Source organism: Rhipicephalus microplus, chromosome 2, assembly GCF_043290135.1.
Source record: "Rhipicephalus microplus isolate Deutch F79 chromosome 2, USDA_Rmic, whole genome shotgun sequence".
NCBI classification, from domain to species: domain Eukaryota; kingdom Metazoa; phylum Arthropoda; class Arachnida; order Ixodida; family Ixodidae; genus Rhipicephalus; species Rhipicephalus microplus.
This window is the reverse complement of record NC_134701.1, coordinates 94,226,476-94,298,564: the sequence shown is the minus strand read 5'-3', so window position 1 is coordinate 94,298,564 and position 72,089 is coordinate 94,226,476. Positions and strand designations below refer to the sequence as shown.

Genomic DNA, 72,089 nt, shown 5'->3' with positions numbered 1-72,089 from the left:
GCGTTTCATGCTGACGGTAGGGAGTGCAGACAGAAACAGGATGGTATAAGAGTTCGATTTTGGCGCTTCACTTACAGTTTGAATAGTTGAGAATGAGGATGTCCTCATGTTCCTTCTCTTCGCCTTGCGGCTCAGCACAGGTTGGAAACCGTCATCTGAGAAGTCCTCACTGTTGAGATAGTAAGCATGAGTATCTTCACTGTCGCTGTCGCTCGCTTGTCCCATGCGCTTCCTGGAGGCGGTCGCTGCTGACGCCGCTGGTGCCGGCAGGCGCCCGGGGTGGTCTACTTCCATCCCCTCCAAAGGAGCAGCGGAAACAGATCAACAGACTTAAATTACAACTGAAATACGCCGGAGTTAGCAGAAGCAGTTGTTGTTGTTGTTGTTTCCCTGTGCAAAAAAAAAGTGCTTGTCGAGAAAATGTACATGACTTTTCGCCTGATTGCTTTATTGTAGGCCCACTGCGAGGACACAAACTTCCAGCAAAGGAGGCGGGATGGTTCGAAGAGACTAAGGCTAGATGCTGTTAGGATGCTGTTTGCAATAAAATCTGACCTAAAAAAATAACTTTGTCCCCTTTGCTTTTCTTCTAGCCTAATATAGAGGCTTGGGGGGGGGAGGGTTGGTGTAATATGATTGAGTGCTCTACTATTTTCTGGCAATGCTTACAGCTTGTAAGGTTTTTAAGCAGTTCATTCTACAGATTCGTTCGCAGAAACGAAACTTGCCATAGGAAATTTTATTAAGAACCAAATCAGTATTTAGGGTATGTGAAATAGGCTAGCGAAGTTATGCGGTTTACAGAGAAAATCACGAGCTACCCGGTGGTTTGATCTACCTTCCCTGTCATTATGGGTACCGTCATATAATACAGCATGGTCTCGAGCCCTGCACTAGAAGGCCTTTGAGGTGCCGGCAGTGATAAGGTGAGTTCAATAACAGTGACTGCCTGTATTAGCCAGCAGTATTATCTGTTCCGTCATTACGAGCTACGCAGCTACCGCAAGGAAATGAGTAACGTGACAACATCGATTTGCATCTCCTTTCCTTGGGAGTATGAGTGAAATGTCTGTCCTCTTCAGTAGTTTGTCAGTTCCTCCAACAAGCAGCCCCAAGGCTGCCCCTAAAGATCTCGGAAAGCCACCCGAAAGCACCGAGTCAGCTGAAGCTCCTCCACCAACATCAGCTTCGAGGAGGACGTTTTATAAACAGCAGAAATAAAAAAAAGTATGAAAAAGGCTATTCGATAATTCTGTTTCAAACAGCTTTCGAAAGCCTTTCACAGGGAGGCTGCTGAACAAAGCCTTTGGCATGGCTTTTGTTCAGAATAACTGCATGCAAATGAAACATTTGAGAAAATAACAAAAAAATACGTTCAACAATGTCAAATAAAATCGTTATTGCAGACAGAAGACAAACGATGCAAATGAGGATGACATGAAGCAGGTGACAGACGCCTTTATGCAAGCTGTGGCCGCCTCGTCACAAAAACAGCCAGTGCACAGATGCGCACAGGTGCACAGATGACAGAATCAGCCAAGGAGTTGACACATTTCCAGCAAGATAGTCTCATGCATGCGTGTCAAATTGCACTTCTTGAAATTAAAGAAGCTTGAGTGCGAGTCAATGGTTATATATTTTTTATTTATTTACAGGTTTGCAGGCCTATATTTTTAGGCCCTAGCAGGAGGGGCAACAACAACAAAAATAGAAAGTTGTCCATGGTCACAGCTCATAATCAGACGACTTGCAGGGCTCTTAGCCAGCAGTGTTAGGGCAGATAAACAATGAACTTACACAGGAAAAGTCTACAAATAAGCAAAAGTATACGTGTAAAATGACATGTTGCCACTCCATAGTTTGTGATCATCGCCTTGGAGCATTTCAGTTTATATAATCAAGCTGCCACTCCACTCGTCCCGGTCCCATGAAAAAGTTTTTAATGCCTTACGAACCTTTTGACCTGTGTGGGAACGTCTGTTCGAACCTAACTGTGAAGCTTGTCAAAACGCTGGCAATGTTTTGTCATCTTGCCGCTACTCGCCTTCAACTACTTCGCCAGTCCAGGATTCGGTTTCCCCTATAGCCTAAGAGGACAGTACTTGTCCTTCTGGTCTTTTTCTGTTAAAAGACACATTCAAGTACGTATTCTGTTGACACTCTCGTCAGTGGCCTTAAACCTCGTTTTCAAAATGCGCCAGCGACTAGTTAGTATGCCAAACGCATTCTCAATTACTCTCCTTGCCCGAGCATGACGGCAGTTTTATATTATCTCAATGTCTGTTTTTATGTAACGCTTAGGATAAGGCCGCATGAGGTATTCTTTCAAGGGCTTCATCCCCAAGAATTACATAAGGGGCAACATGTCCTCCTGGAATTGCAGTCGGTTGAGGAATGCCCAGCTTCCCTGTTTCAATGGCTTCGCAAAGCTTACTCCTCCCGAAAACGCCCCCGTGGCTTTCTCCACCAGAGCCCCAACATTCAACATAGAGGAATTTGTATGCAGAATCACACATAGCCACCAGAATTTTGCTGAAGCTTCACTTGTAGTTGAAGTTCTCAGATCCTGAATTGCACGGGGCTTCGACAGTGACTTGTTTGCCATCAATACTACTTGCAAAAACAAAAAGTGTGAACTAATTTGCCATGAATTTAACAGAAGGATGAGCTGCAAACACACAAGCAACATCATATTAGACACTCTTTTGTACGACAAGCATTGACGCTTTATATATTGCATTTTCATATCACTTAGTGCACTCGTTGTGTTTCCGTGCACTTAGCTAGTTAGTAAACCTTTTAATTACGAAATGTTTTAGGCATTCACATAATCCATTCCTAGCCTGCAACTTTTACTAATATTTATGCAGATTTCCATGCGTCCTTACAACCCTGCAGAAGTGGTTGTATCTGAATTTCTCATTTATGCTTCAGTAAAGATCAAGTTTTCTTGCAACACCTACCGACGCAGTTCTGAAAATTCTACCGCTGCTCGAAACCCCTAGCAATATCGTGCCACTACTCGGGTTTCCTAGGGCACTTCACTTATTTGTTTTTCAGGGCTTCCCAAGTCACTAGAGTGGTTTCTGGAATCACATCGGATATAGTCGATCTTCCAATCATATATGTATGTGCAAAAGAGCGCTGAATGTCACCACTTGCAAGAAACCTCAAAGAAATAAAAAAAGTGTCTATGGGGTAAGGCAAAACAAACAAACCAATCTTCAAAAAACCAACCCTAATCAGCGCATTGATTAGGTTATTTACTTCAGTGTTACTTCGAGTCATGTCCATGCCGAGATGGCCATTCTCCAGTTCATGTCCAGTCACTCGATCCCACTTCGAGCCAGTCAGCAGCTTCTCAAACGCCGCCGAAAGCATCCTCATGTAGCTGCGCAGAAATTTGTGCTTGATGTATACAACATTTTCTAAAAATAGTCCATTTGCAGTACTGCAGTGATCAATATATTGAAAATAATGAGAAATTAGAATTTGTTACGCTCTATACCAGCATCGTAAGTGCACCTGAGCCTCGAGCCTTGGTCGGCTGCCATGAACTACGTGAAGTGTGGCAACAGTAAACTAAATTACTATGTCCGAAGCAGCTATTGATTGATTTATATGTGAGGTTTTACGTCCCAAAACCACCATACGGTTATGAGAGATGCCGTAGTGAAGTGCTCCGGAAATTTCGACCACCTGGGGGCCAATTAACGCAGCTACAACTGAGTAATAACACCTTAAATTAAGAATACTGTTCTGCATGAACATAACATACGGTGTATACTTACTCGAAGTAGTATTCTGGGTCGGACAGGCGCAGCAAGGGAATGAGCATAGACGAGTGGCCGAAATTGCGATGTCTGTAAATATTTCGATCCCACGTGCTTCTCGGTCACCGTGCTTTTCGCGCGAAGTTGTATTCGGTTGCGAAACAAAAACAGCAACATTAAAAGGCCAAGTATCACGACGGCAGATGCATTGTTGCTGTGGCTCGCCATATTTAGGATTATCAGTGCTGCCTGCTGTAGAGATCAGTAACGTTTCATTTATTGCTTTACAAGAACATTAATATTGCATTCGTAATGTACTACTATCTGCTTATTTCTTGCTTTCATTAACATTATACAAATTGCAGCTGATTTTTACTTATTTACCAAGAAATGTTGATTTAATTTGTCTTCGTTCAGGCTAACAGGAGAGCGGTCGGTTAACACTGTAGAAAAACGTGTTTCAGTCGCCGTTGCCTCCACCATCGTCTGTTTGAACACAGCTCCATCGCGTATTCCTGAGTTTTTTAGGGGCGAAGCTCCTTATGGCGTGGCTTGTGCGTCCCTCGTAGGACGTAACCACCAGTGGCACATACCCGAAACAGCGGTCCTTACGATTTTGACCTCCAAGGTGGTTCCGGTGAGAGATTTCTTCTGTGCGTTGTTGAACAATAAAAGATAGTGCTCAGTGCACATGTGAATGGCTGCTAAGGGAGAATGAGAGACAGGAGCATTCGGCCTTTCGGTAACGCGCACGCTGCGATCCCCATTAGCAGGTATTGGTATGTACATTGAACACGATCTGACAAGAAAGGGTTGCTACGTTATACTCGCTGGGCGTAACCTCCTTGGTTTTAGAAAGGGTTAGCGAGCGTTGGGCCGCATAGCCATGAATACAGTGAACTAGTATATACCATGAACTCGAGGTGGTAAAGGTGGGAAGTAAACCCGAAGCGCAAGCCGTAAGAAAGTGTGCATGTGCCACCTCCCGTTTAGTCGTTGAAATGTCCGCTGGATGGCGGTGCTTCTATATGGAGAATATATGATGAAAAGATGCGAGATGGTGGTACTTGGAGTGCCGAATAGATGGACGAACGGACACACAGACAGATGCATAGATGGACGCATAAACGGACGCAGGCGCGGATGCATGGACGAACGCAGGGACGGATGCACGAACAGACGCACGCACGGACGGGTGGATGGACGCATGGACGGTTACACAGACGTACGCAGGAACGGACGGAAGCAAGAACGAATGGACGGATGAATGCTTCGCCCCACTCCCCATCATTCACTCCGTGGATATGCTGCCATTTTAGATGCGGAGCATCTAATACTCGAGGCTTGTAGTGCGGCGCCGTCCGCAAGCTTCCTCCTCCTTCTTCCACCATCTGTGCATCCCTTCCTCCTCTACACATCGCGCGCGCTTCACTCCTCCACCATCTGTGCACCCTTCCTCCTCTACACACCGCGTGCGCTTCTCCTCTTCACGAACATTCGCTAGCTGTATAATGTAGCGCGCATGCGCCGTCACGCTTCGAGAACATCGGCAGCTGACGCACGCGCATGCGCCGTCGCGCTTCGAGAACATCGGCAGCTGACGCGCGCGCATGCACCGTTGCGCTTCTCCCCCTTCTCGAACATTCGACAGCTGACAGTGCATGCGCCGTCGCGCTGTATATATACTCAAGGTCGGCGCTCGCTCGCTCAGTTGCCGCTCGTCGGTTGGTTTGTACGGCGCGTCGACGTCCAAGGTCGCGGTGAAATGAATGCCAACGAATCCACAAACACAATGATCGACGTCCCTTCGACCAGCGCCGCCCTTTCGCATACGTGTGTATGTGTTCACTCATTTAACACCCCCTCCTACAACCACGTTAACCAATTTAGCCATCGACCCAAGTAAGTCACAATTTAACACCCCATTTCACAACCACGTTAACCAATTTAGCCATCGACCCAAGTAAGTCGCACTTTAACACCCCGTTAACCAATTATATGCTCCGCATCCTCCTCAGTGTTCCCCCGAGGGAAGCTGCGGGCAATCTTTTTTTTTCTAATTTCGCGCGATGTGGTTATAGACACCGGTGGTGGCGGCAGCAGTGGTGGTGGCGGGGGTGGCGGCGGCGGACAGCATGCAACCGCGCGTGATCTGAAAAGTGATCTCATAACAGCTTTCGCTGTAAAAGCACACAAGCTACTGCACCTGTTCCCTTAATGCGATGCAGTGGGTGCAAAGCAAACTCGAAAAGGTTTCATGCACCAAGTGTTAGAAGGGCGCACTACGAACAGGGTGTCGCTATCGCGTTCAACTCCTAAAAGCTACGCTTTAGGATCCCCTAATTTTTTACACAAACATTTGTTATGAGATCACAACTCTGGTCACGCGCATTTGCATGTTGTCCACCGCTATCACCGCCCCCGGTGTTCGTAACCACACCGTGCAAAATAAAAAAAAAACTTTACACTAATGATAAAGTGGGGCTTTAACCCAGGTTCACTAGGTGACAGCCTAATATTCTACCACGGAGTTACGCCGGAGCTTTTAACTTTCGTCAAATTTGCCTTAGACAGGCATTACCTCGCACCAATGCCACAGTGGGGCTCGAACCTGGGTCCGCTGGTTCTAGCCCAGTACTCTACCACTGAGCTATTCTGGGGCTTGTGACTTGGTGTCAAACTTGCCTTAGGCAAGCTTGATGTCGGGAAAGCAATCGCATTAATAGAATCTATAAAGCGTTTTACAACAGCGAAAGTACAACCAGTCGTCGCACACTGCGAATAGCTAACGAGTCGGCCGTCCAATGCTCCGATGCATTGCAAAAGCTTATTCTTGTTTTCTTATTAACTGTGGTGCATACCCACTTCAGCCATTATTCCCCATCGTTGTCAGCCGCTGCATGGACGATTGGTACAAAGATCCTAGCAAGTCTTTAGCTGATACCACGCTTCTCAAAAGAATGACAAAAATAGCATAGCGAATGCCGACCTACTACCAAAGAGAATATTATTATTGCCTTAGGGGGTGCCAAGCAGGTGTGCTTGCAATAGGTACTCGATGAGTGTTTTGGAAAGGCTCTGAAAGGCCGCTCTTCTAGCTTTCGCTGTGACTGTGCTGCACCTACTGCGCAGGCCTAGCGTTTTTTTTCCTGTAATTTCACGTGCGTTAGATACCATAAATATTAAATAATACACAACAAAGGAAGTCCACCTAATAATGTTTAACAGTTATAGTAAAACCAGGCAGCTGCCCCCTTCCCTGATTTTTTTTCAAGTGAAGTAAGATTAGACTTCTTCTCAATTATATGAGACACAGTGTATTCTCAACGAACTAAAACGCTGTTTTCTAGCCGTCAGCAAGCACATGAACACAAAGAAAGAGATATTGGGCTTTACAGCAGTGAGGAAAGCTTTTACCTGAACTATCCTGTGATGTGCAGTGCTTAGCGCTAAGTGCGTTGAAAACTGTAGATCACCAGACCTATGATATTTTGCTGATTGATGGGCAGTATACCAACGTCTAAGCAAGAAGTATGCCGTGGCCCGACAGGCTGTATAGGCAGATTCGTTTTTTTAGGTGCTTGAATATTAGTTTTCAGGCAGGTACTCAAAAAGCACTTCGGGCATGCACTGCGATATAGAAGAATGGGAGCAGTGAACTGATTTCCTTTCATTTATTATTCTAAATATGAGATGAAACGTGACTGCCACGAGGAAAGCAGTTTCTGCACTCGTCCTGGCACTAGTCATCGCCAACGCCATGGCCCGATTTGGTGGCTTCGGGGGTGATTTTCGTATTGGTTGTGGCTCCGACAGTAGGGAGTACCGTGACTACGACCGTGCCTACGAATACAGTAGTGAGAGTGGATTCGGCGGCAATTATTGCTTCAATCGAGGACCAGACATCGGCTTCGGCAGTGGTTTCGGCGATAATAAAATAGGCCAAATGGTTCTGAATTTATCCTAGACAGCATTCGGTTGCTCGGAAAATACTGGTAATAATAACTATTACACGCCCTTCGCGTGCCTCACAGCAGTGTACGAAGCCCGACTGAAACACTGCTAACAATTCCTGAAACGAATAAAATATTTTCAGTGTCATTGTCTATTTTCTGTTGAAGTGGTGGTTGTTTCGACCACCTTATTCTGTACCAAAATTGAAAATCCTTGGCAATTCAGCCAATGCAAAAGCCCATGTACTCAAAGGGTTACTGCCGGAAACAATGGTCAATTAGTTGAATGAATTCAAAACACTTTCGGGCTTCACACAGAAACATTCTTTGCAATGAAGTTCGTCGTGGAGAATGCTGCTAAATGGGACATGTCACTAAGTTTGGGATTTCCATCAAGACACGTTCTTTCATGTGCACTTGCGAGTACCCAGAGCTTAGATAGAAACACGTTAAATATTCCACTCTTTACTCCTCTTCTAAAACATAATACTAAGAATTAAATAAGCCTTTATTTGGGTTAAATTGTTCAAAGCGTGGTAATGAACGAACAATTGCGCCAAATAGTTTTTTTTGGGGGGGGGGGGGGCAAGGCATTGAGCATGGAATAGGCGTAAGAGTGGCTGACTTTGCCGTGTCTTTGGCGCTGCTTTATTTGGAAGGGGATAGCTGTAGGGGAACGGCGGCAGGCTGCCGCGGCGTCTAACCCGGCCGAGATTGCGAGCAAGTTCTCTGTACTGTCTCGCGCCTCGATCTCTCGTCATGAGCTGCGCAAGTGGCACGGTGCTGTGACTAAAAAAAAAAAAAAACATGGCCGAAACCAATTGTTACGAATCGATATAACAATAAAGTGAAAGGTGTCTTCATCGAGGTAGTTGAAATTTATTTTTTTGTGTTTCGCCAGAAAGACGAAAGAATAAATGCTTACGCAACAAATTCGCAATTTTATGCGAAGAATGGCAAGTAGCTCGAAACCTACAGTGCACACCTCATGAAGAAAGCACGCAGAAAGTGAGCATACACATCACAAGTGTGTACAAACAACTGTCTCAGCTCGATACCGAAAGTATACGCTGCTGACACAGAAAAAAAGGCGCACGAAACGAACTGACAAGTATACACAAGATAAGCACGAACTGTCACAATTATAACTTCATCGTACGTGAGCAACGCGCTCCTTGCGCAAACGCGGCCGAGCAGCGAGTAAAGTGACCTTCGTACTCTCCCGATTCACCAGTATGATGATCTGATCAGTGCGGGAACATGCAGGACCATGCTGTGTGGAGGCGCCCACCACGGGCACGTTGTCTATCTCGCTATAAATGACGGAAACGCGGTGATGTTGAGCTCTGAGGACCACCAACAGTAGTATATGGTGTTTATAAATGGCTTGCCGTTAGCACGCACGGTAACATATGGTTCGTGGCTTAGCAGCTCGTGTTACGCGCTGCTAAGTGAGAGGTCGCTGGTTTGGCGCTCCCCTACGGAACTTTTCGTTCTCAATTTTTTCTGTGCAACCTCGTAGTCAATCTCTGCAAACTGTCATATTTGTTACGGAAATACGACAGAGGAGCCGTGGTAGATTGCAGCATAAAACATTTTTACGTTGAAAAAATTATGACCATGACGAATGAAGATGACGATGCTACACGCCCTAAAACTGAAAAGGAGCGTATATATGTGTGCGTATTTTACTTATTGTATTCATCACCAGTATCAGTCTCACTTCCCCAACTGCAGGGCGATTGCTCTCCCGAATTTTTTTCAAATAACACTGCGCAGGGCATGTCGCGACCACGTTACTCCCGTAAGCTCTCACGTTTGAACTTGTCAGTTTCTGCCTCCTTTTAGTGCGCTTGCCTTGGTTTGTAGTCTAATGTGTTTCTCCTAATCTCGTTGCACAAAGGACTCCGCAACTAAATAGCTTGCAGAACCAATTTCCGTGAGCATGTGCATATCATCCATCGTACAATAACAGCGAATTGATTATTCACATGAACGCGAGTGATGTCGCGATATGTGCAACATCTCGCGACATTGACATCATCTCATCGTGATCCGTAGCCTGACTGCGCCCACTGCCGGGCAAATAATGCATTTTTATGTTCCATCATTGAACCCAGTCTTGTGCTTGAAATCACCTAACGTGACCGGAACGAGAACGCTAAATTCCAGAATGTTGTCCCTGAAACGAAGCTCCGAGTTAGCACAAGTGGTTACCTCATAGCCGCCATTTTCCATTTGCCGAGTTTAATTCCAGTTGTCTACTATTCAAATGGCTCGAGTGCGCATGACGAACGTGTTGAATTTTCGGAAGCTTCAAGGACGTGGTCATGATTATGATGACAATGACAACAGTGATGGACAAGTCATTGGGCAGCACGTGTGGCAGGCGAAAAAACAAGGCCTCAATGCACGCAGCGTGAAAGTGCATGATAATCAATGTTTTTTTTATTAAATGTATGTAAGGAGAGGTTGGTGCCAATGCGTGGCGCCGGCTACTCCTCTTCTCTTGCACAAAAGTCAACATCCCACATTCAGTAGCAAACACAAGGCTATACATATGTACATAGCACAAAACTTACACAATGAGTTCACGTTTTTCCCCACTGAGTGTCCACACCACACAGAAATGAGTACACACTGCGCAGAACTGTGTCCGCACCACACTCAGTTTGTAAAAAAAAGAAAACAAAAGAAATCCACACAAGTAATCACGCCAATTTAAGTGTTCACACAAAAACGTGAAAGTTCAATAAAACGTCTAAGGTGATCTTGTCGCTTAAATACTGACATGTTTTCAGAAACGTTTTCTAAAAAATATCGTAGTGAAGCAGGAAAATACTGTTTTGAAACATACCGCGGTTAACATTTGTTTTTTGTTTAGTACTTTTGAGCTATTTTTGATTCCTCCAGAAAGTGAACGACTGCACGTGCTGCAGTCAATGTTGTAATGCATGATAGCCATGACAGCGCAGTGTTCACGGTCTTGATTTCCGCGAAGATACCATTAACACACATTTCCTCGACTTAGCCTGATCCAGTCTGCTGCGTTTTTCTCCTAGATTTTTTCTTTGCATAACTCCCTTTGTCATCCTGTATTTAAACTGAAGCATTTTCGCGAAATGCCAGGTTGCTTTTCATAGGTAATTGCCGGTAAAATGTCACTGTGATGCACCTTTTTTCTATTTGAATTCTTGCTAACTCCCATTCGGGATCGCAAAATACCGGCGAAATTCACCCCACCCATTTCCTACCTACATCAGTGACGTGGTTCATCTCTACAGTCCCTAGGAGCCGTGAGTACACGTAGTCGTTAACCACCTGTGCCTACGTTTTACCAACCGACGCTTTCTTCCGAGGATAAAGCAAACTGTTTTAGCTTATTGCCTATCGGTTTTTAGATCAATCATATATATATATATATATAATATATATATTCTCCACGCGAATGGTCCCAAAATAAGCTTTTATTTGAACAGGTTAGGCCAGGGTCTAGCCTTCACCAGGTATTAATAGTTAAGGCCAAACTCTGGCCTAAATTCCTTGTTGTAATTTACCTATATATATATATATATATATAATTTACCGATATATATATATATATATATATATATATATATATATATATATATATATATATATATATATATATATATATATATATATATATATATATATATCCTCCACGCGAATGGTCCCAAAAGAAGCTTTTATTTTAACAGGTTAGGCCAGGGTCTGGCCTTTACCAGGTGTTAATAGTTAAGGCCAAACCCTGGCCTAAATTCCTTGTTGTAATTTACCTAACAGGGTACTTACTAGGTTTGAATATATTTCACGCAGTCTTTAATCCCCTAAATGATGGTGGTATTATATAATATCATCAAGTAGCATTTTCTAAATGCTGTTGGACGCTTTAGTTGTTTAAATTGTAAGGTGGTATCAATGAAATCAGTGATTACTTTTGTTAATACCTTGTAGGCGATGGATCGTAAGATGATAGTCTTGTAATTCAAAAGCCCTGGATGTTATCTTGCTTAAGACTAGGAGGATTTCAGCATTTTTCAAAGGGTCCTGTAGGCACACAGTCAACTTGCGTTGCGTATATAACGTGGCCAGTTTTCCTATAAGAATATGTTCATTGTCTCTCAGTGGACAATCTGGACCTCACCACGGTTACAGAATAGCATTCCCATTGGCAATACTTGCAAAGCCTTCGTTACATCTTAGGAAGCTTAGTTGTCGGATGCCTAACGCTTTGGACTGTTACTTCTTCTATTGTCATTGGTTGTTCCGGATACTGTATACTGATATCTGAAAAAAAAAACTTCTTGGTGGCTGTAACTATCTCAATTTAATTTGTATTAATATTACCTTCCTTGTTTTTAGTACATACGGCTGAAAATTACTGGTTCCCAACATGTTCCTGACCGCTTTCAGACTTGCTTCATAATCTAGAAAATGTTCAGTACTAACTATATAGCAATTTCTTATGTGTTACGTGACGTGCTTCACCATTCGATAACCTTAAAACACTGCCAGTAATATCTGCTGGGGGCTTACAAACTGTGACGTTATACTCATTGAAAAAGCTTAACAGTGCTCTGTCTAGCAATTGTATTACAACTTCTCTTCTCCACATCAATGACACCTGTAAAATGAGCTTTAGTCCTTTGACTACTAAGAATGGCTTCGGGGCTTATAGCCAAATGTGTGTTCCGCCGCGCGATTCGAAATAGCTAGACTAACCTTCGCTCTTAGCGCTGATTCAGGATGAGCTCCTTTCATGCCACTTTTTTGCGTTTTCTCCGGATGATTATACGTCATCAAGCTTATAATATCTTGGCAGTGGATGGTAACTGCTTGACGCCCCGTCGAGCATCTCTTATGTCATACGACGCGAGGTAAAAGGACGCTAAAGACAAACAATGGGTCAATGGGAAATAACGAAACCGCGTTCCAAAAAATCTCATAGAGCTTGTTACGCGCCAAGAAAATGCCTAGTTTGGGAATAAACAGCATTTTACTGGCTGACGTATACCGCTATCGTATTTGAAACCGCGCGCCTATGAGACGGTATCTGTGCACGCCATTAAGTTGCTTTGCTGCCCGACAGTCGGCGCTGCGGCGCAACGACGCAAACGATGGAATCAAGCGTTAACAAAGCAGAGCCCGGGGGCAGCAGAAATTCTAGTGTGTTCCGTTTGTAATGGCCTCATATTTCCTATTTTTTCGTGATTAGTTCGAAAACATGTGACTGTACCAAGGCCCTGTAATGGTCATGAGCTAGGATGAGTGTTTTATTTGTTTATTTTTAGCAGTAATTCAACGCTTGACGTCGTTCCCCGTTTTCTGAAACTCATAGTCTAATTTTCCAATATTCTTAATACTCTAAAATCAAATGATAAGTGAATACAAAACAGGAGAACATGCCCGGCATATTTAAGTTGTTTGAACGGTTCAAACGCATGTACACATACTCAAACAAGCACGAAAAGTTGAAGACGAAGCACTTACGTTCGTGCTTTCTTTTAACCTTGAAATATGTCGTAATTAACGGAAGAATATACCGCCTAAACATCGAGAAAAGCCTAGGCACGTAAGCATCAGTAAAGGAAAGATATAGCACTAGAAAACAGCTTTTACGCATTTAGCGCATTCTCAAAGTTGTGTGCCAATTATAGCCCGGTGACAAATTCTCTTTACATAATTCACTATAAGTTTCTGGCACTGCTGGAAGCGCTCACCTTTTGTTTAATAATCTTCAGCTTTGAGTCGGAGCACAACACAGCGCACGATGACTGAGGCTTTTAGAGCTTTCTGAAGAGCGCTTTGTATTAATATGTAAATTGATACTGCAATACACTGCTGATATACAAGCCGCTCTACCATGAGGCTACTACGTCCATTAAGCCAGTCGTCATAGCACGTTCCAATCACCACCGCCGATTAAAGTCCACGGAATACCGTATTTAACTGATTTTTTACTAGAAATAAAATCCCGTGTATATTGAAGCAATGTTTCTTTGCAGACTAGTTGGTTGATACATACTTGAAAAGTCAAGTTGCTGCGCAAGATACAAAGGAACGAGAAGTGATACATGAAAGAGCGCAGCGGGGCTGCTTGCGGCAGCTTTACTAGAGAACCCTGGTTTTGCGCGCATCGTGGGGGCGTAGAGTGGTATGCCTATATGTTTGTTTCATCTTATTGTCTGTTCTTTCGTGTACTCATGGTGAGAGTCAGGTTATGGCAGACTTCATTCTTTCATGTATTGTGCGATGAATTATTGCTCAGCTGCCAGCTTGTTAAACGTCCATGCGCTTCGTGAGGCCATCAGGTAGAAAGAGTTTTCCACCCTCATCGTCTTAGTTACTAGTGCCACTGACTAAATCTCCAATCCGTCCAAGGCCTAAATGGCATATATACTCCATAATGTGGACAAGGGGGGAACGTCACTGTAGCTCCCTTGGTAAAGCATCCGATGCATAACTGCAAAGCGGCAGGTTCAGTATCTGCTGGTAGCAAGTTATATTTTCATTCGTTTTGCTTTCTTCCCGTCTACATTACAATTACCCACTGCAAATCGTACATATCCTAAGCTTTCCATTGCTTTACTGGCAGTTGTTTCTCAATAATGCTAACAAGTAAAAAGGTGCCCTTAAAAATTCCAATGAAATCAAGGAATAAGAATACATGCAAAATTTGCGAAGCATTTTACAAATCAGACCATGAAAGCGCACTTGCTAGTTCCAACTCCATTCTACTGACCCTTACGAAATAAATTTCTTCAGAAGCCAGAAATAGCATTTCGATCAGCATACTCGGATGAAAACTCTGAAACAGCACTACATCTGGTAGTTGTAATCACTCCTCGTATAGCATCGGAAGACAGCTGAGCGAGATTGCCGGGCCCTACCCTCTCCGTAAACCGACTTTTCAATTTCCTGGAAGCCTTCTCCCTTCGAAGTCCTTTCAATAAACTTGGGTTGATAGTTTGAGCGTCCAATGTCTACTTTATTTCTTGTCTCCTCTTTCATTTTTCCAGAATCGAAAAAACCAACTAGCCCAAACCTCAATTTGCTCATACTGTGCATTCGCTAACTGTTATCTTTTTTTTTTACTATGCACATGTCCGCTATTATACCTAAGAGTGGGCTTGGAGCCTTCAAGGCAGATATACAGGACAACGTGTTTTTTCCTATGGCAGTATTTTAAAATTTACTTCGACTATTAAATTTACTTCGGCCAATGGTCGCTACAGGTTGTAATGGCACTGTTGGCGTCATTTATGATGTGGATCTTTCCATCTCAGCTAATGACCTGCCAATACTAATAAAGCCAGTGACTGAAGGCACCCGCATTACGCACATTACCAGACTCGGCAACTCACGCTGCTTGAGGCTTGTGTTCGAGGGAGACAGCCTTCCCTCGTATGTCAAAGTTGGCCATGTTCGCCACTCAGTGCGTCCTTACATACCGAAGCCACTGCAATGCAACAAGTGCTTCAAGATGGGACACGTAAAAGGTGTCTGTGAGAACAAACTTGTGTGTCCGCGGTGCGCTGAGTCTCACTCAAAAGACGCCTGCAGTGCCACCATACTACGATGTCCAAACTGCCACGGCGCTCATGAGGCCTCATCCAAAGATTGCCCGCGGGTGCGAAACGAGCACGCGGTACTTAGGCGTATGGTGCGTGACAATTCAACACACAAGGAAGCTGCCGCTACACTACGCCGACGAAGGCGTCGTGGGCGAAGACCATCACGGAAAAACGCCTCTACCGATAGAGAGATGTCATCCTCTATCAAAGAGGCTGACTCACGAACACCGAGCTCACTGAAGACGGATACTGCCAAACAGAAGAAAGGGACAGCAGTCGCGCCTTCCGAACAGTGGCCCTCTCTTCCACGACGTCAACCTACTTCGGAGCTGCATCGAATCCCGCCGCCCTCGACGACCCCTCAAACCAGTGATGCGATGAATGAAGATCAAGTGATAAGCTTGCTGCAATCGCTGATGAGTACCATGCGTGTCCTACTGAGTAATATGAAGACTTCTGCTGCGCAGACCGCACTGCATGTGCTGGACACCCTGAGTGCGGTGCTTGCAGCTCTAAGGTAGAACCATGGCCAGCGAGGCACCGTCGTTTCGAGCGGAAGTCAAGAATGCATCTGTCTTTCAGTGGAACGCCAGAGGACTGAAGTCGCGCATGTCTGACTTTAGACAATTTGTATTTGTGAACCGCTTCCCCATTATTGTGATTTGTGAACCCAACCTATGTGCTTCAATCAAGCTGTCAGGATATGAGTGCTTTATGTCCTCCACTCACAGAGACTGCAGCAAAGTTATTGTATTCATGCGCCATGACCTCACTTACGTTCACCACAGAGTCTCGCCTGATGAAGGGAATCAGTATGTGTGCCTTACTGTGAATAAGGATAAGGTTGCTTTCACGATTATTGGAGCTTAATTATCTCCATCAAGCCGCCTTGACTGCGAGCGCTTACGCGGTATTCTGACATCGACTCCAAGGCCATGGGTGATCACTGGCGACTTCAATGCCCACCATTTTCTATGGGGAAGCTCCAGGGACAACTCTAGAGGAAGAAAATTGGTGTCCTTAGCCTCGGAGTACGAACTCTGTGTTTGTAACGATGGAAGCCCTACATATTTACGCGGATCAGCCTATAGCAGCTGCCTGGACCTTACATTGGTTTCTCGCTCACTTATCAGGAGAGTGCACTGGTTTTCGGATCTGGAAACGCGGGGCAGCGACCATATACCAACTTACCTGTGTATAGAAGGTTTCACCAGCTCCAAGTCCTCAAGAGGCCTCAAGTACACCGATTGGCCGAAATTCAAAATGTTAATGGAAGACTGCTGTACCGACGGCTCATCATATAACCTAGAGGACTCGATAAAGGATGTCCTGCAGAATACCACGCATACACATTTGACTAGTCACAAGCGCACCGATTTCGACATCGAGCTTGAGAAACTTCGCGCAATACGCCGTCGTGCAGAACGAAGGTACCGACGGACAAAGTGCATGAATGATTTGAGGCTGGCTAGACGCATTCAAAAGAAAATGCAGCAGCACATGGATAAACTGGCTAGGCGACGTTGGACATCCTTTTGCGAGTCGTTGGATCCACGAAAGCCCCTATCACTGATATGGCGAACTGTCCGGGGTCTTAGCACAACCTTGGGTCAGCGACACCCGTTTACATCTCTGGCACTTCACCTTCGATGCAGAGAGATTGACGTCGCAGAATCTTTCTGTAGAAGAATTGCCGGTGATTCCAATTTCACAGTATCAAGAACGGGAACTTTTGACAACCCACCGCCCTCACGTGATCCCCGTATGGAATGCCAGTTTTCTATGGATGAGCTAGAGGCGGCACTGGCTCTGTGCAGACGTTCTTCAGCACCCGGTCCTGACGGCATTACCTATCGTGCCCTTTGTAATCTTGGAGACGAAGCTCGGAAGGCACTCTTACTCCTATACAACGACTCCTGGCAGACTGGTACTGTTCCCCAGGCATGGAAGTCAAGTCGCCTCATTCCACTTCTAAAGGCTGGTAAATCTCCTTTGGATATTGCCTCATACCGTCCTATCGCACTTGCCAGTTGTGTGGGAAAAACGATGGAACGAATGATTCTAACACGAATGGAGTGGTATTTAGAGCACTACGAAATCTTTCCAGTATCCATGACCGGATTCAGGCGCGGCCATTCGTCAATCGACAACGTTGTTGATCTGGTGACATATGTTCAACACCAGAAAGCCTGTAAGAGGCTGTGCGCCGCCCTGTTTCTAGACGTTAAGGGGGCTTACGACAATGTCACCCATGAAGCCATTCTTAGTGCTTTGGAAACAGTAGGTCTTGGTGGCAAGATATATATGTGGGTGTACAGCTACTTACAGCTGAGATCATTTTACGTGATGACAGCGAATGGCCCAACACCTGATTATTACAGCAGCCGAGGAGCTCCTCAGGGAGGAGTGCTAAGCCCTACCCTTTTCAACCTAACTCTCATTGGTCTAGTCGAGCAGCTACCTAGCGCTGTAGAACTTTCTGTCTATGCTGATGACATCTGCATTTGGACATCAGGTGTGACAAAGCCTCAGCTTCGCGCCCGCCTTCAGAAGGCTGCTACAACGGCGTCATGCTATCTTCGTAAACAAGGCCTCGAGGTGTCCTGCGGAAAGTGTGCAGTGGTAGCGTTCACGCGGAAACCAATGTCTGCTTACAGTATATCGATTAATGAAGAATACATATCGTTCAGCACAAGCCACAGGTTCTTGGGAGTCATAATAGATAGAAACCTGTCGTGGACTCCACACGTGAACTATGTGAAGAAGCGGCTGATCGCAACATGCCACATGCTCAAATTCCTTGCAGGAAAAAATTGGGGAGTGCCCATATCATCCATGCTACAACTGTACAGGGTGCTGTTTATCGGATTCTTACGGTACAGCTTACCTGCAATGTCTAACACCGGCAAGACCAACCTGCGCGCAATTCAGAGCATTCAAGCCCAAGCACTTAAGATATGCCTTGGAATACCCCGCAGTGCTTCAACGGCTGAAATCATTGCCATCGCTCAAGATCACTCGATAAATACGCATATTATTACCGAGACAATGCGCATGCACCTCAGGCATTATGCCAGGACCCCTTCTCACCACCTGGCGAGTCTAGCTGCTGAAAGGCCCCGCACGACATACGGCACTATTGTCTCCAAGCATCGTTCATCGTTTGCTGAGACATACGCACCTGCATCAAAGCCACTGCTTCCTCCTTGGAGCTTGAGCCGGCCGCGAGTTCACTTAATGATTCCAGGAATGAGGAGAAAATCGGACTTACCGACACATGCCCTGAAACAACTGAGTCTATCCCTATTGGAAGAAAACTACAGTAACCACGTGCACATTTACACGGATGGCTCTACTACGCCGTCTAGTTCAGGTGGAGCAGTGGTTATACCATCACAAGGGATAACTCGGTGTTTTAAGACTTCACATGTGACGAGTTCAACGACGGCAGAACTCGAGGCTATGCGCAATGCACTGGAACACATCAATTCAGAAGAAAGACCAGGTAAATGGGCTGTGTTTTCTGACTCAAAACCAGCGTTACAGTGCCTGATATCAGTTCTCCGACGCGGATGCCACGACCAGTTGACCTACCAAACCGTGAAACTACACCACCTGTTAATACAAAAAGGCCATGACATCGTCTTTCAGTGGTTACCTGGGCATAGTGGTATAGGCGGCAATGATTCTGCAGATCATGCTGCTCGCACGTCACATAAAGAAGGAAACAGTGTTCCGATACCGCTTTCAAGAGCGGATGCGGCGAGGCAGATTAGTCAACTGGCCCGCAGTCTCACACTGACCGAGTGGAACACACCAAGCATACGACGTACACGACTGCACGAGCTCGACCCATCACTACAACTCCGGCCTCCACCCGGCCTACATCGACGTGAAGCTTCGCTTCTCTATCGCCTTTGGCTGGGAGTTGCTTTCACGAAAGCATATACCACGTTAATCAGAATTACTGACAGTGCGGCATGCGATGTTTGCGGCACCGACGAAAATATCGAACACCTGCTGTGTCATTGTCCTCGATTTGCCTCAGAGAGACAAGTACCTGCCAACGCAATGCGGCGACTGGATGATCGGCCTCTTTCTGTGCAGGTGCTATTACAGCAACGTACACATGCCTCGACAGCCCACAAGGCAGTGAAAGCCCTGCTGCGTTTCCTGAGAAAGACAGGCTTGTGTGAACGCCTCTGACATGCGGTAGATTTCTACACGATGCAGTGAAATTACTGTCAGTCTCTCCCCCACCCCCTTTTTTCCCTCTCTTCCCTCTTTCTCGTCTTTCTTGTCCCCTTCCTTTATCCCCCAGTGTAGGGTAGCCAACCGGATGTCTTTCTGTTTAACCTCCCTGCCTTCTCCCTTTTTGTTGCTTCCTTCCTTCCTACTTCGACTATCGCTCGCGGCATCATTTGTATCAAGTTCCATGCGTCCAACTACCACCTCAGCTTTGCAGCGTAAAGAAAAGATATCGCACGTAAAGGGTGCATAAAAATAGGAAAACCCTAATGTATTCTCGAGCTCCTGATTCATAGTGCAAGAAATAGAATAAAAGAGTGATAGAACTGTCGGAGGTGAAAAATGAGCCCCAGCTTGGACAGTAAGCCACACCCCCCCCCCCCCCCCCTGAAAAACAACACGTGCCAACATAACAAAAAGAAGCATCATTAGTGCGCTAAGTAAATAAAAAACAAGGTGGATGACACTTTATTGCTTTCAACCAGAGACCAAATAGGGCAGTATTTAATTAGGCGGAACAAAGGCGCAGATAAGTGTTAAAGTACTAGTACCGACTGAGTCTTCGCTTAAGTGATATTCGCAGAGATTATAACTACATGTGGAGAATGCCGTGGCTTATACTTTCACGTTGTATCTACGTCTCACCGACGCTTTCCAAGTATATGATGCGAGTGCTTTAATGTCTATTACCTGATTTGTCTGCGCCACGCGCCCTAGATCCTCGATACAACATGTACTGTGTAGATTCTCAGTGCGATTGAACAAACTCTTACTTCCAAAAAGAAAAGTCGCAACGAATAAACATTTCACCTGTGGGAATATATTAGCGCTTTGTAAAGCGCCATTACAACGAACAAGTGGAGCAGGTTTTGTGAATTTATTGCCGTATCTTAAGGACATGGTCGGACGGCGCGTCTATCATTTGTTGAGGTAGATTGCAGCTAATGACTCGTGTTGCAATAAGACGAAAAATCGGTTTTCCAAGTAAGAACGCAGCACCTTGTGTACGCGGTTGTAATGCATATAAGAGCTGTCCACCATTTTTCAGTCAGGCCAGAGTCAGTGTGGCTTTAGGAAGTGTGTCTACAAAACTGCACACCAAAATTTTGGAGAAATTTCTTTCAGAACCTGGTTCTCTCACAGGCAATTATTCTAGTCTTATTAATTATTCGCTAGCCGAACAATATGTCCTCAAAGAAAAGCTGAATTACTGCACTGGAGATGTATGAGCTGCAAAATACTACTCTGAGGTTCGTAGGTCTGTCGGTAAGTACTCGTTCGTTACGAAGAGTGAACGTTTTTCTTGAGTGTTTTCCGTATCCCCATGCAATAAAGTCGTACGTCGTGGTAGCAGCTGCAGCTCATCACAATATATAACGCATGATCGATTAGGCTTGTTGCTGAGCTAGTTGTTTTATTACTTGGGGGAAGATGCGTATGGCGCAAGGAAGACGGAGACAAAGTCAAGACAGGAGGAACATGAGTGCGCGTGTCTGTCAGTTTGTGTCTTCACTTTGTTCCGCACTTTTTGCTATACATTCCAATTTTTCTCGTGATAACTTATCAGGAGTAAAAGAAACTTTAATATTAATATGTGGGGTTTGACGTCCCAAAGTAGTGGAGAGTTACAGAAATTTCGACCACCTAGGGTTTATTAACGTGCGCTAATACCAACACAGTACACTGGCCTCTACCATTTTTCTCCATTGATATTAGACTGCCTCGGCCGGCATCGACTCCGCGACCGTCAAGTCAGCAAACGAGCAATGTAGCCACTGTTCCAGCAAGGCAGGCCGTATTATACTATACCCATATCCAGTGGGGGTAGTCACACCTTCTTTAGCGGACCATTCAGACTATTTGTCAAATAATTTTTTGAATGCATAGCAGTGTTAAGACAAAATGATGCAATCGAATCCAGATTATAAACGCAAACATTTCTGCACTGGTCCGTAAATCAATCAGAAAAGATCCAACTCTTCATCTTTATGGAATACAAATAATAGCGAAGTAAGAAAATGGTAATAGATATAAAGTTTAGTCCTTTGCAGCAGATATTAGCATGTTCTATCTTGTTTTGCAACAGTGCTGCCGCTTTGAAGTTTTATAATTCCCACATTTTGTTAGATGTGTCCACACTGTAGATAAATGATGTTGCTTCAAAAATGAATACGATAGAGAACGTTATTTATTTCAGGCCTAGTTTTACCTTCAACTAGAAGACTAGTGACAAAAACTTTCAAATGTTCTGCATCACTTTTTTTAGTGATGTGCTACAAGTTACATTCTCTAAACTTCAATCATGAGCAAATATTAGAGTACTGTGACTTAAAATTACTATGCACTGAACGCCGTACTTAAAATATCCCCACCGCGGTGGTCTAGTGGGTGAGGTACCTGGCTGCTGAACCGCAGGTCCCGAGATCTAATCCCGGCTGCGGTGGCTTCATTTCCGATGAAGGCGGAAATGTTGTAGGCCCGTGTGCCCAGATTTGGGTGCACGTTAAAAAACTCCAGGTGGTCGAAATTTCCGAAGCCCTCCACTACAGTGTCTCTCACATACATATGCTGATTTTAGGGCGTTAAACCCCGCATATCAATCAATCAATGCCGTACCTAAAATACTTTAAAGCCAATGCTTTAGAGTATTGCACGCTGTTTGTTGCAAGGCGTATCTCCATTAAAGGGCAAATTTTACATTAGCGAATCGATTCAGCGCGAGCCCGCCAACTAGAGCAACATTCACCAAAATGAAAATTTTTCAACTCTTTCGTTGTCTGAGACTACGCTATAATGAAAGCCCGTGAGGTGTTAAAAATAATCGTGGTCAGCTAAAAACTGGTCCTGCGGAAGCAATCATTTGCAGAAAGGGATGATGGCTTTCAATATTTCAATATTCCTTTATTAGTCACCTTAGAAATACAATACGTAGCAGATAAATACGCAGCCAATACACAGCAGGTAAATATTCACAACTAAGAAGGATTGGGATAATGTAAGATGTCTTTTTGCCTCGAAATAATTATCGTCATCCGGCCTGCATGCATACCTAGTTTTGAAACTTGACGCCCACGACTTTCCGAACAAAATTATGTGTGATGCTGATAGCGCCCACGCCCATCAACACTTCAAATAGGTGGTTAGTTGGGCTCGCTAGTATTGCATTTGCAAGAAGTATACTTTCTTAGTATGCAGAACGTTTCCGGAAAAGGTGAGATATTGTGCGCTATATCCCATCTCACTTTACAAAACATTCTGCGCACAAAGAAGGTATATTTCTTTCAGAATGCATCATTACTTGGCAGTACCATGCCGTATAAGACCACTAAAACACATGAAATGAACTTTACTTCATCGAGAAAAAAAAAGGCAAAAGAAATGGCTTAAACACGTTCTTTATTTTGACAGTATTTAAAGAAACTTTCGTCGAGTAAAAGTTTTGCTTGATAAGAGAAGTGCATGAGTTTTCTTTGGGGTAGAAGTGGTTGCATAATGTTTGCCTCAAAGGTTCAGTGGCTAAGGTGCTCGGCTGCTCACTCGAAGGTCGAAGGTTTAATCGCGGACGCGGCCGACGCATATTGATTGAGGCGAAACGGTGGAGGTTCGTGTACTTCGCGATGTCACTGCATGTCAAAAAACGCCAGATGGTGGAAATTTCTGAAGTCCTTCAGTACGGCGTCTGTCATAGAATATAGTTTCAGTACGCAAAACCTCTCATTTTTTTCGTCGCAGAAAAGGTTCATCCTGGGTTCTAAAGGGGTGACTATAGCAGTAACAGCGTCCGCGGATCGGCAGGGTGCGAAAGCGCGCACCTTTTTATGACAGCGATCTGTGCGTACAGCTTGTATTTGCGTTGAAAATACAGGTAACATGAAAATCTCTGCGCGCACTGCAACGGCAGCAACTTTTTATGCCAGTGTTTTGTCAAGACAAGCCAGGTCCGATACTAAAGAGTTCGCTGCTACTTAAACTTCATATAAATTTCTATATATATAACATTACAAACATAACATTACTATTGCGTTAGTGGTTTCGGTCTTGCTTTTAGACCATAATATTTTGTTATTATATTATTGGTATTGTTTTAGTAGGTTCACGCTGTTAGAGCTATGTCGTTCAAGCAAATATTATGATATCCCTTGGGCTGGCATTTTAGGCACGGTGATGTGGGCTTAAGAGCACTTCTTACAACCATTCACCAAAACCGTCATGTTATCTGATGCGAACACAAAGTTCGAAAGGAAAAAGGTGTCGTTGTTGTCTCATAAATACGTTTCAAAACACTGCAGCAAGTTTCCCTTGCACTGTAAATAGGAGTGACCTGATTGCCGAAGATTTGCGGCGTGCATGATTTACAGATCAATCGTACTTTATTCGTAGATATTGCAACACTGGCTCTAAATATGGCTATGGGTGTGGCTATGGCATTGACTGCATCCGCGGATGGGCACTTACTCTTACTCTTTCACATTGGAGAGTACAGCAGTGCGTTCGACAAAAAAAAAAAAAAAAAGCCAGGACCGAAAGTTTCACAAACAGTAGCGAGAATTAAAATGTAACACTTCATTTCACTCTAGTCATAGGCATGGGTTTAAAGCGCCACTATTTTGAAGGTAAAATACTCGCAAATACTGATAATTATTTCCACATGTACATGTGTTTCCCTAGCTAATTAATAGAAAATAGGCAATAAAAGGTTTGGCGAACAAGTACAAAAGTGGTTAAGTGACTCGCCATTGTTCTATATGTGCATTCGCCTTTTTTCTGTTTTTGTAAGCATATCCTTATACAATTAGAGGCAAAAATGTCATCAAAAAGCACCGTTGATGAGAAACTTTGCTAAACCACAATGTTTATTTGTTGATGCTGTTGTGAGCTCAATCATTAATTAGCAGGTCATTTGCCTTGAACAACTTTTTTTAAAGATGAAGCCTCTTTTGGGTGTGTCGGTAGTGAATGGCGAAGTTGCCTTTGACGGCCTGGCTTGGTACATCGTTCAGACGCTGCAGCGGTACCTTCAGTTCAAGTAAGTCAACGCAAGTGTGTCAGATCATGCCTTATGACCTGTTACAAAGAAATACATTAGTACAGAAGAGTGCACTCATAAGACGTCGAAAGTAAAAATTTGCACATTAACCAGCTTACATATTCTGAAATGAAGGGAGTATACGGAGTCATCAATCAATGAATTCTGAATAAAAGTAAGCACATCTGTAGTTGCTCTAACGTGCACTAAACGCTAACAAGTAACCAATGTCGGGGTCAAAAGCGGAGTTTTATTTATTTATTCACTTTGTTCCTAATATATTTTTGATACCTCGATAGTTCCGAAGAAAACGGGATTCTTAATGAGTCAGCTGATTTAAGTAACAGTATCAATCAAAGCAGCACTTGATGAAAACACGGAGGGTAATGGGGAGAATAATTGTGCCATTTCAAGCGAATGGTGTTGTAGTAATCGTGACATCGAAGCGAAGAAAGTAAAGTTGACGAAACGACAACTTTCGCCGGCCAGGGCCGAACGTGCATCTTTGGGATGACACGCTCGTTGCTCGACCACTTAAGCTACAGTGGCGGATGCCTATATCGTCTTCTTTTGGGGCATTCATGAGTCCACAAATTTAGGAACAGCTGGGAATATCAACGCTGTAGCGAAATTGGTAGAGCATCGGGCCCTCAAAACGAAGCTGCAGGTTCGGTCGTTACCGGTGGCAGCGTGCCTTTTCGTCCACTTTAATTTCTTGACGTATATATCGCAATTACTAAAGAACGTTTGAAACATTACCGTCAACACCCCCATACCCTCTTTGACTTCGTCATCTGATGAATTTAACTAAGATTATGTCAAACGAGAAATGAGCCCTCAGAATTTCTTTTTTACATTAACGATGATTGGCTGAAATCGCAATCCCTGCAAGTGGTTTTAGCGTTGGAGGTATTCGCAAAAGTGCTGAATTAACATGAGGAAAGACAAAATGTGTGAGCATAAATAGGTTGGAGATATTAAATTTAGTAATAACATACAAAAGTTCAGAAAAAGAAGCGTGCCTGGGAACGCTTACTAAGAACCGTCGTTGGTGAATCGCTAGGTAGAGAAGAGCCGCCACGCGCCGATTTTGACCACAGTTAATGCAAGCCAACGGTTGTCAATTCTCACACACACACACAAAAAGAAAAATATTGCCCTAATGAACCCACACTAGCTACCTTCGTCCTCTTCTGCTTCGTTCAGAGCACGCAAGCGCCGTTTTTTTTTTTTTTTTGCGTGGCGTGAAAAAAACCTCTGATAGTTGAAACAGGTAGAGAGAGAAAAAGAAAAAAAAAAAGACGCCGAAAGAAGAGAAACAGAGCAACTCTTGGTGAGAAAATACGTTGACGAGGTGCTACCTACATGCGTAACCGTGATTCGAAGGCGAATATCATAACTACTGGGCTGTCCAGGCATTCAAGCACAATATATCATAGCCATTTAATGATTAGTATACTACATATTGTATAGCATGAAAAAGGGGTTGGAAAGACAATAAGCTACTTCTTGCACAAAGATTCTTGGACAACGGACGGGCGTCAACTTTCAGACTTGTTCCCCATCTGTGTCCTTTTTATCCGTTTTCGAAGAAATTTCACGCAAATAGTAGTTGATTAGGGAGTACCAATTAGTTCTAACGTACACCTTGTAAAGGTAAGTTGGCGTGAGGATAAGGTATAGGTGAATGGGACAGAGTAAAACTAGGCATTGAAGGAGAAAGAAAAAAAATCTGACTGAGAGAAATAGAAATAAATATATGTAGAAAAAAGAAATAGGAAAGAATAAAGAGGAAGGACACAGAAAAATAATGAGAAAAGAGAAAAAAAAATTAACAGATGGGCTACTTACTTCCTTTAGGCTCGGACAGCAGTATTGCGAAATCAACCTAATTTTTGTATGCCCTAGTAATAAGAAAACTATTTGCTATTACGCTCAGCATAACACAGGGAGCAATAGGTGTCAAATTGCGTGTGCTAATTTCTCTGCTTTGCTTACCACCTTGCAGCGTGCAGCTTCAGACAACGGATGAGCAGATATGGTCCAGTCGACGTCCTACCGGTGAATGGGGTGGTCCGCTAGGAATGCTTGAACGGAATGTGAGTTATCATACTGCCCACAACGCTCAATCTGGAACAAACGCGCTCTATGCTGTGCACGAATGTTATTTTAGGAATTCCCTTCACTGTTCCTTAAAAAGGGAGGAGCTTATAGAGCATACGGACAAGTGATTAAGCGATATGTTTTCGCGATTGCACGTTGATGTGGTGCATATTAAGACAATTACTCTCTGTTCATGAAAAAAAAAAAGAACGCAGCATTGCCGTGGTGCTGAGGTGAAAGCTGGCAACATGAGTCACCTTAGTATGCTTTGATAATGTATTGCGTTCTCTTACCACTTCTCTGTGACGCACTCGGAAATGTCAGTTGTAAACTTTTCTGGGCTTTGAGAACAATATATCAAACGCTAATTTGCTGCTATTCGAAATCGTCATTATCTTAAATGTTAAAACTATATTGGTCATACAATTTTCTCGCTTAGCATGTCTTTCCCGAAAAATTGATTAGCATGAGATGACACAATATGGCGGTTACTCCTAAACACATGAAGTAGCATACGATAACGAGCCCCGCCGCGGTGGTCTAGTGGCTAAGGTACTCGGCTGCTGACCCGCAGGTCGCGGGTTCGATTCCCGGCTGCGGTGGCTGCATTTCCGATGGAGGCGGAAATGTTGTAGGCCCGTGTACTCAGATTTGGGTGCACGTTAAAGAACCCCAGGTGGTGAAAATTTCCGGAGCCCTCCACTACAGCGTCTCTCATAATCAAATGGTGGTTTTGGGACGTTAAACCCCACAAATCAATCAATCAAGCATACGATAACGAAATCATAAGGAAAAGGTTAAATTGCAGATGCCCCATAATATAAAAGAGGTGAGAGTCAGTGTCAAGACGAAAGGACGTGAGAAACGGTTATCACGTTATAACTTCGTGATGACGTTGCAGGTCAGCAAAATCTTGCTCGTCATAGGTACGACAGTATGACGTCACTGCGTCGCGGGATATAATGACGTCATTCCATCACATACTCTTCTGGTGAAAGGCAGACCAATCCCGAAAATACTACAAGTCCATCTTGGGAACGCAAAGCTTTCTGGGACATGAAATTGATACAACCGACCAAGCAGAAGAATAAGAAACGGAAGAGGCATATGGCATTCGGCTTCCAGTCACCCTACGTTAATGAATGCATAAGGAATCGTCTTACTGTCCCGTTTTTCTTATCAAAAGTGTTTTTGGTGAGGACGCGAATTCGATGATTCTGAGGGTCCGCTCTCCTAGTGGTGATTAGAGGTTTTGTCACTTCGGTATTCCGGTACGCGAAGGCATAACGTATTACCAGATAGCGTGTCTTGCAGGTTCCCCCATATTAGGTGGCGTCATCTAATGAACATACGAGACCACTAACGAACACGTATTCGACTACTTCTGAGATTCCGGGGGCACCACTCACCAATCCTACAGCCTTAATCGTTTGAGTAAGTCTTTCGAAAACAGTGCTTAATAGAGAAAAGTATCTTGTTGTCAAAGCTCAAGTAAGTAAAGTCATCTATACGAAGCTACCGAGCTACAGAGCTCACGACGGTCAGTTAATATACTTGAGGTGGAAAGCAACCACTTTCAACGGCACGGCCCTGCTTACCGGGCGCACACATGCGCAGTTCACACCTGATATTCCGGTGCACGTAAATTATTTCGCGTATAGTGCATGCTGTGGCCTAGAGGCTAAATACTCTACTTTTAGATTATCGGGCTTGGCAGGATAGCGTGCTTTGCACAATAGCGGGATCTCAATGCAGAAAGAAAGTACGCCATAACTAGCGTAGCATTTACCGTATACGCACGATATTTCTTTCAGATGTAGTCTTACGGCGTTTACGTAGTTAATGTTGTGTATGTAAAACGTGGCACCTGTTTCGGGCGCCCACTTCAAATTGAGATTGGCATCGTGGTGGAAGGATTCCGTTCGTTCGCAGTAAACGACTGTGTTAGACGTGTTTCGCTTGCCTTCAGGCAGCTTCGATGACCGAGTATTACGGATAACTTGGCAGAAGTTTAGACATCGCTTCCCACTATGGGCGTTTCTTGGCCTAAAACAAGAATCATGTAGTCATATCTGCAACTTAAAGTTTTCCCTTTTGGTGATGTTCATATTTGTCAATTTTATTACTTCTAGAAAAGTAGTAATATTGCCTCATGCGGAAATTCAAGTGAGCGTTTTCAGTCTTTTTTGTTCTTTTTTACATTTTAGTCAATTCATACTTTCGAGATGGCGCCATGGTCCCAGCTTAACTGAGCTTCAACACATTACCACTGTGCCGCCTAAATAAAGAGGCATTGTCCGCAACTAAAGTTTGCGGATGCTATTATTTTCACCCCTGCTATCTCTCTATCGGTGAAATATACCTGTCTAATGTTGTTCGCCATGTGGGAGACACACCGATCGCGCAGCTTGTGCGATACGTGCTGCGCACCAGCTAGGCGCGTGGCGCACGCTCACTCTTCAAAAGGAGCATCCAACACGCCGGCAGCGACGGACCGTCATGTGCCTCACCGGGACGTATAGTGGGTGGTTCATGAAGAGCCTTGACTTACCATACATATTTTTGTTTGCTTGTTCCGTCGAGTGCAAGGTGGCTTACGCCCTCATGGCTCATGATTTCAGGCGTTTCCTAAATGTTTCTGTAAAAAAAAAAAACTGAGTGTTTTCATCGCCTCCTGCGTTTATTTGTGGTCGACGTCACAAACCCTTCAACTATTATGTGCTCAGTGTGCTGGCCTCTACAGCTTTTGTCGGTGCTTTTGCAGGAGTCGGACATCTCAGTGCACCCGGTGATACCGACAGCTGATCGTCTCACGGTGGGCACACCTCTGCCGGCCTATGCATTCTCCAATCCGCGCTTCTTTGCCGGCACACGGAATGCTTACATGACCAGCGTGTTTGGATATTTGATGAGTTTTGAACTTGAGGTGAGAACTCCAGGGATCTTTGGATGTGCATTAACGGCAAATTTTCAATAATATTGTTGAAAAAAGGCACGGCACCCATTTTCTGGCCATAAATATGTTTTGTGGAGTAATCTAAAAGAACTCAGAAGTAAGCAAGCGAACTTGTAGCGCACTTCGACGGGTGGTTAAATTATATTTGAAAATATTTATAAACACGTGGTCTGCATGACAGTAGCGCAACGCTGGTGCACTAGCGAGCCCTAACATAACAATGTGCTTGCTCTGCGAACATTTACAAGAGTATGGTTCTGAAAGCATGTATGTAGGCGCGACCCCCCCCCCCCCCCCCGCGCCCCTGATACTTATGTTTCTAGAAGCAAATCGGCTTATTGTTGCGGATACATGCCATGACCCGTTTAAAGGCTGCTACAGCTGGTATATCCTATAGGGACCCTTTATTCTCGGCTACAAAGCAGTGCCTGTTTCGGGGTATGACTTTATTATCACCGACACTGCTAACTTTTGCGTATCTCGTTTCTCTGCAGGTATGGTTGGGCCTGCTCGCCTGTTGGCCTTTGCTCAGCGTTCTTGTCTCTATCATCGAAGTGGTCCGGTGTCGAGTTCGCTTCAGTGACATCATCGTCGACAACCTATTTGACATCCTCGGGATAACGATGTTCGAGGGCGAGTTATCTTGCATATGCATTGATTGCTTCAAATAGTGTTGAGTTAAAAGCCTGGCTTCATAAAAGTGCGCGGTTCTGGTGGAGGCAGACAATTTATTTCTACTTGAAAATGTACTGAAAAAACCACTAGGTCTGCGCCACAGTAACCACAGTCACAGCGAAAGTTGGAAGAGGGGCCTTTTTGGAGCCTTTTTGAAACATTCTTGGGGCTACCATTACAAGCACATTTGCACAGTGCCCTGTACGCCATAGACCATGATAATTTCCGTGGAGATGCGAAGCGACCACTATGCGAATATTCGTAGTTCTTCAGAAAACTGTGGTACCCGCTAAACACTCGTAAGACACTACGTGTATTTTATGATGTTGTGGCTGACGACGATGGAGAATTATGCTCGAGGCTTATTTATTGGTACTTGCTTGGGCGAATTGGTAGCAATCGCAACTTTAACAGCCTAGAAAGGGCGCTTATGGAAGCCCGACATGGCTGTCCTTTGGGGGATCATGCAGCCAACGCGCCAGCAGCCAAAGTGGTTCTAAGAGAGAGACAAGAAGAGAAAAGTGAGCCCCGTAACTGTCTGCTTCAGTGAGCGACACCTCAACAGTAGCTCACACGGTATGGGGTAAAGGAGAGATTAAAAGGATATTAATAAAGGTGTAGAGAGAGAGAGAACAAGTATGCCAGAGAGCGACGACATATCGAGGGGACAGGAGAGATAGGAAAGATGGAAACACGGTCACAGGAGTCCGAGGACGGGGCACAACTTGCGAGAGCTCTTGTCGGCGTCAGGAGATGGGGTAGAGCAAGTCCAGTCGGTCAGAGCTACACTGTCGCCACCGGTCTGCTTCGAACTGCGTAGTATTTTTGGCTGCAGCCACCGTGTTGTTAAGGCATTGCTGAGAAGGTCATTGGCTCTAGCATGTATTATATCCTTCAATGCGTGTTGAGAAACGCATGTGCGGTGTATATTGAAGAAAAAGAAGTTTTTGAACGCCGGGCACATCGTCTTCTGTGGTGTGGAGGAATGTACGTACAGCTTTGTGAACGCTGCTCGTGTCACGGCCGGGGAAGATTGAGTGGCCGCGCTCGTGCAAAGCGGGAAACCTCACCTTTGACTGCACGGCGTCTGCACAGTGGCATCCAACATAATTCGTGATTCTTCTAGCTCAGCAAGCAAACAGTTAGAGTAAATAACTGCTACTACGACTATAGCAGTACCTGTTCACTATCGAATTCAATATAACCGCAGTAGAAATCGCCAGCGACAAAACATAAAACACCAGAGAACGATGACATGGGCTGACTGCGTGGGCATCCACCCCAAAAATGCAGTTATGACGGATGCCGCATGGCGACGCCATCATTTGTGAAAGTTGCGAATTCATTGATACCTTATTGCGCACTGCTAAAACATGAACAATTGGGATGGAAGACTAGACGAACACAACCACTTGTGTCCATCTAGTCTTCCATCCTAAGTGTTCATCTTTTAGCAGTGTGCAATGAGGTAACAATGAATACCCTATGTAATGAGTACGAGCATTTTACGACCCACTCGTTACGCAGTTCCAATTGTATGACGGCTTGTTGTTATTTTACTGTTCTAAAAGGCTTTTCACATCAATTAACGCTATTACTTTCCCCGCATGAAGCCTGACTATAAGGTCAGTTTGTAACAAGTTTGCAACCACCGGCGCAGCTTAGTATTATAAAACCTGGCTGCAACGCAGGAAACCCGGTTTGATTCCTGCTGTAACGTCGGCTTGTTTTATTTATTTCGTTTTTTATTTCGTGCAATGGGGGTTACGAACCCCAGCGGCGCCGAATTCTGGCGCCAGACAGCAATGGCACCATAATCAGCCCCTGTTGTGGTCTCACAGTAGCTTTCACTGTTAAGCTGGGGGCGAGAATTGTCAAAAACAAACTAAAAAACCAAAAAATCTATATGTATAGAGCTAAAACTGTGTATCTACAGACTCGCAATATAACTAGTGTGGGCTTTTCCTTGCGGCTCTACAAAACTATGTCACCATCGCCACTCAAACAGATTACAAGCACGGCCATTTTGTGACTGCTGGAGTTCGGTGTGCGTTTCAGGTATACTTAACGTACAGCCGTCAGCACGCACCTTTCATACGAACGGTCCGCCGCGTGTCCTGCAGCACTTTGACTGACGCTGACAGCACGCACGTTTCGGTTCTGTCGCCAAGATGCTAACCATACATGCCGACATACTATCCAAGCCCACCGAGGTACTAAAAAGCGTAGCCCTTCGCGGCTGGCATCAATCAAACTAGACTTGGTCATGCATCGAAGAGTTCGTGTTAAAGGCGCTGACGGCTGTATCTTTAAATCAGTTGGCTTAGTTTGACGATGCTAGAAACAAAGAGTTGTTCTACGCAATTGACAAGTAATTGGACTACGGAAAGCATAGAGCACGTTAATTGTTGTCTTTAAACGTAGATCACTCATGCTTACGTAAACTGAAATAAATTAAGGCGGATAAAATTATCACTTTACAAAAGTGGGATCTGACCACGCAGCCTTTGAATTAGAAGGTTGTGGAGTCCTCATACATTGTGATTACACGTCTGAGCATCGCACTGTCACCACAAAGCGCCCCGAAGTGAGAGACACCCTGCTGACATTCTTTTTGGTAGCGCAAAAAATAAAAACGCAGTCACAGGAGAAGACACGTAAACATGGCGGCTGTTTGACATTAATTTTTTTTTACCGCAAAGGATTAGACAAAACACTGAGCTTACAGTCCCCAGGTTGCCGCTAGTGACTGCGTTTCGCCAAATTGGGGAATTCACCTGTGGCAACTAAAATTTACAACTAGCGACATGACAAAAATTTTTCTGATTTCAGGCTTACATCTCGGCTGAGTTTGGCATTCTATACTCAGTGTCGTCAAAACGAATGAATGATAACGTTTTTTTTTCTAATTTTCGTACCTTAGGACCCACCAGTAGGCGGTGCACTTCATGCGGAATTCAGTACATCAGTGTGATACCTAGATTCTTGAAACAGTGGTGCACCGGTTTGTCCACCAGCAACGAGCCAGCAGAGTTTAGGTCAGCGGACTGCTTCGTGTTCCACGAGGTAGTGGTGTTAATTTAAGTTATTTAGGTGCTTTTAGAGCTTGAAGCTTTTTTGGAGGTTCGCATCTGAAGTGGGAAGATGACGTTTAAGCCACATGTTTCAATCAGTGCTCCAACTGTTCTGAATTGCATGTTGACGTTGTCACTGCTGTATTACCCGGAGGGGTAATGTATATAGTATATAGGGTTTATATTTGCTATTAACATACTTTTCTGGTCAGAGAAGGAGCCGGATTTTTCGGGGCAGCCTTTAGAAACTTCCCCGATGCAGATGCTTAGAGTAAAGTTACCACATGAAAAGCATGGTGTGGGCATTGCGACAGTTACGACGTACTTTCGTATTTATTTCTGTTGTTTCATATTTAGGTTCTTCAATAATGGAGCACATAAGTACACCGCAATGAAATTCTCAAAATCTGCAAGAAGGCAACGCACGCCGATTTTCTGTTGTTGTAGCGATTGCTTCGCCCGGCATTCTCTACAATTGAAACCACCTCAAACTTTTGTTATCAGGCGCTAGCATTAAGGGACGCTGCTGGGGAATGCATGTCCTTTATCAGCGCTTCCATGGTGAAGCGGGTGATGCGAAGGACATTAGAAGAACGTCAATATAACTTAGGGTTATGGACGGTACTGTACTCACAGGCTTATTCCTAATCAGCATTTTTTATCTACTAGGAACGCCACACCTATAGGGTGGAGATATTTTTTGTTAAATTTGAAAAAAATGGTGATTTTCGGCGACATTTTGCTCATCGTTTGGCGAAGTTTACTCGAAAGTCAGTGGTGACCCTGGCACGCACAACAGCACACTTTTGAGGGCTCGTTTTTTTTGTATCTGCGTCTGTACTTCATTGCGATAAAAAAATGAATCCCAGATTTCACAAGCAACTACTCACTGATTTTACGTATCTGAAGTTGAATTGACGAACCTGTTTCGTTGCTGCCGTGATCAGGTGTCTGTTCCGCCACTTCGTCTATGGATATAGCTAGCATCAACCTTCGTAGAATAATTCGCTTGCGATTGCGTATACTGTAACAACTTTTACAGCAAAGGCACATCCTTCTCCGATACAGGATTTTCCAAATCCTCTTCTAGTGAAGCGAACGTCACGAACTGAATCATAAAGTGCTGATCTTCATTAGATTAACGTAACGAAGGTGCACCTCCAGACTCGTTTGAATGAAAAGCAACGCAAAAGAAGCGTCACAACAATATCACAATTTATATGGTGCGTCAAAAATCCTCCAAACACGTAATAGTCACCGTATGTATTCTCCCGTTAAGCTTACAGTCGAATAAGCTACAGCAGCAGGGGATGGGCTGCTGTGAAATAACACGCGGGCTGTCACGTCACCTCAGCTTGTTATGTGAATGAAATACCCGCTTGGCTGATTATTGCATCTCTGTTGCCTTAGTGAGATGATAAGGCCACGCAAGCTTCCGTGCACTACACTGAACTGTCTTGCTCTCAATCTTTTTATGTACTGGATTGATCCACGGTTTAATGCTACGGACCGTTGCGCTATCTGATTAAACGGCTGCCTCTATGGCAACCATCTCCATAGAGAGGATTGAAAGCCTTTTTTTCCTGATATTGTAGGTTCTAGATATCTTCAGTGTGCACGTGCACTCGCAACATGCCACAAAGTGCTTGTAAAGGCACAAAAAAAGCATCATATGACTTCTTTTATGTTCATTTACTTATTTATAAAATACTGCCGGGCGAAACAGGGGCCCAAGCAGGAAGGGCGAAATGACACAAACAAAGCAAATAAAGGCTGAGAGATCGCATACTCAGCAACAAAATAACACTGGCATGTGTACAAAAGAAACTGCAGCAAAAAATGAGGCAAAAACTACATAAATTTTTTTAAAGTGGTACGTCAATGTGAAGCAACAAAAGTAGAAACATCAAACAAAAAGTTTTCACACACTGAAATTAGACAATGTGGCAAAAGCACGTCAAACATATATACACAAAGAGGCATGAGTGACATTGGCTTTTTAAATTAAGGATCAAGGAACAGAAGGATAACATATAATGAAGCTATAAAAATTGGTACATCATGGTCAGAAGTTCAAATAGTAACATGTTCTAAGAAATCATCGTTATGTAAGGGGGGAAATGGTAGGTTGTTCCAGTCGGTGATAGTCCTTGGGAAGGAGGAATATTTGAAAAGATTAGTGCGTGTCCGATAGGGTGTTAGAGAGTCAGCATGACGGTGCCGTGTTGTTCGAGCAGTAAGCGACAATAAATAAGGACTTGGGTTTACGGCAAAAAGTTTATTTTGCAGTGCAAACAGGAATTTTAGTCGGTATTTTTCTGCGCAGGAGTAGTGTTTGAATGCTATTCTGCATCATTAAATTAGAAGGAGAGTCACTATTACGATATTTAGAAAAAATTAACCTGACAGTTTTACACTGAATCATTTCCAGTCTGTTGATATTAATTTTTGTGTACGGCTCCAAGACAACGCTGGCGCATTCGAGTCTAGGTCAAATTAGTGATGTATAAGCCGTTAACCTTGTACTAGAGGGTGCATCCTTTAGTTCGGCGGACTAAATTGTCCGGTGACGTGAGTACAAGTGGCACCTGCATTGAGTAGTACCCATCTGGCAGAAAGAAAAAATAGGGAAGGACAAAAAGGACAATTCGCTTTGCTACCCTACTTTGGGGAGATTGGAAAAGGGGAAATACAGATACAAAAAACAGTAAAGAGACGGCCGGGTGCGCGTATGCAAACAGGAAATTTTTTTAATGAAAGTGCTGAGTGGGAGTGTCGCTGCCCTATTAAATCAGGTGTCAGGAAGATGACTTATTCAGTAATAGTAAGCCAGATATTTGAAAAAATAATTAGCGCGTAAATTGAATCCCGTGAAAAATCAATATTTTTATGGGTGAATCAAATTGAATTGAAGATTAAAGGTACGCTGCTGAATCCAAGTTGCAATGACTGCAAAGGGTAAATAGAAACCATGTGAATAAAATGTCAAAAACAACTTAAAGTGAACCTATTGTTTATTACCAGCCTGCTGACTAGTTTTCAGCAAGTAGAACTAGTCGTGATGTCTAAGCGATAGGAAAAGAACATGCAGACGAAGGCAAAAATGAAACGACCGCACGCGTCAAAGCTAATGTAAGGGTGCCCCACGGGGGTGTAAAATTTACGTTCGACTTTCCTCGTCCTTGCTTAAAGTATATACTTATATGTAAATTTATTATTTTCTGTGTCGGAAAATGAAGCCGCTGTGGCTACAAGATCTTAGTTACTAGGAGTACACGTAGAGACGAGCACGTAGTTTAGTATTATTGAATTAGTTTTTACCGCAAAGGCTGTTATGAGATCAAAACAAGGGCCGTTTTGGAAGCCGTAGTTGTCCGCCGCCGGAGTCTGTAGCCACTATAACACAAATAAAAACTAAGTAAATACAAATACACCAAGGGCAAATTGGAATTCATACACTGGCCCCCTGCGTGCCAGTAAGGCCTCCTACCACTCAGCCACACCGGTTCTTAAATTTCCATTGTGAACTGTCCTTAGGCACGCGTCATGTCGGGAAGGCAATATAGGTAATAAGAGTAATAAAGCATTTCAGAGCTACAAAGAAACAACCAGGCGTCAATCTGAATTTTGTAACGATTTGGTTGTCCAAAACGCCCAACGTATTAAAAATACCAGTTATATTTCTTAATCGTCATCACCGACAGTATCAAAAAATTTCCCTAATGTTGCTGCAAGTGTATAACGGGTACAACGTTTCTCCGGAGAATGACGAAAAATGGCATAGTCAATTAGTATGAGCTACAAAAAAGGGGAACAAAAACAAAGATGCATCCTTCTCGCACAAACATTGGGCTGATTGATGACATAGTGGGTACCCTGCAAGTGTGCTTGCAGCAGTTACCCAAACAGTGTTTAAAAAGGCTCTAGAAAGGCTGCTCTTTTAGCTTTCGCTATCCCTGTAGAGCATGTTCCGTGAAGGCCTGGCTTTTTTTACTGAATATATGAGATAATTAGACTTTATCAAGCAACGTTGATCTGTTAATCTTAAGCAGTGCATTTGTTTTACGCGCTACTTTGCAGGCACGATGCGCCCCGTGCGGGATGCTTTGAGCCGTGTGCTCTTTGCCGTGTGGTGGCTCGCCGTCCTCGTACTGATGAATTCATTCCAAGGAAATATGAAAGCCAGCATGAGCGTCAAGACACCGACCGAGCGCCTGGAGACATTCCGTGATGTCGCTGACAGGCCACACATTAAACCCATCATCATTCGGGGAACGACGTTCGAGCATCAGTTTCAGGTACTGCTCCATACGTTATTTCATAGGAGTGTCGAAAGAACTAGATCAATACACATTGCTTTTAAAGAACAAAAAAAATTGTAGCGTTTGAAAACTGCGCGTGAAGCAATTGATAATATGATTTGTGTTTTTCTATAAATCTTCGCTTTGGCACTTGACAGCCTATAAAGGGTGTTAAAATACATACCAACTCTTGAGGAAAAAGAAGAAGCAAAAGATGGAGGTTTGCGGTGTGAAATTGGAAAATAGGGGGTGTGTGCGGATGCCGATGTTTCGACAAGTGGACTCGTAGCCTTGAAAAAGCCATGCTCATTTGGCGAGTCGTCAGCTGCAGCATTCACCCCTCGTTTACCAAGTCTTCATCCCAAATCCTGAGTGTTTATAGATCGCGGCCACTTTGGGTTTTGTCTGAGACTAATGTACTACAAAACTCTCAATTTAGCTTGTTCAGGTTACACTGGAGCGTCTATATTGATTCAAACAGTCGATATGAAGGCATACCTATTGATAACTACTGGCACGCAGCCAAGCATTGAGCTAAAGGTTTGGTGCGGCTGGTTTGTAGAAAAAGTTGAAGAACTTGACTACTTTTCGAAGATTTCACATTAAGAGCCAGGAAAATATAGAATAAGATGAACGCTCAATAAAATAAATGCATTCAGCTTAACTTTGAATGACCGAAGAATGTGCATGCGCGAATAGCGTGTTTTTGTAAATAAAGTACCGAAGTAGATGATGCACTCTTTTTCTAAGTCTAGAGACTGTGATGGGACTGTAATGACGAAACTAAGCGAGTTAGTAGTTCACGGGTATGGTGTACTGGAATAGGGCACTGTCGTCTGCCGCCGAAAACGTCGCTGTCTTTGCGATGACGTTCAGCGGGGCTAGAACCCACCGTTTCCCTTTTTCGCCCTTTGTCGACACCCGCTAAAGTAAATTATGCCAAGCAATGGTCTCTGAGATTGCGTCCTGGCGCGTTTCTCTCCAGCTGTGCCAGTCGCACAGAAAAAGCGTAATATCCGAGGTGGCCGTGGCCTGCTGGTAATTCGCACCTCGGCACTCGCCGCAAAGGGTCGAACAGGCTGACGCGCTGTTGCCCCGGCATGCATGAGATGAGGAAAACAATGTTTTGCGCTTCTATGTAACTTTTCAACGATGTAAAAGTAATCACGTTGTGGTCCGCGAGAGGCCAAGTGCATGCTAAGACCTATTTATTCTCAAACGTGCTTTATTTGTACTGTAGACATGCGCCTCCTGTAACTGCTAAGTATGGTGCGTTTTCAGCACGTGCGAATCTCTTGAAGAATCGCTCTTCTATGTGCGAACATCTCATACAATATCTGTAGGCGATCAAATAGTAAAATAATGTGTGATGATAGGATGAATATAGGTTTCACCAATGAAGATTAGCCCAGCTCCCACCCAAACCAAGAAGGCTGCCATATTACTCAAATAGAGATATTTCATGCCTAGATAAAAAGCCAGGCCTGTGCGGTAGGCGCAGCACAGTCACTGCGAAAGCTAGAAGAGCGCCTTTCAGAGCCTTTTCAAAACACTCATTGGGTAACTACTGCAAGAACACTTGCGTGATACCCACTAGGGCATTATCAATAAACTTTTGGGTAGTAGGCCGGCATTCGCTATGCGATTTTTTGTCATTTTTCTGAGAAGCGTGGTATCCGCTAAACACTTACAAGGAATTATGTGCCAATCGTCCATGCAGTGGCTGACGACGACGAGGAATTAAGGCTGAAGTGGGTATGTGCCACAGTTAGTAGGGGAACAAGAACAAGACTTTGTGATGGGTTGGAGCATTGGACGGCCCACTCGTTACGCTATTCCCATAGTGCGACGACTAGTTGTTTTTTCGCAGTTGTAAAAAACAAAAAGTCTATGAAGTCGTATTAACGTGATTGATTTCCCGACATCAAGCACGCCTAAGACAAATTCACAAGCACCGGTGTAGCTGAGTGGTAGAATACTGGGCTGGCACCCAGCGGACCCGGGTTGGAGCCACACTGCCATTGGTGTTAGGTCATGCCTGCCTAAGGCAAGTTTGACAAGTTAAGAGCAGCGGCCTAACTCAATGGTAAAATTATAGGCTGGTACCTAGAGGACCCGGGTTCAAGCCCCACTGCGTCATTGGTGCAAGGTTTTTTTTTTGATTACGCACGATGTGTTTACGGACACGGGTGGCGGCGGCGGTGGTGGGCGACAACATTCAATGGCGCGTGACGCGAAAACTGATCTCATTACAGTTTTCGCTGTAAAAGTGTTATACTACTAGAAAAGAATTGATACATCTCTTGCAATGCTTTATATATGATCCGCCGCCGTGGTCTACTGGTTATGGCATTGGACTGATTGTAATGAAAAAAGCATAATACTACCAGAGAGGAATTGATACATTCTTACAATGATTCATATAAGCGTCGCCGGTGTGTCTACTGGTAATGGCATTAGACTGCGATACCTAAGTTCGCCGAATCAAATTGCGGCTGCGGTGGCTGTATCTTCAATGGAGGTGAAAATGTGTGAGGCCCGTATACTTAGATTAGGTGCACGTTAAAGGACACCAGATGGTCGAAATTTGCAGAGCCCTCTACGGCGCCTCTCAAAATCATATCGTGGTTTTGCATGCGCCTGCACAAAGACCTATTGCTTCTTCCAGGGCTAGTGAAATAAAATGTTATTTAATGAAATCTATTAATATTATTATTATTATTATTATTATTATTATTATTATTATTAAATTGCTACGGTATGAGCCGGGCTGTAGTATGTGCCGGGGAGGTAGAAGAGGAAGACGACGTTGTCTGGTGCGGCCTGAGGACTAAAGCTTGTCGTTCACCAAACCGGCACTTCTTAGAGTTCAAAATCAAGCCAGTCTTTCCGACACAGTCTAGGCTTAAACGGACGTTGTGCTCTTTGAAGGTACGCTAAAAATGACGACGTCATCCAGATAGCATAAGCACACCTCCCATTTAAGACCACGAAGGACGGAGTCCATAAACCTTTCAAAAGTGGCAGGGGCGTTGCAAAGCCCAAACGGCACCACATTGAATTGGTACAGTCCATCAGGCGTCACGAATGCGGTCTTCTCCTTGTCTGAAGCATGCATAGGTATCTGCCAATATCCTGATTGTAGGTCTATTGAAGAAAAGCACGAAGCCGAGTGTAAGCAGTCAATAACATCGTCAATTCTAGGCAGCGGATATACATCTTTTTTGGTCACGGCGTTGAGTCTTCTGTAATTAACGCAGAATCGCCAGGCACCATCTTTTTTCTTAACCAAGATGACCGGTGCTGCCCACGGGCTACACGACTCTTCAATGACACCCTTCTTCAGCATTTCCTGAACCTGGTGGGCAATAACTTTTCGTTCTGATGACGACACTCGGTAAGGCTTTTATCGAATCGGATGGGCAGTGCTGGTGTCAATTCCATGGTGAGCGCGAGAACATGGTAAACGTAGTGGCCTCTCTTCTTGGCAAAAGTCAAACACAGAAGCATGTCGCCTCAACAGATGGCGTAATGTTTGCTGCTCGTGTGACCGCAAAGTGGCGCTACTCATGCCTTGGATCTGCGACTCGTAAGAGCAACTGCGCTTGCCAGAGACTGTACCTTTCTCGCTTTCATCGTTGTTAACGACTGCTACAGAACATTCAGTGGAATCATCAAAGACGCCAAGCTTCATTCCTCGAGGGAGCGCAACCGGCATTGGCGAACAGTTCAGTGCCCACAGAAAGGTTGCTCCTTCATCAAGATACCAAACAACGAGGGACGAGTATGCCTTTCTTAGCACATTGAACGATGGCAGGTTCAACGATGGCGTCAAAAGATGTGGCAGATTCTGGGGCGAACACCGCAACGAACCTCATTGACCAAGGCGGAACTGTCAGCTCATCGGAAACAATCAGAGCATCCTTCGCGGCCTCCGGCGCCTCATCGACGAGGGCAGGAACAATGTCACCGCTGACGGAAAGTTCACCGCTTCTACAGTCGACGAAAGCGCCACATCCTTGGAGAAAGTCAAGAGCGAGAATCACATCGTGGGTACATTGTTGCAGCACAAGAAACTCTGTTGGGAACACCTTTCCTGCCAATAAGACATTGACGGCACAAACTCCGACAGGATGAAGTACTTCCCCACCAACACCACGAAACCTTGTTGATTCGCCCCAGGTAAACATAACTTTGCGGCCAATGGGACTTTTGAAAGAAAGACTCATAACTGATATCGTAGCACCAGTGTCCACCAAAGCACTTGTACAAAAGCCATCTATTTCCACACGTATCTTGTTCTTGGACATTATAACTGGCGGAGGCATCTGAGGCAAATCCTGTTCTGCGACCTAACCTCCATCGGTCGCGCTGGCTAGTTTCCCGGTGGCGGCGGTGATGACAGGCGTCGACCCGGCGAAGGGGAACGATGCAGTTGGCCAGATGGAGGCGTCAAACTACGGTCAGAAGCGGGAGAACTGCCACGGCGATTTCCCCGCCGTGAGGTACTTCTGGAATAGGCGAGTCAATGACCGTTGTTGTGACCAGTGCCCGGTGGCGGAAACTCTGATGGGGAACAATATCGGGATGTTGGCTCTCTCTGTTGACGACAGAACCGAGCTATATGCCCGGCGATACCGCAACGGTAGCACACAGGGGCTTGGCGGTATGCATTGTACTCCTGGAAGGCATTGCGCCGACTTGGTGGTGGCACGGGTGCATCTTCGTTCGTGTCGTAATAGGTGTTGGCTGGCTGATGGGGGTAACTGAAGCGGTCTTCATACCTCGGCAGCAGGTAGTCATTGCGCTGTGACTTCGGTGGTGAGGGTGGCCTGTAGTTGCAGTCATTATTATATTATGATTATAAAAATATTTTGTATTATATAGTTGTTGTTGTGACGATGATTTATATATGGAAAATTGAGAGGTTGCCATGATTTTTTTCGTAAACTGGGCCGAAAGAAATCAAGCAAGAATAAATATACTGGTCTTAATTGCATTGAAAAGATCCGGGTGCTGATTGGCACATCCCACGTACAGTGAAAATTGATGCTATGCGAAACACGAATGAGAAATTTTGATACGTCCATTCAAAATCACCACAACGTTACCAGGTGGAGGTAAATGATGCCGTATGTGACTTCCGTGTCACGATTATGATGTTTGAATGTGTTGTTTACCTATGTCATCTATTCACGTCACGTTATACCAAATTAAGTATATGTGGAGCTAACCAAACGGACGCGAGCACGCTATGAGCGTGGTATGTTGTCACTTTCTTAGATGACACGCGTGTCAGGATTATTATGTTTGCACCAGTCACATATTTCGTCATCCACTGACGTCAGGTAACATCCAATTTGGTATAAGTGGAGCTAGCACAAAGAGGATTAAAAACATTGCTGGAGTGGAAGTCATAGCCTAGGAGGGAAGCCGTGCCTCTTGCAAGATGGCTGCTGCGGCGGCCATCGTACTAGGGGCATGATAAAGTATCACCATTCAGCGAATAAGAACAGAGCGTTTCTCTCGCACGCCCAACGAGTGTAATGTGGAAACTTTTTTGGGTCACATAGTGCTCCAAGTGCGTCTTAGTGTTACTAGTTTTCCTTAGTGAACCTCTGATTGGAGGTAAAGTACTTGAGAAATTCAGTCACTCATACTTGTTTTTGTATGCTATCTCCTCGGGAACAACTGTCTTTTAATATAAACTAACGTAGAATTAACACAAACATATCAAAGCGACTTGATTTCTAAGTGGGCACTATAAAAAAAAAACATAGTTTCGCCATCGTGGCAGTGGCAAAAGATGGCTTCACTTTTGCTGGTGAGGCATTGCGGGAGCTTGCATTACAGCAATTTTTTTAATCCTCTTTGAGCTAGCAAAACGGCCGCGAGCGCATCATGAAGGGCCCAAAATACTCCAAGATAGCGTTGACGCGCGCGCACGCTGGGCACAGCGACGCAACTTGAGCAAAACGCGAGCACTCTTTAGTCTGATGGCAGGAGCGACCATCGTCCATCGGCACGGCCCGACGGCAACCAGCACGAAATGCGACATACTGAATTTCCCACCGATGCGTTACCGAGACAACGCTGTGTCTCCATTTTTTTTTGTGACGGATGGACGCCGGACGCGATGAAACGCGCATGCGTTAAAGCAACGCAGCGTGGCGCGTGCCTGTGAGCATATAGCAGGACCGGTGCCTGGCTTGGCAACGCCGGCGTGACGCAACGAAATGGGTGCCGGCGAGCACGCGCACCACGTCACGTCGAAATGTATTGGCGCCTTGACTGTGACGTGTAGTCATGTTCTCACATGACACGCATCTCATGATTATCATGCTTGCACCAATCACATACCTTCGTCATTCATTGGCGTCACGTAATGTCAAATTTGGATTATGGGAATCTAGCGAAACAACTGCTAGCGCATCATCAGTGTGGCGCATAGTCATGTTGTTACACAACACGCATGTCATGATTATCATGTTTGGATGTATCGTTTACCAATGTCGTCCATTCGCGTCACGTAATACCGAGTTTGGCACATGTAAGGCTAGCGAAATGGTCACGAGCGCATCATGAGCGTAGCATTTATTCATGTTTTTACATGACATGCATTTCATTTTTATCATGTTTGCACCAGTATTATACCTTCGTCACCATTCACGTCCCGCATTATCAAATTCAGTATAAGTGATGCTAAAGCGAAATGGCCACCAGCGCATCATGAGTGTGGAATGTTGACATGTTGTTACATGACACGCATCTCATGGTTATCATGTTTGCACCTGTTACATACATTCGTCATCTATTCACGTACTGTAACACCAAATTTTGTATATGTGGCGCTAGTGAAACGGCCGCGAGCGCATCTTGAGCGGGGCTAGTAATCATGTTGTTACATGACACGCATGGCATGATTTTCATGTTAGGGTCTGTCGAATGTGTTCGCCATGCAATCATGTCATACCATACAAGTTTTGCAACATGCCATGTGAACAAAACCACTGCAAGAGCTGCAGGACCATGAAATGTAAATTATGACAGTCATGATATACATGACATGATTTTCATGTCATGACCAGTAAAGTATGTTCTTAATACAGTCATGTTATGTCATATTAGGTTTGGTATTGATACAATTATCGGAATGGCCAGGAGAGCTTAAAGTCCTAGGCGGCCAGATAGATAGATAGATAGATAGATAGATAGATAGATAGATAGATAGATAGATAGATAGATAGATAGATAGATAGATAGATACATAGACAGATAGATAGATAGATAGATAGATAGATAGATAGATAGATAGATAGATAGATAGATAGATACGCTCAAAGTCACTGAAGTTCGCTAAGAAATGCTTCGACTTTAAAATATGATTATGAACTCTGACATGCCAAGCGCTCTGGATTATGCCGCAGGCTTCTCTGCCATCGGATTTCTCGGTTCACACGTCCTCTCGTGGTAGCCGGGCGCTTGAGGCGTATTAAATTTGTTTACTGTGGCGTGCGGCGATTATGACGGCCGCAGAAGAACCCGCCGGTGCGCAGTCTCAGAGGTAATCAGTAAGTTGATATTCGATGTTTCCGAGATGGGCAGTAGTATTTGCCGTGCTGGTAGTGCGTGTAGCTGGAAAACTCATCTGTTCATCAAGACGCGTCAGCGAATTCGTCGGTGCAGAATTTTTCGAGGCAGCTTTACGAAGTGGTTTTTTCAGACTGATTGGCATTACGGCTTTCTCTTATACAATAAGTCCGGGTCCCCGAATACATAGTGGTGCATTTGGCTGCATTCCGGCACTTTGGCACCTTTTTGACGAGTAAATGTCTTGAGAACGCTCCCGTCACCTCGCTCAAGCCGGCCTTCGCTACAGTGACACAGCAAGTTACAACTGCTGGATACATGAAAACCAATTCCACAAGACACTACTTCACTTCATACACAACACCGGCCTATCAGCACACATTTCACAAAAATATTATGCCTTAAAGACAAGTCTTTGTCGCAATAAAAAATTGTTTTGAGAAATAGAGCATTATTTGTCATTGAGTGTTATATTGCTACGGGGAGTATTTTTCGAAGGATGGTGAATTGGTACGAAAGTGGGATCACAGTGTACTGGGCGCACAGAACGCCAGCCAACAGGCCAACACTGACGGAGCCCCACAATACCAACGTAGTCGTCTTCTTTCATTAGGTTGCCGTTTCGGCGTCTTCCGTCATTACGGTTTTCACCCTTACGGCTCGTTCATGTCGACTTACAGTTCACTCGTTTTTGCTAGAAGGTACTGAAGGTCCATAAATGATTGTGTTTTCCAAAATTTACTGATACATCTCCTCTGGCCTTTCTAGTACCGACTCCAAAATCTTTTACTGCATGGTCTCCTGCCTGCTTCTTCCTAACCTTGCAGTTAAAGTTACCCATCAGTTTAGTTTACTGTTATTTTATTTCAGTCATTGCCAATTCCACGTCTTCGTAGAAACTTTGAACTAGTGCGTTCTAATTGGTGGATGTAGCGTAGTCTTGAACCACATTCATCTTGTATCTCTTTTTAGGATTAATTACAATAGCTGGCACCCTTTCATTATTGCTTTAAAACTCCTCTGTTACCATCTACTTTTCTGTGGATAAGGAAACCTACCCAAGTTCTCATTTGTTAACGAAGCCACTATAGCAAAGGTCGTGCCCATTCTGTAGCACTGTATAAGCCTCATCTGTCCTCCTAACCTCACGTAGCCCTATTACATCCCACGTAACACCATCTACACCCTCGAATAGTACAGCTAGATTTCACTCACTAGAAAATGTTCTAGCGTTTAACATTGCCAAGTTTAGGTCCCAATGATGGCCTCTCTGGATCCAGAGATTCTTAGCACTCTCTGCTGCGTCACAGTTGTGACCGCCGCCGTGGACAGTTGCTTCGCAGTGGCTGGAGCTGAGGGCCGAGGGTCATTTGGGGTATCTATTAAGCCGCACCCCAAACTTATTTAATGCAATTCCATCATCAAGCAAACAAATTTTTCTTAGTTCTTGTGGGGAATTGCGCCGAACCTCTTTTGCGCAAGGCTGATACTCTAACTTTCACGCCATTAGATGACATACTGTTAGAAGAGCAAAAATAACATACGCTACACCCACGTGGGCTTCCTTGTGTCTTGGTATTTGCTAAACGCGGGTTAGGAAAAACAAAAAGAGCATTTACCTTATCTTCCTTTGTTCATTTATTCCGTTGACATGACTTGAGTGTTTTCGTCATTGCAAACTATATGTTGCTTGCTCCGTCTATATACAAAAATTTATATGCTGTTTCACGTTCTGTTGTGAGTCAGCATCATTTCCGTCTGAAAAAAAAATTGCGTATATCTAGATTCCCATATAATTTTGGATTTACTTGTACAGCTTGCTCCAATTTTCAGATTTATGTTGTTATGCCAAAATTGTCTATAGTTGAAATGATCATTTGCACTTATGTAGTGTTTGTTTTTGGCTGTCAAGTAAACGAAGGATAATTTTGTCAAGCTTCTAGACAGCATCTTTTAGTTCTTGCCCTCCCGCTCGCATTGTTATAGACATTGTCTTGAATGCGAAATAAATGAAGTGATTGATGGTGATTGAACTTCACTGGCATGTGGTCTGCGGTTTCCCAGGTGTCTCCAGAACCAGAGTTACGGAAGATTCTGTCCAGGGCACGTCGTCAGCAATCGATTCTGCCAGCTTCAGTCGTTTTCACACGCCAGACCTTCGACGAGATGATCGCCGAACGCTCAATAATTTTCATGGAAGACAACGTTATGCAAAACTACATTGCCGCTCTGTACCCGCAGAAGCCAGGGCTCGGGCTCATCTACCCTTCCAAGCAGCACACCATATCTGCTCAATTCTGCATGCTTATGCGGAACTCTCTTGAGCCCAGAGTCATGAAACTGTTTCACGCAAGGTGAGGCTCAGAAATGGTGCATTTCCAGATGCTGCTGCGGTTTCCCAAGCAGCCGCACATCAGAAAATTTGATACAATATATATGTCTTTCTATGAAGCATAACACCATTCTATACGACGATCACTGAAAGAATAATTCTAATCAGACCGAAGCAAGTCAGGAAATTGTATGTCTCCTTAACTTGTGTGCCCTGATTAATGACGAGAGAATGTGGTTCCTACTCCTCATAATTGTGATAATGACTAAGGATTAACAGGTAGCATAAGGTCAGAGTATTCTTAGCATCTAACATTCAGTATAACATGAATAATAAGAATTTATTTATTATCAACATTTCAATGTACGTGTTTTGGTTGACACACAGTACCTGGCTTAGTTTGTGTTTGCTCCTTACAGAATGTGCTTTTGTTGGGGAATCTGCACAAAAACTGACCTGCCTAAATCGCTATTCATTTGAGTCTAACGCAAATCTCGCATATTATACTAAACAATACTTGCTTTGATGTCTCGGTAATGGAAATAGCGATACACCATTTCCTGTAGGCACCATGATGGAGGTACAACACACCCACTGAATATCTAAGTTACATCTAAGATATATGCATGTTCTTTTCTGTCGAGCCCTATTTATAAGTTGATACCAGAATAAAACAAGCATCGACAAATATTGAATTATAGGAGAGAATAAACTAAACAGAGGAGGCGAAATGCGTAGGGTTATTTTGTAGGCACATATGTTTGATAGGCTGCCCATGTATAATGAAAGAATGAAATGTGTTTATTATACTGCTAAATAAATAAGTAACACTTTTCTTCATATCATCGTCTGTAAACAATGACATGGAAATTCTAGCATTTTAAAACATTTCATTGCTCTATTTCAAGCGAACTTCTAGTTTAGTTGAACAAAAATATTTCATGTAGTGCCCTTGCTGACTTCAAATATCATCACGAAGGAAGGTCAACAATCTTCGTACGCAACATTATGTGAATTACTTTACAAATCAAAGCATGGGATAGTAGTAGGCACTGAGATACAGATACGAGCACAATAGAAGCCAAAGAGATAGATAGGGGCTGGCTGACACTTGCACTTCATTTGAATAGTGCGCAGGGATTTCCTCAGGAGAAGGGAGGGGGGAAGAGACTGTTGCATTGATCGCTTTAATAATAAGTCAATGTATGGGGCAGACGTCGATGTATGGAAGTAATTGCTAATGAATTGAATGAAATGAATGAAATACTAATGACTCGCGTAATGCATGTTGTGAGTGATTTCACTTGTTGCTTCTAAATATGGTGTATGACTATGCCACATGCGGTAGAGGCTAGGTTTTGATTAATTAGGGTCGCAATTGTGAAATTGCACTGATAATTTTGTAACGACAGTGACGGGCGGTCAAACCTATCACACCGTGAGAACAAGGAACACAGTATAACTTAGCGAAACATGTCTATGCATCTTCTATATTGTGGGTCTCAAACCATCCTCAGGCTGCGGGCTGTATATAGTCACACACTTTAGTCCCGCATGAGCGAGGGCGACGAACTAGCAGGGGGAAGCAGAGGCGGGGGGGGGATGTTTTGCTACAAGTTGTTCACGAACGTTTCTATTTAAAAAAAAAAAATGTCAGGTCATTTCTGGAAACGCGGCATCAGAATTCTAGCAACGTGTCAATTCCAACCTCCAAAATGAATAAAACTTGCACACAAATTCCAAAATATGGTTTTTCTTTCACGGTAATATATCAACCACACAAATATACCCAAAAAAAAAAAAGAATATCGTAGATTAGTCATTTCTGTGTTGCATGGGAACATAATTGTTGGCATATAAAGAATTCCGGGGCGAAGACAGCCACATGCATGCCACGTGTTTGAGACCCTTCTTTTAGAGAGTCAGTGATCCTCTAGCCAAATTAAAAAAAAATGAAGAAGATCAAAACCCTTGATGTAGGTGTGTGGTAGTGGCAGTCTCACCTCGCCGTTCGTGTTCTATAATGCATTCCGGGATTAATGTTTGTATGCATGGCCGAGGGAGATCTCAGACGCCGCGTAAAAGAAGCCCGTCGCGGAGATTTGCTCCACCAGATGCTGCAGCGATTTCAGCTGCTCACAAGAAAACTGTCTACTCATTCAATAAACTCATTCAACTATTTTCATCATCTCGGCAGGTAATGAGCTCCTGTATTCAATGAACTTGTGCTTTGACAATATATCTACCCAATATAAATCCTAACTAGAACTGAAATAAACGTCTTTGATAGTTCTCTGTATGGCTGTGTGAAATTGTAAGAAGATTCTCCAGCCAAGATTGATTTTTGTCGTGAAGAAAGCTTTGAGCGACCGTACAGCCACCCAGGCACCAGTTCAAAGAGTGGCTGCGCGGCCGTTGCTCAGTCCACGGCTCTTGTCAATGCGTTGCTTTCTCAATCAGTCTTAAATTTCGCTTACATACATGATCGGCATCAGCACTATACAAATTTTATAGAATCAAAGAAAGCGTTTTGGCTTAGGGGTTAAGACACACGCTTTCGAAGAACGATGCCTAGGTTCAAATACAAGTAGCAGTTTGAAATTTTCTTGCTGTTGTTTCTTTATGGCTGACACGTACCATGCTACGCAACAGAAAGACGAGCGGATCTACCAATGTACAGTTTGGTCGCTCTGTCGTCACATAAATGCATGCGTACAAAACATTAATGGTGCACCGAAGTAACATGTTGTAAGATCTAGTAGGGCCACTGTCCATAATTTCAGCAGACCAAATATAAGAAAATACGCGAACGCAACGGAACATACATAAACAGGTCAAACGCTAGACGTCAATTTCCACTGCCAAAAGCAAACTACTAGTCAAACTTACCGCTATGACCGATCAGCGTTCGAGAGTTTTTATAACATCAGGATAGCGGACCTGGAAACTTCCCTTTTGCTAAAAGCACTTCATTCAAGTAACGGCGAAAGACTCGGACTGCCAGTAATGAAGAGAGTTGTAAGACATCTGCGGAACACTCCAAGTAGAGTTGTCCATTTAAAGCGTAGCTGTACGCGATGCCGTTATAAAATAGTGAGTGATATCCACACCTCACGGCCCCTATCCGTGCCGGAAAATTTTGACACCATGGGAATGCTGGCGCCATCTGTCGCACTACCGTAGAAATCAGAAGGGCCTTGGCTATGTTAGCTCTGGAGAAGCTTGATAGCACAAAGAGTGATCATCGTGCGGTAAAAATTAGTTATCAGGCACTACGTAGTCTAGAAATTGGATTTTTTTATTCTTTGAGGGTTTTGCGAGCGGCTGGTTTGTTCAATAACATAGTGTCAGATGAGCGCAGAAAACGGGACAATGGTGAGCGGGGCTTTTGTGAGCTCTTCATCCCATTTTATGCGTTGTAATGCCCCCATTGTTTTTTATGCAGGTTTTCAATGCCCGAATAGTCTATTCTAAAAGCAAATGCCTGCAGTTGACGACGATGGGCAAACATTATTGCGACTGCATATGCGCCATTTTTACGCTCGAGTTATGTTTTTGTAATACTTCTGTAATGTGTTTATATTGTTTTTGTTTGCTGCCACGTACACTACTCCCAGATAACGCTGCCGCTACTACCCCACTTCCAATTCAACCCGCGCTCCCTAACATTGTCGTCTTTTTCCACCAGATGAAAAGGGTTGGTTGAATGGTACGCTCTCTAACATTGCTGCACAGTTGATCTTTCATTGAGCTGTACAATCGGAGACTGGGCTTCTCGCAAGGAATAACGTGTAGTGGCGTGCGAGGAACACCGTATGCCACATTGATCTTCTCAATCAGTTGTCTTGTTAACCCCCTTCCCCCCCTACCCTTGAACGTTTATTCACGTGACGTAGTGTTGGACTTCCTCCGCGACCGGCCCACCTTTGACCAAGTGACAGCGGTGTGTGATGACGTCATCATGTGACGTCATGATACATGCCATCACAATGAACACACGCGATGAAATCATAGTTGCATCCCTGAACTTGGTGACATATGACCTCATAATGAACACACAAGTTGAAGTTACAGTTGCGTCTCTAAATCCGGTGACTTATGACGTTTGATGTCATGATATGATTGCGTCGCAGCAATGCGCTCAGATCTCTGCACACTGTCTGTTCTCGAAGAACATGGGAGGGGTTTTGTGGACGGCCCACGAAAGTCCCCCGGAACTCTCGTAAAGCTTCGAACTGTCTTGCAAAGTGCCACAGAGGCCAGCGCTAGCGTTAACGCTGAGGGCTCAGGCCTTCAGACAGCACCTAGGTCTGGGTCATAAAGGGTGTGTGCAAAAGAAAACTGAAAACGCCGTTGCTGCTTCCACTGAGCTTTTCAATGCAAATATGCACAACTGCAAAGTGCTGCACCTCTTTTACTGATACATTCTGCTTTACTGGCAGATGCCGCTGGCTGCACGAGTCTGGACTCATTGAGCGGAAACGGTTGCAGCTGCAGTCTCGCTCCTGGTACCTTATGCGCCCGCCGTCATCACAGGTCCATTCACTGTCTTTCGAGGACACTGCAGCACTTTTCTACATGGTGATGCTGGGGCAAGCAGTGGCACTTTTGGTTTTTCTCGTGGAATTGTTTTTTCACCGCTTCGTCTTCGCACCCAACCCATAAGCAATGAAGTCCATGAAGCATCGTAATGCATTAAGCAATTTCTTCATGTTCTTTTTTACGTTCAAGAACATGTTAGAGGTCGAGCTTTGGTGTTGACATATTCAGATCCGCTGAGTGATTTTATTAATAGGAATAATATAAGAATTCCTTGCTTACATTGCTTAAGTAGAGTGCCTCAATTTTCACAGTGACGAATCGATTGGTGAGAGCACGCATAATTGATAGTTGATACGAGGGGTTTAACGTCCCAAAACCACCATATGATTGTGACACACGCCGTAGTGGAGGGCTCCGGAAATTTCGACCACCTGGGGTTCTTTAACGTGGACCCAAATCTGAGCACACGGGCCTACAACATTTCCGCCTCCATCGGAAATGCAGCCGCTGCAGCCGGGATTCGAACCCGTGACCTGCGGGTCAGCAGCCGACTATCTTAGCCAGTAGACCACCACGGCGGGGTAAGAGTGCGCATACGAAGTAACACAAAAATGTTCAGGATCTAATAGAACAATGTTAATTTTTTTATTTCCCGTAAATAAATGAGCATGCAACACAACTGTTCGAGCACGATGGAGTATTCTGTAGAGTCAAAGCACCTTTTCTGAATCCGTGGACAACGTCTATCCCTCACGGCACTTCGCTTGTTTTTTATAGTTCGCTCAGGGCAGAGATAAGTTTTCCAGTGCTTCGAAAATCGCTGTTGAGCCTAGAGCCATCCCAAGTGAGCGAGAACAAAGCAAAAGCAACGCACTTGTAGAGAGAGTAGGGCAAGCCACAAGAGGTTAAGGTTAAGCAAGCTTGAGGTTAAGCAAAGTCGACACTGTTGACAACTGTACCATGGGAGCGCCTAATGGTAACTGAAGGGCGACTGGTGAAAAGTAAAGGAAGTTAGAAATTCGCAGAGACACGCGCGCACACGCGAAAAAAGAATCCATTGTATGGTTATTGTCAAGTGGTGGCATGTGCTGTGACACTTCATAAAAAACGCCACAACACACTACTATCACTACACATCGCAAGTGTACCAGAAAAAAAAAATAAAATGAGTTTGAACCTGTTAGAAATGCTCAACCAATTTGAAATGTTTCTCCCATGTGCTTTTACATAATAACGTTTCATAATGTATTTGTACCATTTCTTTAAATGCCGATGCTCTGAAAGAATGATTGCTTAGCGATAATTCACTGTGCCATTCCCTCACATTGTCGTTTTATGTCTTTCTTAACTCATGTACAAGCTTTTTGCCCCGCCACGGTGGTCTAGTAGCTAAGGTACTCGGCTGCTGACCCGCACGTCGCGGGTTCAAATCCCGGCTGTGGCGGCTGCATTTCCGATGGAGGCGGAAATGTTGTAGGCCCGTGTGCTCAGATTTGGGTGCACGTTAAAGAACCCCAGGTGGTCAAAATTTCCGGAGCCCTCCACTACGGCGTCTCTCATAATCAAATAGTGGTTTTGAGACGTTAAACCCCACAAATCAATCAATCATGTACAAGCTTTGAAAATTTGTGTTTTTGACATGCAACTGCTTTGTAGACATTTCTTAACAGCCTGACGACTAGCCGTCGGCAAACAGGCCATAGAGTCCTTGTACATGTTTGGTATTCACTGAACGATGGAAATAAACGAGAAAATATATATCTTATTTTGGACCCATAACCACTGAGTTTTCACACAATCCGCAGGGCAAGCCTTTCAGCGAAGTGTGGTTGCCAATCTTTGACGCCCCACATACGCAGTATAGTTAAGCCTGAATGCCACGGCAGATAGCAATAAACAGGAGTTCTAAAATAGAACTCCTGAATGTGGTGGCATATACACCTTTTAAATGCGAAGAATTTTTTAGCGAGCTTCAGCGACTTTGAGCGTATCTATCTATCTATCTATCTATCTATCTATCTATCTATCTATCTATCTATCTATCTATCTATCTATCTATCTATCTATCTATCTATCTATCTATCTATCTATCTATCTATCTATCTATCTATCTATCTATCTATCTATCTATCTATCTATCTATCTATCTATCTATCTATCTATCTATCTATCTATCTATCTATCTAACTATCTATCTATCTATCTTTCTATCTATCTATCTATCTATCTATCTATCTATCTATCTATCTATCTATCTATCTATCTATCTATCTATCTATCTATATCTATCTATCTATCTATCTATCTATCTATCTATCTATCTATCTATCTATCTATCTATCTATCTATCTATCTATCTATCTATCTATCTATCTATCTATCTATCTATCTATCTATCTATCTATCTATCTATCTAGCCGCCTACGACTTCTAGCTCTCCTGGCTGTTTCGATAATGGTATCGATGCCACACTTGGTATGGCATAACACGACTGTATGAAGAACATATTTGACTAGTCATAACATGAAAATCATGACATGTATGTCATCAATGTCATGATTTACACATGATGGTCCTGCAGCTGTTGTGGTGGTTTCGTTCACACGGCAGTTGCAAAACTGGTATGGTATGGCATGATTGCATGGTGGACACAAGCGACAGACCCTAACATGAAAAGCATGACATGCTTGTCATCTAACAACATGACTACATTGAACGCTCATGATGCACTCGCGGCCGTTTCGCTAGCGTCACATATACCAAATTCGGTTTTACGGTACGTGAATGGATGACGAAGGTATGTGAGTGGTGCAAACATGATAATTATGAGATGCGTGTCATGTAACAACATGACTACATGCCACGCTCATGATGCACTGGTGGCCGTTTTGCTAGCTTCAGGTGTAACAAATTTGGTATTAAGGGACGCGAATGGATGGCGTAGGTATGATAGTAGTGGAAACATGATAAACATGAGATGCGTCTCATGTAACAACATGACTAGATGCTATGCTCTTGATGCGCTCGTGGCCATTTCGCTACCTTCACATGTAACAAACTCGGCATTATGCGACGCGAACAAACGACATAAGATAAATGACCCATTCAAACTTCATAATCAAGACATGCGTGTCATGTAACAACATCACTACATGCCACACTCATGATGCGCTCGCGGCCATTTCACTAGCTTCACTTATGCCAAATTAGGTGGCAACAGTGGCACATACCCGAAATAGCGGTCCTTACGATTTTGACCTCCAAGGTGGTTCCGGTGAGAGATTTCTTCTGTGCGTTGTTGAAGAATAAAAGATAGTGCTCAATGCACATGTTAATGGCTGCTAGAAAGAATGAGAGACAGGAGCATTCGGCCTTTAGGTAACGCGCACGCTGCGATCCCCATTAGCAGCTATTGGCATGTACATTGAGCACCATCTGACAAGAAAGGGTTGCTACATTATACTCGCTGGGTGTAACATCCTGGGTTTTTGAAAGGTTTAGCGAGCGTTGGGCCACATAGCCATGAATACAGTGAGCTAGTATATACCATGAACTCGAGGTGGTTAAAGGTGGGAAGTAAACCCGAAGCGCAAGCCGTAAGAAAGTGTGCATATGCCACCACCCGTTTAGTCCTTGAAATGTCCGCTGGATGGTGGTGCTTCTTTATGGAGAATATACGATGAAAAGATGCGAGATGGTGGTACTTGGAGGGCTGAATAGATGGACGAACGGACACACAGAAAGATGCATGGATGGACGCATGAACGGACGCAGGTGCGGATGCATGGACGAACGCAGGGATGGACGCACGAACAGACGCACGCACGGACGGGTGGTTGGACGCATGGACGGTTACACAGACGTACGCAGGAACGGACGGAAGTAAGAACGAATGGACGGACGAATGCTTCGCCCCACTCCCCATCATTCAGTCCGTGGATATGCTGCCATTTCTTTTGGCCCTTCATGATGCGCTTACGGCCGTTTTGCTAGCACCACTCACACCAAATTTTGTGTTACGTGACGTCCATGGATGACCAAATATATGATTGGGGCTAAATAGATAATTCTGGCACGCGTGTCATGTAAGAACATGACCACATACCACGTTAATAGCGTGCTCGCAGCCGTTTCGCTAGCTTCGCATATACTAAATTTGGTTTCACGTGACGTGAATAGAAGACAAAGGTAAACGAAACATCCAAACATGATAATCATGGCACGGAAGTCATGTATGGCATCATTTACCTCCACCTCGTAACGTTGTGCTGATTTGAAAGTGGAATATTAACATTTTTTATTCGTGCTTCGCATATCATCGATTCCCGCTGTACGTCAGATCTGCCAATTTTTTCAGTGAGTTTTGAAAGCGTTCTCAGCTGCCACTCAATATCAGTCATAGTGAAAAAAAAATGAGGCAGCTTAGCCCTAGCTGTGCCGTGCCTGAAGGATCACATAGCTGGGACGACGGCCTAATTTCTTCCTCTTTGGTTTTCTGGTTTTTTGCTCCTCTACTTTCCTCGAGTTTTTTTTTCACCTTTCTTTGTCTCAACTTTGCAAAGCAGAGAGACTATAGGAGAACGCATTTATTAGATCGTTGCTCCTATTTTTCTTGCTCTTTCCTTCTAATTCTCGATTGCTTCCTCCTTTTCCGTTGTGTTACTCTGTTTTTGCCTGTGTTGCGCCAAGTGACGATAGCGTACGACTGCGTACAAGAGCCCCGGCCCCAGTAGAGTACTGCACTTAATATCATCACCTAAACGTAAATGTCGAGCGCGAAAAACTGACGACGCACATGGGAACAAGTAGAGGGGATAGAACGTTCTATCATGTCCACTTGTTTTCCTGTGCCTCGTCGTTTTTTAGCGCTCTACTTTTACGTTTAGACATGCACGAACCCGTCCACAACTCATTTTACTACATCATCACCTAGGCGCTCGAAGAACAAGAGGGAGAGAAGACTCCTCATGTGTGCGAGCGCATGCTCAATATGTCACAGACCACTTAGGCTGTTTGGTGCTGTCTGAGTAACGCCATGGCACGACTGCACACAACACCATCACGATATCCAAGGCCGCCCGCACACACACACACACACACACACAAAAAGTTTCGAATGACAGCAAACCCTGCTCTGGGAAGGGAAGAAAGATTTCGTAGACGGGCACGCAAAAAGTTCAGAGTGCGCAGTCGGACCCCCGGCTACGGCGGCTGCATTTCCGATGGAGGCGGAAATGTTGTAGGTCCGTGTGCTCAGATTTGGGTGCACGTTAAAGAACCCTAGGTGGTATAAATTTCCGGAGCCCTCCACTACGGCGTCTCTCATAATCATATAGTGGGTTTGGGACGTTAAACCCCACATATCAATCAATCAATGCGCAGTCGGACCGTTCTCAAGCGCCCTTTTTTTATGCAGAGGCCTCGTCCTTACTTCTTGGGGGCGGGGCGCTGGCTGCATGGCGTCAAGCAGTACGCTGCTGCTGCGGACTAAGTGCTGGCATTAATGATCTAAAGTGGCGCTGGGATGCGATGAGATGTGCTCCGCACCCAAGGGGTGTCAGGCACCTCTAGGCGTGCCGTCGCCACGCTATAACTGGGCGAAAATGACCTTATTGCAACAGTAGGGCGTGCAGGATTTACAGCAGAAAGGATGATCATGTTCATGAGACCCGCTGACGCAGGTTTTTTTCTAGTGTTACATCTCAATTTGTAGCTTCCAGCGCGTTCATCAAGACAATAGTAACAACAACAACAAAAAAGAACATGATTAACGCGTTATTCAGCGCCACAGTGTTAGTAATGAAATAAAATCTGGAGCTTAACGCCCCGACCCGCAATATATTAATTAAAAATGCTGCAGTGGAAAGCTCCGAAAATTTTGACCATCAATGGTTTATTACGTGCTCCCAAATCTAAGAACACGAGCCTCAAATATTCTCGCATTTATTGAAAAGTCATCCACCGCAGCTGGAATTGAATACTACAAATTTTGGGTGAGCCGTCGGGCGAGACGACTACTAGACCACCACAGCGGGCAACACGACAGCGTTAAAGAGTTTTTTTCACAAAAATTGATGATGACACCTTACATGTGGCTCATATCCACTCAGGGGGATCAGCCAAGATCTGATTACCTTAGTTATACATTTTCAATAATGAATATTTAGGAGACGAATGGTGTTCATTAAACGAAAAAAGCACATTAAGTGTTGTTCTCAAGTTAAGACCAGAGAGAATGGGCATTATCTTGACTAAAATTGAATATGCTCGAAAGTAATTCGTATTCATAATAATCATAGTAAAAAGATGACTTTTTCTTTTCTTTATGTTAAACTTATGCTGCACCAAGCCATAATTAGCCAGTTCAAGTTTCATTCGTCTTTTTTTTTGTCAAAGTAAGCACAAAGCACTCTTACATTTTTCTTCAAACTCTCTCATCAGATGTTTTGCAAGCTGACGTACAACTTCCTCGTTCAAAATTATCACCCAGCTTTATTGCTTCAAAAGTTTGAGTTTGAGTTTAGTTTATTTTACCATGTACAATTATACAGTGTGGCTAGGACAGAGGAAAAAAGACTGTATAAAACAGTTTGACAAAGCCCCTTATCCACGTAAAAAGTTAGCTAACTTAAGTGCCTTATTAGCAAATTAGCAAGAAATAAAGCAAGAAATCCTGGTACTCACTTCGTTTAACAGTATAAACATGCATTTGGTGGGATCGTCGTAGGTTACATTGGCGTATTTTAAAACGCTGGCTGGAGATAGCTGAAACATCCCGTATATAAGTACGTTTAACTAGTCACTAAAGCGACCGACCGACCGACCGACCGACCGACCGACCGACCGACCGACCGACCGACCGACCGACCGACCGACCGACCGACCGACCGACCGACCGACCGACTGACCGACCGACCGACCACTGCTGCGTAGAAACGGCATCCTGATGCCTAAATTATACAAGGAGGCTGCGGGGAGCACAACAAACATATTCACTGACAACGTGCTCATTTGGATATAACATACACGTATCGTCCATCTTTAAATGATTTGCTTACAGTGAAAGGCATGCGTGTCAGGGACGAATGTAACTACACGGTATGGTCCACACTTATTATACAGAAAACCGCAGTAGGATACTGATATATATCCGGTATTTTTCTCGTGTCTGAGGTACCTTTCCATGAGATGTGTTATATATGTTGAGTTTCCGTCTCATGCTCGGCGTATACTATAGCCTGAAAACGGACCAGATTGCTAGCAATAAGATTGTGGAAAAACAAGATATATACCATACGTCAACTTCTAGGCTGGGCTGAAGATCCTTTGCTCTTGATCAAGTTGGAACCTATTTACGCCAAGCAAATATTTGAAAGCGGAGTTTTCAAAGATGTGCTATTATTGGATATACTAAAGGGATCACCAAACATGTGTTTATGCTCCTTGAAGATGTCAACCCAAATGAAGCTCGTCTATTTTTTATCAACGACTAAAAAGGGCAGCAAGCTTTCGTTCCCGCTGCCTGCGGGCAAGGGCATGAAAAACAGCCCTCACCATCTACCTTCCAAGATGAAGGGGCTTTCAGGGACGCTGGGTATCTGTCAAAACGCTACCCATAAAGGCTAATTCTTAGAACGCCTTTCTAGCGTGTATAGCAGTGGTCTGCGTAGCCTTTCTTATACACAAATGAGTAGGTTTACACATTTCAGCACGATATTTTCACACCAAATATGGTATTGATGTCAGTGTCGGTACTGGCGTCGGTGGCGTTATCCGTGAGTAAAATGTGCGACTTATTGCAAATGTATGAATCAGGATGCTAGTGAACATAAGAACGAGCTGTTTCGGGGGGCAGTCAAATATTGTTTTGTTACAATGGTCTCTTCATCAGGCCTTTACTGAAAGCGTATTTTATGATACCACCTTACCAGCATGGTTGGAAGGGTGATGCCCATTTGTGGAATGTCTTGCTGATTGGAGTATAGTTTCGCTATAAAATTGCGAACGAATGGGCAGCAATGAGTGCTTATAATAAGCGCTTGCAAGTGACACAGTTCAACCTCACCTAGAATGAAGAGTCAATCTCATGTAGGTTGGCAAGCTGTAAGTTTTCGTCTCGTCTGGATGAAGCATTCCCCTTGCAAAAAGGCTGACCCAATGCTTCCAGTATCTTTTCAAATTCGAACTACCAATTCAATTAGATGTTGGCAGTTCTTGATTAAATGATAATAAAATGTAAGACTGACCATCCCAAATCCACGATATCATTATGAGAGACGCCTCATTGAAGTGCTCTGGAAATTTCGACCGTGTGGTGTTTTTAAAGTGCACTGACATTGCAGTCACGGCCGCAAGAAGAGTACACAAGCCTCTATACCATTTTCCCTTCATAGAAACACAATTGATATCGAACCCGCGACCTCCGGGTCAACAGTCGAGCACCCTAACCACTGCTTTAAGCACCACGGTGGCAGAAAATTTTGGAGTGACAATGTGGAGGGCTTGATTATGTTCTTACCTAACTGTGTTCTTTAAGGGGTATAATTCGCTTGGCAGTACATTTTCTCGGCTGCACTGAACGTAAACCATATTAACGTCTGGAAGCTTACAAGCTGTCTTATAGCAAATTTTCTTAGCACACCTTTTCCGGGATGCATGCTGTAAACTGTTTTAACAGAAAACAATAAATGTTGCGAAAAAAACAACATACCTTTACATAAGACCGTAGCATCGAACATTCCGGCTTTGACAGTGACACAACACGCATGCAGGTTCAACTTCTAACCACAATGACATGTTGCTTTTTTCCTAGAGCAGAGGAAGAATAGCAGAAAAAATGTCTTCTTACTGCGAGAGAAGAGTTTCACATCATTAAAGAACTAAAAAAAATTCAAAAGACATACCAACACCACCGTTCCCCTTCGGACTCCTACTTTTTACTAAGCTATCTGAAAGATAGTGAAACCACCGCACGTCACTTTTTGAAACATATCATTTGCAGCTGCCCGATTTTAATAGCGACGCAGGTCTACGTAATCTAACGCTGCAGAGCCTGTATACCGTCAATAACAATGTGTTGTTCGAAAGCATGACATAATTTTTCTGACACTATCAACGTCATGCTGTAGCATAAGCATCAGTGAGAAGTAAGGCATTCCCGATTTTGAATGTAATACACCATGATCTGAATGAGTGAAACTGATAGACGAAAATACTACAGCACATATTAGTGGTAGGGTTTGAAGTTCGTATCAACAAACAAAAGCTTATATTCTGAGAGAGGCCTTTCTGGTCTGGTTGATACGTAGTGGAAGTAGAAAACCCGAGGTACTGAGCCGACAGAAGCAAATAAAAAAATGCACGGAAACATACCACAACCTCGTCGACGCCCGCATACAAGCACACACATGCACGTGCGCACACACACCCCAACACATAAGCACACACACGCAAACTCACTCGCTCAAACAAACGCACACATACAAACATGCGGGCACACATACGCACACACACATATACACACCCACTCATCCACTCACTCATTTCTTTCACTCACGTACTCACATAAACACACGCACAAACACCCCAATGCAGGTGCACAAACACTCACTCACTCACCCCCCCCCCCCTCACACACACACACACGCGAGCGCGCGCACGCTCAAAATGCACAGGATTGCTCCAAAGTTTGGCCGGCTCACAAAGGTTACAACAGTTGCCAGCATCAACACGAGCACTTGCCCAGACCTGACTTTGATGATCCGGCAGATTGTTCGCGAAGAACCATTCGCTATGGAGAGCAGACACATTTAGCAGTCGATCACCATTTCGTATATGACCAACATTCAGTATATGCGCCAGGCGAGGCTGTGACTGCTCTGCTGCCTCCTACGGTCCCCGCGATGCTACCAGAGGGTCTAAAGTTAGCCGTCGTCAGTGGGGAACATGAGGCCCTATTGGTGACCAAGCTTAGAGCTGTGCCGGAAGAGCATCATAGTCACAGTTCGGCAACGGCTCTTGTGTCGATAGTGAATGAGTCGCTAAGCACCGGTGAACGCCGAACATTGGTGAATATTCTTTCGAAGCACGTTTCTGCCTTCGACTTTGCGCAGAAAGACAGAACACCCTTAACCCCTGCTTCTCGGACGTGTCACACCATCAACACGGGTTTGGCCAATCCGATTAGACAAAAGCCATACCACAGTTCACCATCCGAGCGCCGGATTATTTACGAGCAGGTGAACGAAATGATGCAAAACGCAGTCATTCAAAAGTCGGTGAGTCCATGGGCAGCTCCAGTGATTCTTGTGAAAAAAAAAAGACAGATCCTGGAGATTTTGCGTTGACTATCACCGAATGAATGCTTAACTAAACACGACGTGTACCCACTTCCACGTATTGATGATGCCATCGACTGTCTACATTCGGCCTCTTACCTTTCCTGTGTAGACCTAAGATCGAGCTACTGACAAATTCTCAAGCGTCTCGAAGATAAAGAAAATAGCCTTTGTAACTGCTCAAGGCCTTTTTGAATTCAATTCAACGTGATGCTATTTGGACTGTGCAACGTGTCGGCGATTATTGAGCAATTTATGAATACTGTTCTTCGTGGCTTGAAAGGGAGCATTTACATGTGCTATCTTGACGACGCCGTCATCTTTGTCCGCACCTTCAGCAAACAAAATTCACGTCTGGATATTGTTCTGGCTTGCAGTAAAAACGCTAGCCTTGTTCTTAACTCAAAGAAATGCCACCTCGAAAACCGACAAACCCTTGTTCTCAGACACCTCGTCGATGAGGATGGCATCCATCCGGATCCCCAGAAGACAGCCGCCGTTGAAACGTATAGTGCGCCGCGCTCTGTTGAGGATCTTCGTAGTTTTCTTGGGATTTGCTCATATTTTCGCCGCTTTATAACTGAACTCGCCGATGTAATGTATCCGCTGACATGTCTGCTGCGGAAAAATATTCACTTCGAGTGTACTCCAGAGTGCGACTCCTCTTTTCAATAAACTGAAGCTCCTCCTAACGTCCAGATCTGTTCTTCAATACTTCAACCCATACGCTGCAAGAGAACTGCACACGGATTCCAGTGGTATAGAAATTGAAGCCGTGCAAGTTGAACGCTGCGGTAACCACGAGCATGTCATCGCATACACAAGTTGCTTCTTCAGTACGCCTGAGCAGAATTACACTGTTGCAGAACAAGAATGCCTCGCGGTAGTACTCGCGATTTAGCGGTTTCGGTAATGGGTGTCACCGACCATCACTCATTTTGTTGGCTCGTCAACTTTGGGGACCCTTGCGGCCGTCTAGCGCGCTGGGCACTTCGTTTTCAAGAGTATAGCTTCACAGTCTCTTATAAAAGCGGTCGATGACACGCCATCGCAGATTGCCTTTCGCGCATGCCACTGAGCCCAACAGAGTGTGACGCCGATGACCTCAACCACCTCGTAGCCTCTGTGTCACCAAATCTTCCTTACCTCAGTACTTTCAAAGACGAACAGCGAAAGGACACCAGACCAACATCGCTCTGCACAGCTTTTACAGCATGCCATTTCTGCATGCCATTTCTGCATGCTTCTGCGTACGAAGCGGAAACGAAAACTTTTCCAGCCCTGGCACACGTTTCGTCCAGGTGGAGCCGGAAAGCATTCGGCCAGAGATTTTAAGCGCTATTGACGATGATCCTACGTCCCGAAAATTTGCGTTTTGCACGGACGCCTTACCGTGCAAAGGAACGCTTTTATTGGCCTGGAATGCAACAGTTCGTCGAGGTGCATACGGCCAGCTGCACACAGTGTCAGCGCCACAAACGCCCATGTACTGATCTGGCTGGTCTTCTACAGCCCATGCCACCGCCAAACACACCTTTCCTACTAGTAGGCATTGACCTCGTGGGCCTTTTTCTAAAGTCGGCTAAGGGCAATCGCTGGATAATTGCATGCGTCGATTATCTCATACGTTAGTGCGAGACGGCGGCCATACCAACCACAACTGCGTGCGACGTCTCCGTATTCCTGCTGCAGCGGGTTATCCTCCGACGTGTCGCACCTATCGCGATCATCAGTGATCATGGACGACAATTCACGACTGATATAGTAGAAGAGCTGCTTCGATTTAGTGAGTACCACCTTCGTCACTCGTCGCTATACCATTCGCAAACAAATGGGCTCATGGAATACGCCAGCAGAACCTACTCTCTATGTATGTGGCGTTCGACAAAAACAACTGGGATGACGTGCTACCATTTATAACGTACGCGTTCAACATGGCTAAGCACAAGACAACAGGCTACAGTCCCCTCTTCTTGATGTACGCATGACCACCGCGGCACGCAATCGACACAGTTTTGCAATTGCCGACGCACGAGAACCCCTCTGTCGCCGAGATCCTCTGCCTTGCAGAAGAGGCGCCTCGTACTGCTCGTTTACGCAATCAGGCATCACAAAAGAAATCGAAAGGACGCTACGACGTCCGCCATGTCGGCGTGTAACTTACCATCCAGGCGACTTAGTGTGGCTCTGGTCTCCGGAACGAAGACGCGCGTTATGCCAAAAGTTCTTGGCTACATATGATGGACCGTTGTGAGCAAATTCCCGGAATTCACGTACAAAATAGCTCGCTTACGAGATATGGTAGAAGTGCCGCTAAAACTCAAGCAGTTCATGTCACTCGACAGAATTGTACACACCAAGGCGACACACCAATTGTACACACCAAGGTGACGATTACCTCGCCCGGCGGGCTTCGTCTGTGAGGGAAGGAATGTTTCGCACACCTAGGAAGGAAATGAAGATAGGTGAACCTGTTGGTCGCCCTGAGCTGGTGCAAGAGGGAAGATGACGACGTTGCTATCATCAACCTGTTGGCCGCTCCGGCGCTTACCTTCGTGACTAAATAAACGGCCCCTTCAGCCATGTACGTCCGGGTCCTCTTCGTGCATAGCACGAAGAGGACCAGGACGTACATGGCTGAAGAACGTACATGGCATGGCGTGACCAGGACGTACATGGCATATATAAATACGTATACATATAAGGTGAGTGACAGTGACGCCGATATCAACGGCGACGCAGGTAGAAAATTTCAGCTGATAGTGTCATAAAATTGCTATCGCATCAAGAGATACGAGATGGCGGTACTTGGTGTTTTCACTAGATGGGCTGATGGTGCGACTGCCAGACGTACCGACAGACAGACATACGACAGACGGATGAATGCACAGACAGACAGACAGACAGACAGACAGACAGACAGACAGACAGACAGACAGACAGACAGACAGACAGACAGACAGACAGACAGACAGACAGACAAATGAACGGACAGATGCATGGACGAACTGAAGCAACAACGAATGGATGCACGGAAGCACGGACGGACTGATCGACGCTTCATTCACTATGTGGATGTGCTGTGAATTTTTCGTAGACCAGATATTTTTTGGACATATGGCCTACCTATTTATGTGTGTGTGTTTGTGTATGTGCATGCATGTATTTATTTTTACCCTTCTTTCATTGTAAATTGACGTCCTTTTCATAGCAACTTTCTTATAGTTTTAAAGTTATTCGCACTACAGCAATGACCCTCATATTGAGTTTTGATTCATGTCACCAATCTTCTTCTCCTTTTGCATGTTTGTCTATGGACCTGTATTTGACTTTGTTTACTATTTTAGTTTTGTGATGACAATGTTCTGTTTTGCAAATTTATTGTATACCTAAAACCTCACTATGTAATGCCTGAAGAAGCTTTTAGAGTAGAATTGAATAAGAGTGTTGGAACAAAACTTTTTCGTGCCACTTCGACCATTCGTTAGTTTGTTTTTGTCCGTTGGTACGTGCTCACAGTATTTTATCGTGTCGCCATCAATCAGGCCTGCGGTATCAAGGCAACATAAATTGAAGGCAACTTAGAAAGTTCTCTCTCACAAGTATTTAGGCATCATAAGACGGTATTTCATTCTTGGAATTATACACATTAGTGGCGTAGCCAGGGGGTGACAAACCGGGCTGTGTCGCCCTCTCCCCACCTACCGAAATATTTTTTTCGTCGTGGTGTACAGCACGAAAAATGACCATTTTAAAGGGGTGCCCTCCCCGAAAGTGAGGAGATGCCCCTTCCCCCGAACAGTTTCTGGCTACGCCCCTGCTGCCCATTCCTGTTCTCATATTTTATGCCACTTTATCAATTATGTGTTTCGGGAGCGGGCTCACTTTATTGAACTGCTGTTTTAATGAATACCCCCCCCCCCCCCCCCCCGTCACTTGCCTCAGTATCGTGCGGTGTAAAAGCATGTGATTAACTTTTGTGTTGTCAATAATAGTTCTGTTTACACATTATCACTGTTTTATTGTGAAAGCCAGCCTTGAACTATACAGATCGTAATTTAACACATTGGCCTGTAAACTTCCACTTCATAGTGTAGGTCCCCTGAAGGATGAACCATAAGTTACAATTTCAAGGTTACACTGGCTATCACGGTGTTTTAGCTAGTAAAATGGCATGCAACTATCAATGTAACCCCTATGTGAGGCAGAAATTAAAAAACACAATGATAAGATTGTTGCAACAGCCATATTACTTATGCATTTTAAGTTACTAGATATTGTAACGTTTATTAAACGATACTGTGGTTAGAATGTACGAATGCGTCATCAAGAGCAATCGGTGTGATTGCACTATGATGCTCGCAAAAGCGAGCTAATATCTTAGATGTACGGCCAGTGTGTGGTTAGAAAGGCACGAGGAGGAGCCTAGTAGTTGATATGTTGGTAAGCAGAAAATAAAACATGTCTTCGGAAAGCCTATTCCACGTCAAATAGCCGCCCAGAAATAACTTTAGTGGCATGCAAGTCTTACATGGTGTGCGTACAAGACGTGTTAGCCTTGTGTCGGAAAGTCGAGGGCCAAATGTCCGAAGCTGACAAACTCAGCCATATTCTACGAGGCTTCGCCGATGATGCCTTTGATTTGCTTGTGTACAAGGACTGCTCTACCATTGACGACATCATTAGCGAGTGCTGATGCTTCAAAAGCAAAGAGCCGTCAAGTGACGCAGCAAATTCGCTCGGCTCCCTAACACTGCCGCCACGTCGCCGTACGAAGACGTCCAGATCCAGCCCTTTCCCATTACGGAAAACTTCCTGCATCTTGTGCGGCGAGAGATCGAGGCCGCAACTCCATCTGCTGCCCTAAACCTCCACTGAAGGTGCCACGTGGAGATGACAAATACAAGTGTATTTACAATATTTGTACGAACAAAGTGATCGGGACTACAGCATCCAAAATGGCGAAAACAGGAGACAAATGGTCCTTCTCTTCTTCATCCTCTAGGTAAGTGGAACATTCCAATACAACATCTTAGCTATTCTTTCCTGCCTTGGAGGAATACCTCAATATTTACGCGTAATATTATGAAACTAAACGCACTTATAGCTTTCTATATATATTTAGTAAAAATAAACTTTGGGGTTTTCGGGCTCGTCATCTCAAATAGGAACGATAAAGGTTACGTGATGCGCATGCTATTTTATTGAACATGCCTACGCCCCAACGAATAACGTAGCCAGGGAGTGGCACACCGGGTATGTGCCCCACCTCCGGCCTATAATATAGTTATACCATGTGATACCGAGCACAAAGTTACAGTCACCCACACTGCAGCTCATCACCTTCACTGCAGCGAAATGCAGCTTACGCAACATTCGTCCGGTAGTAGTGGTGGTGGGGATACAAAAACTGTATTGGTTATCAGAGGAAGTGGTAAAAAAGAAAGAGCGAGCAGGTGGGATTCTATTGCAGGACTGCAGTGATCTTGGCTACAGGCTCCATCTGGAATTTCTTAATGGTATTTCTGTTCTGTTCTGTTTTAACTGTTTTGCTGTGGAGAGGTTGAGGTGCCTATTGCCTGGGCTACTCCATATCACAAAGTTCTGCAGCGAAAAATAAGATAATATTACAAAACGGTACGCAAAAATTGACAATAAGGAAAAAACCTAATAGCACACTGAAACCAGTTCAAATGTCATGCCAATACACAGTTTTCTTCGCGCAGTTCACACAGTCATATACTACTTACACGCACACCTTACTAATCCAATGTCAGTATATACATGACCACATTTTATATAATGCCCATCTCTGGCTGTCTGTCATAGGCGCTTGCCCAGTACGGTCTACACTAAAAAGTCTGTCAGGAAGATTATTGCCATTTTCTTGAGATGCATCTCTGGCCATGGTCCGAGTAGTTTTTTTATTGTGAGGGGCTGTCTGGGCAAACTTGCTAATTTGTTCTTTACTTTTTCTCTTTCATTCGCGTATTTAACGCACTCCAAAAGAATATGGCGAACAGTTTCTTCTGCAGGACCACAATGGCATTCCGGTGAGTTGGATCGATGTATCTTGTGCAGGAAGCTGTTTGTGTATGCTACTTCCAATCTAAGTCTGTGGATCAATGTCTCTAGGTGTCGTGGGAGGTCAGTCGCTATGGAAAATTTTCTGTGTGGATCAAATTCATAAAGTACCGTTTCCTTTGATTTAGGGCTCTCAAACCACTTCTCCATCGAACAATGGTAGCTCCTTGCGGTATAAAATGTCGAATATCCGCCCCAGACATAGGGATTGCGCAATCCCGTCCTTCCTTCACTGCTTTCTTCGCGAGGCTATGAGCATCTTCAGTTCCCTTTATTTCAATGTGGCCGGGTATCCAATGGAATACGATGGTATTTCGTTTCTTTACGACTCATACTATATTTTCTTATGCTTTGTTGTTTACTGTAAAGTTAATTTCATTTTTATTACATTAAATAGCACGTGAAGATCATTCGCATTTTAATCACTTGGGTTGTACCGTTATTCTGAATTGTATTCATGAATGAATCTTTGCTGTATGAGATCTAGGTGGGCTGCTTGGACACTCTCTAGTAAATCGGTTTTCGCTTTCTGGCCGAAGAGAACGGCATTTTAATTATACAAAATAAAAAGAGCTTGAAGGTAAGCGGGCTCTTGCCAATAGTTTGTGAGAGGGTGTAACGTGTTTTGCTGGCTGTGAAGCACACGTTCAGTGTGCTGCGCACGTAAGTACTGCGTAGAATCTTGGTTGGAAACACTGGTTGCGTATTGAAGAGGCCGAGAAAGCCTGCGAAATGAGTATAGTGGCGGGTGTTTACACGCCACGCTCTCCGGTTACGTCACTATCTGTCCAGTTGTATATAAACCCGCCGAGCTCTCCAGGTACAGAATCGTTTATCGGACAAACAGTCTTGCAGGTAAGCATGGCTCCATTATTTGCACAAGTTCAGGTAACATTTTAATAATTCGGAACTAATTCCCTAATAGCAGTGGACAAGTGTGGTGACCTCGTGAAGCCTATTTTCTACATACATTCGAAGTGAAAATCAGGCATAACTTTTAACGGTCTCTAAGACGTTTCAATCATGTGCACGCTTTCCTGCATTTACTGAGGCAATGCATACGTTGCCATTAGCACACTACGGACAGGAGACAGGTGGTTGGTTCTACAGGGAGTGGCAAGAACCTACCATTTTTCGGCAGCACTTGCGGGATATGGTATGTACACTTACTATTAGGTGCAAATACCCTGTTTTCATGCAAACGCTGAAGGCCATTTCGTGCTAGTTCATTGAGTAAAGAAGAACAAATTGAAGAATTTTTGCGAACGCACGTAAAAGAACTGATCGAGAAGGTTGTTGAAAATACACCATTCTCAGCAAAGCTATTCATTGCTTCATGTTGGAGAGATAACTGTTCAGCGAATATCAGTTCGTATACAGCGTAAATTCGTCTAACGATAACAATAATCTGGGGTTACGTCGGAAAAGTTTATGGTCGCAATTTTTCGCTACATCCCCGAAGTTTTTTAACAATTTTAAAGGGGCTCCAATATGTGATGCTGAAAAAAGCCACCAGTATGAGAGCTGAGACTACTGTGCTGGAAAAAAAAAACGTAGTAAGGCCTGAGAAACCACTTTCATAAGTGATGGATTTAAAGGGCCCTTAATCAACTTCTGAAGATACGAAGAACCAGTGCGTTAATTCCTGCTGGTTTTTCTCGTCTTTGAGGCAAAATTCGCGACGCCAGCTGTTGCTTCAGAAGACTTGCCGGGGAAATAAGCTGTTGCTTGGACGATACTTGAGACATCTTATGTGAATCGTCCCCTGCCCTATCTTGTCACCCAGTCACACTGTAACTGGTTGGCTCAGTAGGTGGTGCAGAATGGGCAGCGCACACTCTGCCTTGTCTCTCATGACTATACTGTGCGTAATATATATAAATTGATGTCACTTCACCGTCTGTGTTTGTCGCTGCGCAAAGAAGTTAACAGCGTGTTGTTGAAAAGTGCAAAACCCTGACCGCAAAGGTCTGCCATTGTACGTGTTGTAAGAAATAAGCGGGAAGGAAGAGATTGTGGTTGAATACACTGTGAAGGCAAAAATGAAACGTGCGGTCCTCCTCAGATTTGTCTTTGGAACTCACGCAGGCAATTAACGAATACGGATGAGAGTGGCTGTTCATTCTGTTGGGTCGCCTTTAGAAGCAAAGGAGAGTGTACTCGAGAGAAAATGTGTTTCACTCTATGATATTAGATGCTCACGACTTCATAAAAGGATACGGTACAGTATAATGCTTTCACAAACTAGTGAAAATATTTCAAGGGTTATACGTGCCCAAATGTTTATAAGTGAGGCCGTTTGAGAGAGTTTCAGAAACTCCGGCTTCTTGGGGTTTTCAATGAATAGCCTTGCGCAGTAGAAAATGACGGTCATAGTGCAACCGCTGCTCTACCCCCCACCCCTCTCTGGAGAGACAGCAAAATCTGCCCGACACATTCACTTTGCAGGCAAAGGGGGGGGGGGGGATCGTTGCAACCAACCTTCTGCATTGCAGCTGATGGGGAACCCTGCGCACGCTTTTGCGATACTGTGCACAAATATTTGAGCCCACAGCCTTCTGGCATTTTGTCTTCGTGATTAATGTGACCACAGCAACTGGTGCGAATCTCGTGTCTACTATAAGTAAACACACGAGCTTCGCAGTCACACTGTGACGGCTCTATTTCGCAAGCTAACTTAAAACGGTTAACAGCTGGTAAACTGCATCATGAGCAAGTCAGATGAGGTAAAAAAAGAAAACGTAGGTGTTTTGTTGAGTCAGAAGAACTAAATGTCTTCGGGGACAAGATAGCTGGATATTTTTTAGACCAATACACCGAGAAAACAGGGCACATGTGCTTCCTTTTCGTGGTGCTTTACGTGTTGCCTTTCAACTCAGTCTATTTTTGATTAGTAGCTATCCTCCAGTAAAATAATTATCAACTGCTAACATTATAATCGCTTGACACTTCGTATATTTGTTATATGTATTTATTTACAAGGCTCACACGTCTTGTTTTTCAGACGTTTTTATTCACTGCTATTCCAAAATATTACAGATATTATATGATGAGCTCAAAGACCCTCCTTGTCGGGCTCCTCGTCCTGGCCCTCATTTTCACCATCGCCACGGCGCAGTTCGGAGGAGGGTTCGGCGGTAACCGCGGTGGATTTGGCGGAGGACGTGGGATCGGTGGCGGCGGGCGCGGCATCGGAGGTGGTGGCCGCGGCATTGGAGGTGGTGGACGCGGCATTGGAGGTGGTGGACGCGGCATCGGAGGTGGTGGACGCGGCATCGGAGGTGGTGGACGTGGCATCGGAGGTGGCGGACGCGGAATCGGCGGCATTAGAGGATGATTCTACACTTCCACGCCGAAACTTCTTCCTGTCGTTTGAAACGTGGAGGCAGAAGGACCAGTAACGTGCAGAGACATCAGAGGCCTGCGAGATCCCTCTGCACCTGAGGTCGCCGGAACGTGAAACTGTGATGTGGTTTTATTCAACACGACCTCGAATA

The 72,089-nt window shown here is 44.4% G+C and overlaps 1 protein-coding gene across 1 annotated transcript; it reads left to right on the top strand.

The window, feature by feature from the left end:
• Positions 1–24,497: 24,497 nt before the first annotated feature.
• LOC142790462 (glutamate receptor U1-like) lies at positions 24,498–53,936 on the top strand. The gene is made up of 7 exons (XM_075885302.1): positions 24,498–24,598; positions 26,607–26,697; positions 29,466–29,627; positions 30,152–30,290; positions 37,487–37,704; positions 47,362–47,651; positions 52,072–53,936. The coding sequence occupies exons 1-7, from the start codon at positions 24,498–24,500 to the stop codon at positions 52,292–52,294; spliced, it is 1,224 nt and encodes a 407-aa protein (XP_075741417.1). The 3' UTR covers positions 52,295–53,936.
• The last annotated feature ends 18,153 nt before the right edge of the window (positions 53,937–72,089 follow it).

Excerpts from the sequence above, each read along its gene's own strand:
- LOC142790462 (XM_075885302.1), top strand. The coding sequence starts at position 24,498 with ATGAAGCCTCTTTTGGGTGTGTCGGTAGTGAATGGCGAAGTTGCCTTT. Across the intron at positions 24,599-26,606 it reads CAGCGGTACCTTCAGTTCAA|CGTGCAGCTTCAGACAACGG; the intron begins GTAAGTCAACGC and ends ACCACCTTGCAG. Across the intron at positions 37,705-47,361 it reads CGTTCGAGCATCAGTTTCAG|GTGTCTCCAGAACCAGAGTT; the intron begins GTACTGCTCCAT and ends GCGGTTTCCCAG.